The sequence below is a fragment of the Mirounga angustirostris genome, unplaced genomic scaffold (genome assembly GCF_029215605.1).
Source record: "Mirounga angustirostris isolate CCGP_5_RB_7025 unplaced genomic scaffold, mMirAng1.0.hap1 SCAF_17, whole genome shotgun sequence".
In the NCBI taxonomy this organism is placed as follows: Eukaryota; Metazoa; Chordata; class Mammalia; order Carnivora; family Phocidae; genus Mirounga; species Mirounga angustirostris.
This window is the reverse complement of record NW_026991725.1, coordinates 41,641,062-41,709,049: the sequence shown is the minus strand read 5'-3', so window position 1 is coordinate 41,709,049 and position 67,988 is coordinate 41,641,062. Positions and strand designations below refer to the sequence as shown.

The 67,988-nt window shown below is 56.3% G+C and overlaps 2 protein-coding genes across 2 annotated transcripts; both read left to right on the top strand.

Moving 5' to 3' along the window:
• The first annotated feature begins 15,228 nt into the window (after window positions 1-15,228).
• Window positions 15,229-60,722, top strand: TIMP2 (TIMP metallopeptidase inhibitor 2). Its single transcript, XM_045888344.3, has 5 exons — window positions 15,229-15,674; window positions 47,981-48,081; window positions 50,038-50,146; window positions 55,856-55,980; window positions 57,794-60,722. The coding sequence occupies exons 1-5, from the start codon at window positions 15,545-15,547 to the stop codon at window positions 57,989-57,991; spliced, it is 663 nt and encodes a 220-aa protein (XP_045744300.1). The 5' UTR covers window positions 15,229-15,544; the 3' UTR covers window positions 57,992-60,722.
• On the top strand, window positions 27,872-37,576 carry CEP295NL (CEP295 N-terminal like). The gene is given in 3 exon segments (XM_045888342.3): window positions 27,872-35,895; window positions 35,898-36,439; window positions 36,441-37,576. Coding segments are annotated over 3 exon segments (1,656 nt in total). The 5' UTR covers window positions 27,872-35,759; the 3' UTR covers window positions 37,419-37,576.
• Window positions 60,723-67,988: the final 7,266 nt, after the last annotated feature.

Here is a 67,988-nt window from a genome sequence, read left to right as displayed (position 1 = left end):
AGGAGGGGAGGACCTTGATCAAACATGGCAATGCTTGCCGTCCCTGGGGACTCTCCAGGTAAGCGAGCCAGTAAACCTACTTTACCATTTAAGACTCTATATGTTTGGTGCATAGTTATTTATAATTGATAGTATCTTAACCAATACAGGAGGCTATTGTAATATTTTTCCTGTTTCATTGTGGGATTGTCTCTACAAGTGGCTTAGGAACAGGGACCAGGCCTCAAGCATTTCTCCATCCCCAGTGCCCAGCACAGCACATGACTGTCTATTTTTTGAACCATACTTGAAGACAATTGAGAGCAGGTGGAGCTATTTTTCCAGAATTTTGGGGTGTTTCTATGATAACTGCCCTCTCCTCTCTGCTTCTGTACCTGGCGAGGTTCATTCACTGCCTCTCATTTTCAAAGCCCAAACACAGAACCTATGTTGTGACTGAGTCCCTCAAGATGTGACTTTGGTCCAAGAAGGGCAGGGGAGCCATGGAGCGAGTGTGCGGGGAGCAGGGGTGCGGCAGGAGGAGGCCAGCCTTGGTGCTTCTCTGTTCTCAACACAGTGCACGGTGGCAGACGTGGCCTCGCTCCCGGAACAGCCTTCACCCCAGGATGCGAAGCCATGCTTCAAGGCTAACTCCACAAGGCAATTTCCTCCCGCTCGCCGGGCCTATCAGGGAGCTTTGGCACACAAAGCTTCGCCGAGCATGATAAAAGAAAAACAGACTGTGTGTTGTGAGAATATTTCTGAGAAAAGCATGCTGGCCAGCTCCTTCTGCAGCCTGCCCTTCTCCAGGGTGCGGGCACCCAGCCGGTCAGGGTCCATCTGCAGGCCAGTCTCGGAGTGGTGGCCACCTGTCTTCCCCACCTGCGAGAAACTGGCGTCTGTTGTGACACTGGGTCTCTATGTGGTCTGCCCGTAAAAGAAAACTCCCAACTCAGCAGGTGTAGACAAGAATAGTTTGAAAATCTCACCTGACAGGGAGCCCAGAGCCAGAGTCCCCGGGCGTGTTCAGTCCTGCCCGTCACTGACGGACCTCGGTGTCCTTACCCAGTGACATCACGATGTTGGACCTTTTCTTGCTGTCCTGAAGGCAGTGGGACCTTCCTTTAGAGGTCCCCTGCGCTTCTGTTGTGGGCGCTTCCCCAGGAAGGCGCGGGGACTGTCGGGCCAACTCTGGATCCTCCTCCAGAGGCTGAGCAGTTTAGGCAGAGGGGATCCCTCTGAGATGGTCACCCGATAGAGATAAGTACAAACAGTGGGTGAGGAATTAAAAGGTAATCTGAACTAGGCAGTGACCGCGTATTTTCTAAGTAAATAAAATCATCTTTGCAAAAATGACTGGACAGGTTTTTGGCAAGTTGTGTGTTTGAGCCGGCCTGACCTAAAATAGAAGCCTGGCGGAATGAATCCCAGGGCTAGCGTCGGGACTGAGGTCTGAGGGGGGAGTGTCCGGAGGGGCCACGCAGGAGATGGTGCTCCTGGGCTGGTGCTGTTCCGTTTGTTGTTCTGGATGGCGGTCACGTGGCAAGCTCACTTTGCAGGGATGTACCAAGCTCCACCCTTAAGATCTGTGCACTTCTCTGTGCATATGTTGTATTTCAATAAAAAGTGGCTTTGGAGCTCTCTATCCAGGGGACACATGACATTCCCTTTAAAGGGTGGGTCAGAGGCAGCTGAAGCTTGTGGGGTGACCCGTCCGAGGGCAGGATCACAGAGCATCGCACCTGTCACGTCACCCCCGCAAGAGGAAATCAGCAGGGGCTTTAGATCTGAGCCCCAAGTGCAAACGGACACGCCGCTCCCCTTGCATGTGGCGACAAGGGCCACAGCGGGCCTGGATGTGGCCGGCGATGCTCCTGAGCGGTGCTGGGGAGGCCCGTCGTGTGGTCACAGGTCTGAGATGGCTGTGCTGGGTGCCCTCCTCGGGAGCTTGGGCTGGCCCTGGGACTCTGCCTTTCCGAGATTGTCACACCCTGCTTGGGACTGGCTGCCCGCACGCCAGCCTTCGGTAGATGCCTGCCTGTGGCTTGTCACCCAGGATGTCAGGGCTGCCCGGCCCTCGAGCCACAGGTCTCCCCATCAAACCCACACAGTCCCAAAGAACACAGCAACCACATTATTTCATAACATGCATGCAGATCAGACCCTGTGGGAGACTTCCAGGCCACAGGGCTCGCAAGCCCACCGATGCCAGGGCTTCCTACAGATGGACGCCCTCCGTGGTTCCTGGCTGGTTCTGTCTCCTGCCAAGGGTTGGATGGATGGAGGATCTCAGCAGCACCGGTAGAATGGCCCAGACCTAGCCTCGTTCCTCATAGGCTGCCTGTTTTCCTCCATAATCCCCCAAACAAAGATGCTCTTATTCGTCTCATGTATGGGAGGGCAGCAGCTAGCCTGTCCAGACCCCAGAAGAGAAGCGTGGTTCCATCCCACTAGGGGGGGCACCTGGGGCCCGAAGGCACCAGGCCGGGCCAAGACCCGGGTGCCCCACGGGGACAAGATGACATCCGGTGGGTGATCCTCAAGCCGGGCTACGTGTCCTCTCTCAGCGAATGTCACTTTCAGGGAAACACTAAACTTGTCAGGGTGGGATGAACAGGTGGCACACGGGGGATTTGAGGGTATTGAAACTATCCTGTATGGGGCGCCTGGGTGGCTCAGTCGGTTAAGCGACTGCCTTCGGCTCAGGTCATGATCCCGGAGTCCCGGGATCGAGTCCCACATCGGGCTCCCTGCTCGGCAGGGAGTCTGCTTCTCCCTCTGACCCTCCTCCCTCTCATGCTCTCTGTCTCTCATTCTCTCTCTCAAATAAATAATTAAAATCTTAAAAAAAAAAAAAAAGAAACTATCCTGTATGATAACGTCCTGGTGAATGTACATTGTCATACACTGTCCAAACCTGTACAGTGTACAACACCAAGATGACCTCTAATATCAACTATGGACTCTAGTTAATACGTTACCAGTATTGGTCTAATCGAGCAATGGACCACCTGTGTGTGCGTCCCAGAACTCATGTTGAAATCCTGCCCCCCCACGTGATGGTGTTAGGAGGGGGATCCTTTGGGAGGTGATCAGGCCATGAGGGGGGGAGCACCGCGATGGGGTTAGTGCCCTCGCCCAGGAGACCCCTTGGCCCCTCCCGCCACATGAGGACACAGCGGGAAGGCACTTATGAAGCAGGAGGCGGGCTCTCACCCTGATCTCAGGCCTCCAGCCTCCAGACCTGTGAGAAACAGGTGCTTGCTGCCCTTCCGCATCTATGGCAGCGCCCTAACAGACCAAGAAATCGTGACCGACGCGTCACACTGCGTAAGGCGACAGCAACAGGGAACACCGTGGGGTTGGGGCACGGGAAATCTGTACTATGTGCTCCATTTTCTGTAAAATTAACCCACCCTAAAAATTAAGCTCTATTCGATAAAAACAATGAATAATAAAGATTTATTGAAAGCATCGCTCTTGAGTCCTCGGCAGGACCCCCCAACCCGTGTCCCAGCCCGCCTTGCTCGGCGCCCGTGGCAGCCGCCCCCTCCCCATGGCGTGCCCATGTTGTCACTCCAACCCAGCCCGTGTGTTTGACTCTCCCACCTTTTCCCGCCCCCCTCGTCTTCCCGATGGCTTTAATTTTGTGCGCTCTTCTGCCAGCAAGACTCTGCCTTTTGCCAGCCCGAGAACAAGAAGCCAACCTCACCTCCTGTTCTCTCCCCCTGCCCCCCCATGACTCCCCACCTGGGGCCACACCAGCAGATCCTCCGGTTCCGGGGGCGGAGTGGGGCTGGGGCAGCATCAGTACTCGACCGCTGGGGGTTGTCCTGCCCAAAGGGAGATGATGGGCACAAAGGAGCTGGTGGGGACGCCGTGGGGAGCCACTGGCTTCTACTCTGAGCCTTGCTGCTCAGATCACCGTGCGTGAGTGTGGTTCTCCGAGTGAGCGGGAGTAGCCAGGTGCCACCAAAGCTCTTTTCCTGGGAGTGAGTGTCCCGAACCTTCGCCTCCTCTTCCCATCTTGTCCCCGATGTCCCCCTGACAAGCCTGAGCAGCTGTCCCTGTCAGTCCAGGGAAAACCTGTGCCCTTAGCTGTCACCCCCATCTCCCCTCTCCCTGCCGCTCAGAGCCTGGCAACCCTACTGTACCTTCGGTCTCTACAGACCTACCTGTTCCGGACATTTCAGACGAAAGGACTCATTTGACAGGTGGCCTTTTGTGACCAGCTTCTTCCACCCGGCGCACTTCTGAGGCTCATCCCTGTCGCAGCAGATGGCAGTGATCCGTTCTTCTTACGGCCACATAATATTCCATCTTATAGATGCACCATATTTTTACCCAGTCATCATTTGATGGGCATTTGGGTGGTTTCCAGTTCTTGTTGGAACGAATCTACCATGCACACTTAAGCCTCTTCCGAGCGCTGTCTGGCGCTTCCTGTGTCTCCTGCTCCCCCCTGGCCCCACTGGGATATCACCACCATTACTGCTGCTGCTGACTCCCACCCACCAAGCACTCGCCACGTCCGGGTTCCCAACCGCGCTCTTGCTCATGCCAACAAATGGGAGTCCCGCCATACCCTGAGAAGCGGGGCCCGTACTGAAGTTTCTATGTTGTGGATGAGGAAGCTCGAGTCCAGAGAAGTAAGGAGATGGGCCAAGGTCATGGTGGACAGAGGGTGCTAATACAGGTCTGTTCTGCAACCAAGTCCTCCTGGTACTTGGCATTGGGGCATTTAACCCGTCTTCCATCGGGTTTTGTGTATTTATGGGCCTCCCCAAACTATTAGCCTCTTCAGGATAAAGACCATGTCTCGTGGCCCTTTGGTCGTAGACCCGCTACAGGGCTGGACATTCCTTGCACGTGTGTTCCTAGGGCTCTTGTTGGTTTGCAGTCTGGGGGGGGGCTCTACGCTTCTCGTCTGCTCAGCATCCCTTCGCTCACTCTCCTCCTGGCTACAGGATGGGCACGTGCTTCAAGCCTGGCCAATCAAAGCCCTCAGTTCCACTGGCCGTCGTGATTGGCTCAAGGACGGGCACAGGATCCGAGCCTGGCCAATCAGAGCCTTCCTTGGGTATTTGCCATAGCAACGGCTGAGGCCACCTGCTCACTCTTTGGGACTGGGAGCTGTAAGGACCATCCAGCCTAGAGCTGCCATTGGCAACTTCCTCCTGCCTCCTGGGGAGAGCCCACATCAGGATGCCATGCAGATGTTAGGAACGGTACTGCAGGAAACTATTTTAATGACACGGAAAGATGTTCATGATAACTTCCTGGGTTTAAAATAAGCAAGCTACAAGATAGAACATACAATATTACTTGCTATACAAGTGTTCATGTATGTATGGAAATATTCATGTATGTATATACACAGACGCGATTTTTAGAAATGGATGTCAGATGTCAAAACCTTAGCAGTGGTTCTTTCTGATTACATGAGTATTATGTATATATATTTTTCTTTCTATTCATCTGAACTTTGAAAACTCAGCCTGAATTCTGTACTTTTTAGAAATTGTCATTGTTGTTCTGTTTATTTTATAGACAGAGCTCCTGCAGACCCCCCTCAAGAAGTCTTTTCTAGCGCATCCCTCCCAAGAGGCAGTCGGTTCAGCCTGAGCCATGTCATTGGCCTTTTTAGAGCATACAACATTGCCAACAATCCCATTTCCTGCCCCGTCTCTGGGCCCTCCCCACCCTCGGCCACCCCACTCACCTGGCGCCCGCCTGGCCCTCTAGGACTGGCAGTCCAGCTGTGTCTGAGTAACGCCATACCCCAGTGTCCGCCGGACCCTTGGAGAAAGCCAGGGCTTTCACCCCCCCGCTCGTCCTGCTGGGTGTTGTGTTTTCATTCTCGGCTCACAAGGAACCTGCAAAAAATATTTTCTTTGGCAGCCGATGAGGGAGTAGCAGCCCCAGACATGCCTTTCAGGCGACGTCCGAGCCTGGGGAAGCTGCTGCCCTCCACATCTGCCAGGAGCTGTGGCCGTGGGCAAGGCCGGGGTTTGGGCCTCATCCATCTTGAGTAACGTTCTTTCCCCCATCCGGTTTTGAGAGATCCCAAGGCCTGGGAGACAGGCCCCACAGTACCCTTCTTGTGGACAAAAGCTTCCCCGGGCCAATGGCCAGTATGCCAGGGGGGTGGGATCTGGCCTTCCAGAGGCCCAGACCCTGACTGCCTTCTCCCACTGCCAAAGGGAGAGGGTATAGGGGTCTCACAGGCAGGCAGTCAAGGGCCCAGAATCTCCCCCATCCACCCTCGTGTCTTCTTCTGGGGGCACGGCCCTCCCTCCAAGAGGGGAGGGAGGGCACCTGCTCAGAAGGGGTTGTTCTCACTCTCCTTCTGAACAGGCCTGTCCTTCAGATCCAGGCCCTGTCCAGCCAGTTGGTGCTGGTGGCCACAGCCACTGATCTTTGTGTGGGCAGTCACCTGACCCTGGCTGGCCCATCAGATCCACACTCACAAGAACAGGACCCTAGAGGAGATGAATTAGATGACGGTGTTTGAACCAAAGGGCCAGCAGGTTGTGGTGGACCAGCCAGGCTCGGATGCAGACACACAGAGAAGCCAGAGAGAGAAAGGAGCCAGGGAGAGGCAGGTGGCTGAGCCCAGCCATCCAGGGGAACGAGAGGAGGAAGAACAGGGAGGGGACAGGGTCCCTGATGTACAGCTGTCCCCTTCAGTCTCCCAACGTTTTCCACATCCTTCTAATAAAGCCCACTTTAGTTCAACTATCTCACTTGGGGGTTTATTCCTTAGAGCCCAAAAATCCAGACAGGTTACACTCAGGGCACCTGTCCCCACGTGGAAAGAGCTTTCCTCACCAACCTCCAAGTGGAGGGAGCCCTCTTCTTGTCCCTCCCATTGGCTGGGAGGCCCTTTTTGCTACTCATTCCCAGGGGCCTTGATTTCTTGAAGAAAGTGCTTGCCTGGGTTCAGGACATCTCCCCCATCCCTGGAGTCCAGGGGATGGGTTCAGGGCAGAGGGGCCTTCCAGATTCTGAGTAAAAGTCACTGGGCAGCCTAGTTCAGTGGACCCTAAAAAGTATGCTGATTGGGCATGTGGCTGGTGGAAAAAGGTAACAGGTTTCGGAGTGTGGCAGATTTGGGTTTGAATCCTGGCTCCAGCAGCTTCCAGTTTACGCAACCTGCTCTTTGCTTCTTGGCCCCTTCGTACCAATAGGATCCAGGACTTGCCACGTGCTGGACACCGTCCTACAAGCCCCTCTAGAAAGTACTGCTGGTGGGATCCCGTTTTGCAAACAGGAAGCAGAGACGGGTGAGGATGAGAAATCACGCACAAGTCTTGCAGTTGGTGATGGGAGACAAACCCTGGTTTATCTGATTCTGGGGAGCTGGTTTTGCCCCAAGGGAAGAAAAAAAGAGTCTTGTGGTATGACAAGCCCTGGTAAAATAAAGAAGTTAACATGCTTCTCTACACAGCAGAAGGACAGGTAACCCTTCAAAAAAACAAAAACAACTGCTCTTCCCCAATTGACACAGGAACGACAACATCCGGGATTTGCTTCAGGATAACCCGCTGGGGCCAGCGCTGATGGGTTGATGGTTTTCAAAGCTGGGCATCGGTGGCTGGGTGAGCCCGATCCTGTTCTCTCTCTGTGTCAATATGCTTGCAAGTTTTCGTAACAAAATGTTTTTTAAAAAGTAGCAAGAAGGAATAGGGCCAGGGTGGAGGAGCAATCCTGTGAGGGGCTGTCATGGTGCAGACAGTGAGCCCCACAGGGAAGGGAGCCCGGGAGCCCCTCCCCACGGCCGCCGCCCGCCGCGCCCCCTCCCCACGCCTCTCCCTGTTGACTCCCTTGTGGTCCAAGAACCCTCACTCTGAGTAATAAATGCGCGCTCTATTGGCGGGACATGTGTTTCCAATCATTCTGCTCGGCGGTGAGTCACCCCGACAGCTGCTGCCTGTCTGTCTCCCACCTCTTACCTTCAGATCTGCCATGACGACAGCCCAGGCCCTGCTTCCCCCACCCCCCAGGTCTGCGCTCAGCCCGCTGGCCAGCCGGCGCACAGCCCCTGCCTCCTCCCACCTGCGCGCCTTCGCGCAGGTCTGTCCTTCCATATGGAACAGTGTCCTCCCCACCACCCCCCACCCCTGATGGGGTAACTCATTGTCCAGGTCTCATTTATCCCAGGCAGAGCCCCCCCCACCGCCCCCCAGACACTCTGACCCCACAGATGCCCATCCAGCACCCGTGCCTGCTTGTAGTTCTTTCTGCTAATGGGTGGTTCCTGCTGCAGGAGGAAAGGAGCCATGTCTGCCCCTTCCAGGCCCCCGGCACCTGCAGAGGCCTGGCAGATGGCAGGTGCCCAACACATACTCGTTGAATAGGTGCATGAATGAACAAATGAGCTATAACCTTAAGAAGCAGGGAGTCGTGGGAAAGCCAGACACAAAGACAAGTAACCCTTTAGAGAAAACGCAAGGAGCCTAAGGAGTCCAGGCAATGGGCTCTGAAGGAGACGTGTTCATCATTGTCCCTGCTTAGGGCATCCTGCTGTCCACACGACTCCAGTTGGGCACCTCCCTAGGACAGAAATCACTCACAGGCCACCTTCGGCTGGCTGGACCGGCTGCCTGGGGCACCGTGAGGAGGGATCTCAGGCCACTTCCAGGCTCGGTGGGGAAGGAGTGCTCGGGGTCTGATGGGGGCTGGGGGCGGGGAACACAGGCATCCCCCCACTTCCCCAAGGAGTCAGACCACAGTCCGACGTGATGGGGAGCACTGACGGGGACCCACGGCACCCTCGCTGCTGGAGCATCACCCACCCAGACCCCAGTGCCTCCCCCATGGGCATCCAGGTCACACCTGTGAGGGGGTGGCTGAGTCGTAGCGGGGGGAAGCAGGGGACACCGAGAGGTGGCTGGCTATTGGCCTTGTTCCCGGGGCCAGGAGCACCGGGACAGAGCTGGGGCTCCCCAGGAAGAGCAGAGAAGCAGCAGGATGTGGGGCAATACTGCATACGTGGTCCCACCTGCACCCAGGGCCTGGACAGGCCAGGGAGACGCAGGAGCCAGAGTGACCAACTGCCTTCAGGCCCTCTTGTGTGTGGAGCTGAGCAGGCTCTCCTAAACAAGGAGGGGGCGAAGTTGCCAATGCGCCAGACCAAACTCCAGAAACCGGCTGGAAATGGTGGTAGGACCCAACGACTCACTTTCCAAGGAGCCCCGTCCCTCCTTGCCCTTCTCATGAATCTGCTGTCTTCTGATCTTCTGGCTGGTGACCTGAGCCACCCCCAAACCTGCTCTTTCTGTTGCCTCACATTCCAGCTCAAGGTTGAAGGAGCGCCTTTAGGAATTCTGCCCCCTCACCCTCACCCCGTCCTCCCCTGGATGCCGTCCAGCGGCTGGGCCCTTTTCCATATATGCCAAGGCTGGTCACGGAGGGAGGGAGGGAGGCGGGCTGGAATCTGAAGGTGACAAGAGCCTGGGCCAGAAGCGCGGCGTCGCTGGCCACACTGAGAACCTGGAGCATCCCCGAGAAGAGAGAGCCAGGGGAGAGGAGCGGGAAGAAGGCAAGGCAAGAACATAGGAAGAAAAATAGGATGGGGAGAGGGAAGAAGAGAGAGAGAGAGGAAATTCCTGGGCACAGTCCTAATCATAGCCTTGAAATGAAATTTACTGCTGCACTCAGCATGGGACGCCAGCCAGCGCTGCCAAACCAGCCCCCCTGCTGTTTGGATTAGGCGATGACATCATGGCCATGGGCCCGGCACGGCCGGCACCAAAGAAGAGGAGGATGGCGGCGGGAAACCTGAGCCCCCAGCCCCTGGGCTTCCAGGGAGGGGAACCTGAAACCAGCCGAAGTCAGCCTCAACACACCCCTGCTGAGCTGGCCCGCCAGTCCCCGTCTGCCCTGCTCCTGGCCGGCACCTGGCCTCTAGGTCGCCAGCAGAGGCGGCCTCCCGGAGCAGGCCCGGGACGGACGGAGGAGCGCTGGGTTCCCGGCTCTGCTCGCTGGCCCTGCTCCCTGGCCCGCCCGTGAAAGGAAGCATATGACACATGCCCGCGGCCAAAGGCGATGGCTTGGGCACGGGAGAACACAGGGCAGCGGGTGTGGGAGCCAGCGCGGGCTGGGCTCGCAGGAACGGAGTCAAGGGTGGGCCAGAGGAGAGCCTGCGCTGGGGGCCTGCAGGACGGGACACCCTCTGCGTCGCGGGGGGCGGAACGAACGAGGCCTCGGTGGGGAGAGGCAGTGCCCACCCAGAGTCCAGGTGGAACGGGGTCCACAAAGGCTTGGGCCCAGGGGATGCGGTGGTGGCGCCAGCCCGCCTCCCCGGAGGAAGCGTGTCCGCTCCCAGACAGCTCAGATGTGGCGGCCACTTCAAGCCAGTGACTTCACGGGCCTGCCGCTCACCCAGGGACAGCCTCCCTCCTGCCCTCCCTCCCTCTCTGTGGAGTTACTCTAGACTGGATCAGAGCAACACGGGCACGCAGGCGGTGTTGGGACGCTGCCCGGCCTGTGTAGGCTGCGCGCAGGGCAGCGGGCGGGCGGGGCCCACAGGCGGGCGGCGCACAAGGTGGGTGCCCAGGGTGGGTGCCCAGGCTCCGCTGCCTTTCCCCGTCGGGCGCTGCCTGGGAGGAGAGGACGGGGGTGCCTGGAGGGGAGGCAGACAGTGAAGGAGAGAGAGGCCGTGGCCCCAAGGAGAGATGGCATAAAACAGAGCCACGGAAGCAGAAGCTAAGGGCAGTGTGGGTGACGGGTGGGGTCACCGAAGTAAATGCCGTGAGGGGCTGTGGCCAGGCTAGGCCATGCAGGGAGCCCCGGAAACACCCATACTTCCACCCCAGGAGCTATCCATTGCAGGGCTGAAGCTTCACCTGAAAATTGCTTTCCCTGCCGCAGGGGCAGCATAGGACGCTCATCCCGGGTCCCCCAGGTCCCCGCCACCTGGAGACACTCCACCACGAACTTTGTGGTGAACAGCCTCTTCCTTAGCTGTCCCTACCCATGAATCTGTGTAATTTCATGTCAGTGAAATATTACGTGTACTGTTTGCTCAGGGACACTTGCACAAAACAACCCTTTAACTATCCCTTGCCCTCCCTGTCTCCCCAGAGAGCCGGCATGGACAGACCAGCCCGCCAGCCCGCGTGTCCTTGTCCAGGCCACACGCGGGCACAGCGACCTCCCACGTGTGCTGGTGCTTTGCTCTCAAAAACGGAACCTTGTTTATCTGTCTCTGCATTTTGCTTTCTCAAGTCCAAAGATTTTATCAAATTCCCTTCGCTGGTGGTAATCAACCAGGTGGTTTTGCTCCCCCGCGGGGACATTAGGCAATGTCTGAAGATGTGTTTGGTTGTCACAACTTGGAGGGGGTGGCATTTAGAGGGTGGAAGCCAACGATGTTGCTCAACACCCACAGTGCACAGGGTGCCCCTGCCCCCCCTCAAGAGAACAGTCTGACCCAGAGGTCAGCGCTGCCGAGGCAGAGAGGTCAGGCCTCGCCGAAGAGGGTTAATGAGGGCATTAATGAAATGAATGAATGTGGAAATTCCTTCGAGTGTCCACCTCTGGTCATGAACGTGCGAACTGTGCAGAGACCTGCAGTCCACCTACAGGCCACAGGCAGCCCTGCCTCTCTTGACTCACCTTCTTGTCATCGGGAATGTTCCTCGCCAAGGAACACGGGAACAGATATCTGGGCCGGGGGTGGGGCACCACCTGCCTATGGGGCCATGAGTCAGATGCCCAGGCTAGATAGGGGCCCACTGTGATCCCGATCGCTCTCCTAGAGCCACGCATCCCACAACCCCAGAAACCTCCCAGATGGCCGGGCGCACTGATGTCCCCCAGCCCCCCCTCACGGCCACCGGCTCCCCACCACCCCAAGAGCTGCCCGAGGTACTCCCGCTCTTTCAAATCTAGCTTCCTGGGCCGGTGGGGCCAATTTTAATGCCCGTACGCCGCGGAGCGTCTGGCAGTCTGGAACCTGCTGGAAGGAGTGTGGAGGCTTCAGCTCCACGCCGGCTGTCTCTAGAGAAAAAACACACTCCACACATGCAGGAGGCAGTTGATTTTCTCCAAATGGAGAGAGTGAGTCTATGGAGAAGACACACTTCCAGTGCTCGCCCTGTGCTGGGGGGACAGGGCCTGGTGCCCGAGGCCTGAGAGGTCACTCTGACTCTGTTTACCCGACTGGAGCAGGAGGGAGGAGGTACTGGCATTTCCTCCAGGGCCTGGTCAGTGTTTACTCGGCCAAGCCAAGCCCGGGACCTGTTTACGGGGCGTGCCCTGACCTGAGTGGGACGGCTGACAGTTCTGCGGGGCTCTGCGTTGGAAACCTCTCTTGGTGGGGGAGGCAGGGGCAAGGTGAATGTTTCTGGTGGGCAGTGGTGGGCCCGGGGGGTGAAGTCCCCCTCCCCGGCTGGCCTGGCAGGGGCTGCCCCCTCCTGTCTGTCCTAAGAGTCAGCCCGGAGTCAGGCTCTGGGGCAGATAGAAGCCAAGGTCCAGCGGGCTGTAATCAGAAAGGACCCTGGGGAGTGGGCTGGGATCTCCTGCATGGCTCCCCTACTGGCCCACTCCCCAGCATCGAGATAGCGGAGGCCGAGGCCGGTTAGCATGGAAGGCAACAGAGGGAGCTACCAGCCCAGGGGCCTCTCCACCCACCCCACCATGGGTGTGGGCAGGGTGTGGGCCATCCTGACCCCGTCCTCCTTCTTGGGGGTGGGGATTCAGAGTGCAGCCGCTGCCCTGAGGTCGTCCTGCATCAGGCAAGCCCTCTCGGCATGGAGTGGAGAGCGCGTGAAAGAGCATCTTGTTGGGGCGCCTGGGTGGCTCAGTCGGTTAAGCGACTGCCTTCGGCTCAGGTCATGATCCTGGAGTCCCGGGATCGAGTCCCGCATCGGGCTCCCTGCTCGGCAGGGAGTCTGCTTCTCCCTCTGACCCTCCTCCCTCTCATGCTCTCTGTATCTCATTCTCTCTGTCTCAAATAAATAAATAAAATCTTAAAAAAAAAAAAAAGAGCATCTTGTTGATGTCAGTAGCCAGATTCTGATCTCCTCCCATCTTCAGTATATCAGAGGCCTCGGTTTCCTTGGTTTTGAGATGGAAGATACTACCTGGAAGAGCAGGTCAAGGATGGGAAGACGAACAGAGAGGTCCATGGGAGCGGAGGCTGCTACAAGCCTCACGTGGCAGTCAGATGGCCGGGGTGGGGGACACGGAGCTGGAGGAGGGGGCCTGGGTTCCAGGACTCGTGAGAGTCGTTAGACATGTGGTGCCTCGTGGTAACAGCCGACATGCACCAGATTCCAGAGACCGTGTCAGCCGTTCGGAGCAATCCATTGGGAAGGGGTTTAATCACCATTTTGTGGATGGGGCCCCAGAAGCAGGGCTAGCGAGGTGGCTGGGCTGCCGTGTCTGAGTCGTGCTGCCCTCTGCCCCCACTCTGTCCTTACAGAGGGACCTGCGCTGCCCCTCTGCTCAAAACCCTCCATGAGCTCCCAAATCACTCAAAATAAAAGGTGGGTCCCCTCCCCTCCCAGCCCTTCTGACAACAAGTGGGTGCTAGCTGGCCCCTTTCCCTCACTTTCCTCCTCCTTCGCTGGCTCAGGGGTCTCTCCGCGCGCTGCCCCTGGGACTTCTGTCTGTTTGGTGGATTTCTAAATGCCCTGCTCTTAAGATGGTGACTACTGTAGATTCTCCGATAAGCCCTGTTGATGGGAGGGAGGCAGGCCAGGTCCCTTGTCTCCACCCCCATGCAATGACCTGCCTCTCCCCCACCCCCCGCCCCGCGACACCATCAAACTTACTGCTAGGATAGTTATCACCCTCACCTGTACTCGATGGCTAACGTGTGTATCTTGCCTAAAAGGACAGGGTGTCCCTAGGTTATCTGTTTCTCTCATAAACGGACAATCGACTTTGGATTCTGCAAAGTTCAACAGCATTTTGCTCCACTTGCAATAACGAAAGAGGGGCCAGGCAGGAGGGGTAAAGGCAAGGGACAGCCATCATGGTATAATTTTTAATTAACCGCTAAAAAGTTAGCACCCTACATCATTTCAAGATGACACAATTCTATCTTACGGGAACAAAAGCTGGAAGAGTGACTTTGGATTTGTCAGGGTGCTAAAAATAACCACGCTGCCTCTTTAACTTTGCTCCCGGTCGTGTGCTACAAAGACATAAACAGAAAGAAGCCGTTTTTTCCAGCCTTCCAGTATTTTCCAGTCTTCTATGGCAAGTCAGCACCACGCAGTTTAGTAGGCAATTACTCCTCCATTTAGAGCCCTCCAGCTAGATTACAGACGTCCTGCGGGCAAGAGTGGGGGCCTGTGGATAACAGCACCGACCGACCGACCGCAGGGGGCTCCGGGCAGACTCGGTGACAGGCACACAGGGACCCTGGTGGCCACGCGTCCCACGCTTCTCTGCACCTCCAAGATCCCGGCCTTTCCTGGAACATGGCACTGTTTTGGGGAAAGTCCTTCAGTCCCACATTTGTGGGCGAAGGGAGGGAACTGTGAGCAGAGCCCAGCAAATGCTTTCCTCCAATCCTACTGCCTCTCGGACTCTTAGGCCCACCCCTCTGGCTCTTGTTGGCTGGTCAAAAATATGGCCAGTTTATATAAAATCCTGTTTTGTTCATAGTAACCACTCCCCCTCCCCCTCCATCTGAACTGGCCAAGCGCACTTAAAATTCTAAGACCTCCATTTGTAAAAGGACTCTTCGGTCAGCTTCCCCAGGCCACCTACCACGGGGGGCATGAGCTGGGGGCCGGAATGACCCCTGCTCTGAAGCGCACATCCCCTTTGCTCAACCCCTAGCTAAGGGACCCCCGGGGTGGAAGGGAATCAGGCGGTGTACACCTCCCGTGCCAAGCCGGAGGGGAAGGGGGGGGTGGGCGGGCGCCTGGTGCCCTTGAGGGGTGGGCTGCGAGTCCCAAGTGCTGAGTCAGGGCCTCCCTGGGCGCCGCCCCCGCCCCGCAGTTGCCACCCCGACCTCCGGCGACCTGGGGGGTGGGGGAGCGGTGCTGGGGAGCTGCGGGGGCTGCGGGGCGCGGCCCGGGGCCAGGTGCGCAGCTGCGGGCCCCCAGACGTGTCTCCGGGTCCGCGCACAACAAAGCCCGGTTTGGGGGAGGGCGGGGAGGCGCGGGAGGCGCGCGGGGAGGGGGCGGCCGGGAGCTCCCGGAGCCGCATTGGCCGCCCGCCACCGGGGGGCGGAGCCGGCACGCCTCCGAGCGCAATAAAAGGCCGGCTCGGCCCGCGCCCGCAGCGCACGCATCCATAGAAGGCAGCGGAGGCCGCCGGCGCCCGGTCGCGCGCGCTGCCTCGCTCGCCCGCCTCGCCTCGCCGCCCCCACCCGCCTCCTCGCCGCCGCGCCCCGCGCCCCCTCTCCGGCCCGCGACAAGGACCCGGCAAAGTTTGCGCGGGCGAGCGCGGGCCAGGTGCGGAGGGCGCGCCCGCCGAGCGGAGCGCAGCGAGCCCCGCGCGGCCCCGGCGCGCCCAGAGGCCAGCGCCCGCAGAGCCGCGGCGGCGGCCGAGCCCCGCGCCCCGCGCCCCGCGCCCCCGCCCCGCGCCCCCGCCCGCCATGGGCGCCGCGGCCCGCAGCCTGCGGCTGGCGCTCGGCCTCCTGCTGCTGGGGACGCTGCTGCGCCCGGCCGACGCCTGCAGCTGCTCCCCGGTGCACCCGCAACAGGCGTTTTGCAACGCAGACGTAGGTAAGGACGGCGACCCCGCCCCGGCCCGGTGCCCGCCTCCCCGAGGGTCCGCGGGCGCCCCGCCGGCCCGCATCTTGCCGAGGGGCCCGCGCCCGGACGCCGGCCCCGCGGGCCTTCTAGAATCCTGCAAGTTGACGCCAGAATCGCACTTTCTTTTCCTCCTTACGTCTCCCTTTCTTCGCCTCTCTGCCGAGATGCTTCTCAACCTCAAAATTCCACCGAAATTCCTCCGCAGCTCCAGCCCCAGAAAAGGGAGCCAGGGAGCGGATTGGTTTTGGCAGGCGGAGGGCCCTGGGATGCCAGCGTGGGGGGCGGGGAGAGTGGGGGACACAGCGTGGGATGGGGAGAGTTGCGGCCCCGGGGGCCTGGAGGCCTGGGGACCCCGGGAGAAACTTTCACAGACGAGGCGGAGCTGGGCTTCTGTGGCCCGAGGCTGGGTGGGGAAGGGCTTCCGTGCCTGGCCCTCTCCCACCAGCCCTGTTTGGGGGCTCACCGGATGAAGCTGAGGCAGAATGGAAGCTTCCCTCCCCTGGCCAGGCTCCCTGGGCACAGAGGGGCACCCGGGAAGGGCAGGTAGAGCCCCAAAGGCAGCTCCTTGCTCTGTGTCCAGGAGGCACCGCACACAGGGCCGGACGGGGAGGAGGGTCCCTGAGTGGTTTGCTGCGGGTGACTGCTTTTTCAGGACATCCACAAAGACTGGAGACTTTGGGGCAAGTGGGGCTGTGTGGCTGCTTAGAATCCTCAGAAAATATCTTTTCCCCTCGGCACTTCTCCCTCCTCAAAGGTGGGAGCGAGCGAGGGAGGGAGGAGCAGCCCAGTATTTGTTCTGATCCATGCAGGGGCCGCAGGGGCGGGAGACAAGTAGGGAGAACGCAGCAAAAATGGGAGGAACCAGCTGGACCCCAGAGGTTTCCTTCCGGGCCTCCAACCACCCTGGTGAGGGTCAGCCAGGATTTCCTGGGCCGAGTTCAGTTTAGCCAGAAGGACAGATGTGCAGCCGGTGGGCCCCTGTGCCCACCCCCCAATGGCTTCTCAACAGGTTTAGGCTCTGCTTCTAAGTCTCAGCCGGCTGAACATCTGGTTGCCAGGCCAGATGGGGTGAGGCTGGCTGCCCTCACCTGTGCAGACCCAGAGCCAGGGGCTCTGGGTTTCTCTTGTTGTCAGCCTTGCTCTCCTCATCTCCCCACACCTGCACGGCTCCTGGCCACACCCGTGTCGGCCCTGTGACCTGCCACCTAGCCCAGTGAGTCTGCAGGTGTTCTCACTTGCAGGGATCACGTGGCTTGGCCACCTTGGTGTGGAACGTGGTTCGTGCGTGCTTGCAGAGTAGTTTTATGTAAAGTCTGGGTGGGGAGCATAAGACTGACTCCCCGATTTGGCTTTGGTGCTCAGCAGGATTTGAGGGCAATGCACACTGCCCTTCCTCTGCGGTGTCCGCTGGGCATCCAGGCCCCTTTGCTAAGAGCGAGGCCATGCCTCTGACCATCAAGCTGTAGGGCAGGATGGTCCCAAGGCTCAGAAGGAACCGAGTCTTGTAAGGCGCTTGGGCTTGGTTCGCAAGAGCCGAGCAGGAAAGGGCTGGGCCTTGGGACCACCTCACACCCTTCAGCTGCGTGGGAAGAATTTCCAGCCACTTCCTGGCCTGCCCAGTAAGCTGAGGCAGCAAAGGGTCAGGGATGAGGAGCTTCAGCAAGCCTTGAGGTTCTTTCTTGCTTTGTGCATTCCTCTCTCCTCCACCTGGATCTCCTGGCGTGTGTGTCCCGTTTCTTCGCATCAGAATCATGCAAGAGCCTAAATTTTACCCTTTCCCCGCTTGGCGGCCCCGTCGGGCAGCTGACGCCAGACTTGGACTGCAAAGCCCAGTCCATGAGATTCCTGGGGCCGCCAGAGCGAACCCACAAACTGGGGGGCTCAAAACAGCAGGAGTTGCTTTTGTCACAGTTTAGGAGGCCCAGAGTCCAAAATCAAGGTGTCAGCAGGGTCGGCTCCTCCTGGAGGCTCCGAGGGAGCATCTGCTCCAGGTGGCTCTCTCCCAGCCTCTGCTGGCTACCAGCGATCCTTGGCATCCCTTGGCTTGTGGACACGTCACTCCAGTGGCTGCTCTGTTTTTGAGGGGGTTTCTCTGTGCCTGTCTGTCCAAATCCCTCTATTAGAAGGATCCCGGTCCCTGGGTTTAGGGCCCACCCTCATGTAGCATGACCTCATCTTAACTTGATCACATCTACAAAGACCCTGTTTCCAAATACGGTCCCAGACACAGGTTCTGGGTGGACACGAATTTTCAGGGGAAGTTCTTCGAGCCAAGCTGCCCCAGTCGACCCTTCCGTGCTCAGTCAACGTGGGGTACGGAGCCAAGACACGCTCTGGGAGGCCCTGGGCGGCTGTGGCATCCACCTCTCAGGGAAGGCTGTGGCCTTTCTGTGTCTGCTTTCTCCTGTAAGTGCGCTTGTCCATGGCATTCTTGCAACGATCTGGACTCCGGCTGAGAACAGAATTGCCTGGGCCCCTTGCAAAGATCACTCAAGTCTGGGTCCCTTTGTAAATACAGTCTGGCTGGGACCTCCGTCCGCTCGTGTAGCTTTAAAAGCCCCACGGTGACTTTGGGCCCCCAGGGGCTGTGGCCCAGGGACCCATGGAGGGTGATGGCTTGCGTGCATGTGGGGGACACTAAAAGCTGCCCTTCAGTGTGCTGTGTTGCTGCCTTTAATTGTTGGCTGTCTACGAGGGGCCTTTGGCTTAAGAAACCGTTGGATTTCTGTCTGCCTGCGTCAGGGTTTCTGGAAGCTGGTAGGACCGGAACTGTGGCCGGCAAAAGGAGTTCATGATGAGGTCACGAAATTTGGGATGAAGGGAGCGGTAGGTAAGAGGTGATTGGGGTCCCTCCGGGAAGGCCCTGTGTTCCCTGTCCTTTCCAGGAAAGCAGGGACAAGCGGGATGCGTTCCCTGTCTCTGAGCACTGCTCCCATGTGCTGCTGGCCCGACTCCGACCACCTAATGGAGCTGTGGCCGTGGATGGCAAGCCGGCCCAGCCCCCTGAACCTGGCCAGAGACCAGCTTTGGGCTTGCTCTTCAGGCGGTACCACCACGGAGGGTGCCTGGAGTCACTCAGCCTGCTGAGCGGCTTGGCAGATCTGGGCCGTCTGGGCCAGTTTCTGGAGTCCTGGGTAAATCCAGGAGCTCTGTGGATGGGGGCAGCGGGAGTAAAATCTCACTTCTGGCCTGGGTGGTGGTGCCCAAGGCTAGTCTGGAGGAGTGCCCACCATGGCATCTTTCTCTAGGGGTTGCTCCAGACACGGCTCTCTGCAAACCCTCTGGTGATCTCTGGCACCAGGTGGAGAAGGGCCCACAGCCAAGGCCATGTGCTGGTTGCCGGGGTGGCGGGCCAGCCCCAGGCATGCACTGATGGGGGTCCGACGGCAGCCACCTGCAGAAAGCACGCACCAAGCATTCAGAAACGGCCGTGTCTTCCGCGGACACGCGTGCTCGGGAGGAGCAAGGCGGATGAGGTTCCTGTGAGTTGAATCAGGCCTTGGGTGCATGGGGGCCCGGCGGGGATGGCAGTATTTCTGCAGAGTGCCTGAGTGATCTGTGTTCCGAACATCCTCGCTTTGATAGCGGGCTGGGTTTCAGCAAACGGTTTCGGAGTGGCCGGCTCCGCCCCATGGATGTGAGGAAGAAGCAAGGCCTGATCCTGTCCTCACGAGACGCCCGTGCCAGGCAGTTTGCAAGTGGGTTTGGAACTGTGTCTGCGGCAGGTGCGCAGAGCCCTGCGGACCCCTTCCCCGATGGCTGGGGTGTGGTGTAAAGTCAGACAGACTCACGGGGTTTTGGGCAAATGATAAACGAAGTCACCGTGTGAAAGAGGGGAATGCATTTTCGGGGTCAGGAGATCGAGGGTTTTGAAGGGAGGGCGCCGTGGGGGGCGCCCCTGGGCCCGGTTTTGGACGGCGTCCCTGGAAGGATGCGTTCTCCCGGGGGGAGGGGGGTGACTAGAACCGGAGCTCCCGGCAGTTCCTGGGGTTGGGCTTGGGCGTGGAAACCATGCTGGGGCGGGCTGGTGGCTGCAGGGAGTGCTCCCCACATCGTGGTACCTGCCTGCGATCTGAGGGTGCGCTGCCAGCCTCCAGCCAGGACCCGCTCCGTCCTCGGGAATTGACGGTCGTGGCTTGGAGTCCGTGAGCTACAGACGAGCATGGATACCTGCCTGTCCTCCCTGCGGCCTCAGCTGGGTTGCCAGGCAGACACTCATGCAGGCTGCGTAGTCCACATCCATTGGCAGCATTTGATCGCGTTGAGAACAAGGATGTAGAAGGCCCCAAGGCTTACGGGGTCGGCAGGGGCATGTGGCCGCCCTAGTCCAGGTGCAGAGCCCTTGCTCTGTCGCCCGAGGGGCTGCAGGTGTGCGTGAACCCCTTAGATTCCATAATGGCTAAGAGATGTGCTTGGAGGAGCCTGGCAGCCGAGAGGATGGAAAACACAGCAGGAGAAAGAAAAAGCCTGGAGGAGAAGGGGGAACAGCGTGGCGGGCAGGGTCAGCGCTTCTCCCCTGCCTGGGATGCTCCCTCTCTTCCCAACACACACGCGCGCAAGGGACCCAGGGCAGGTGGACCTGTAGCTAGGATGGTCTTCCTGGGAGGAGAAAAGCAGAGCGGGGAAGTCAAGGTTGGAGAGAGAGAACCCTCACTCTGAGGCGAGAGCTTGGGGAACACCCACGCAGGCAGAGTTAAGCGCATCATGGGTGGTGGCAGCGTGGGGATGTGCTGAGCAAAGGGGCCACCTGCCGGGGCAAAGGTGAGAGAGCGTTCTGGGTGCAGATCAGGCCAGAGAGGAGGGCGAGGGGCCAAAGAACACCACTCTGGCTTATCACATGCAGTCTGTGTCCCCTCCCAAGGGCCCCAGGTGAGGCAGCCATGCGTGCACCTGTGGATGACAGCAGGCGTGGCCCTGGGAGTTGGCTAAAAGGCCGATGTCTGAACTGGTGTCCCGAGTTAGAGCCTCAGGGTCCAGGTTGTGGGCACTGGTATTTCTAAGACTGCCCAGGTGATTCTGATGCCCGCCTCCAAGTTTGCACAGGGCAGTCGTCTCCAATGCAGGCTACCCCAGACTCTTTAGGTTCGAGAAAAGAATGTTCCAGATTTTTAGATAGACATCGATTGCTGCACTTGTACATAATTTTAAATGGACAAATAGGTGTTGAGACTGCTGGGCCAGGCTTCTGTCTTGGTGCTGGAGGGTCTGAGCAAGTATGGAGAGTGAGGACCAGTGGTAAGAGGGTCAGTGAGATGCCCCAGAATTTGGGAGGCGAGGTGGCTGAGGGAAGCGGCTGAGGAAGTCTTCCAGACCGAGGGATGGTCATGGGCAGTGTCTTAGGGGGCAGGTGGGATGAAGCTGGCTCCCCCATCCGGAGCTGGGAGCTCCCAGGACCCACTCCCCTGGACCCCTGGGGCCTGAACTGGCTGGACTACTGGGATCCTTCCTGTGTCTCCATCGTTGTGTGGATGTGCAGCTCCAGGAGGAAAATGTGCAGAAACCCAGAGGAATCCCATTTTGTAGCAGACAAAACTGTACGGCTCCCTGGGTCAGCTGAGTCTGAATAGTATCCCGGGTTAGGCTTCTGGAGACCCCAGCAAGGCAGAGTAGACGAATATTTAGTCTAAAAAGCAAATTGAGGTATAGTCTTTGTAAGGAAAGATCCTGTCCTGGGGTATATGGACATCCGTCCAAAGATAGACTGGGGGGTGGTGGCAGGGGGTGACTCGGGTCTTGAGTTCTGAAACCGGGAGCAAAGCTGTGTGTATATGTGCGTGCAGCGCTGAGCCTGGGTGCAGCGGCGGAGCCTGCAGTCCCAGCAGCGGGACCCACCAGAGGGCTGTTAGGTGTGGGTGGGGGGAGTGGTCATGAAGCTACAGGCAGGAGAGTGATTTTAAGGGACTGTGGTCCCTTGTGGTGCGTGCACTGGGGGGAGGACTTGAGACAGAAGGCGGATCTTGCAGCTGGGGGGTGGGGTGTGAAGGGCTCGTGGTGGGGTCACCTCTGGGGTTTGACCTCTGTGCCCGAGGCTCCATTCCCTGTTTGTTTCTGCTGGGGTACAGCGACACTGGGGTCTGCATGAGAAAGGCCCGGGCTGTGGCTCAGCAGACAGTGGGAAATGTGTGAGGGGACCTGGAGGGAAGGGAAGAAGAGTCAGCAGGAAGCGAGGAGACTTACTTTTTCTAACAAGCCTGTGAGGGAGGCCCCTGTGCAGCCCCCAACGGTGTCCAGGGGAGATGTCTGGGCAAGTGCTCTCTGCCTCCGTTTCTCCAGCTCTAAATAGAGATGGTAATTTGCCTGCCTCCTAGGGTTGCAATGAAGATCACAAGAAAGAGTGGTCACATGCTTAGGACCTCCCGGTATCCCCGGGAGGTTCTGGGGTGTGTGGGTATGGAGGGTGGGGGTGTGAGCCGTCTCGGTGCGAGACCCTGCTCCATGCACACCATCCCCACCCGACCTGGAGGGCGGGCCATGCTGATCAGCTGCGCAGGTAGGGGAGCTCGGGGAGACCCAGGCCAGGTTCTGGTGCTGCCAAGAGGCAACCAGGGAGCTGGGAGGAAAAGTATCATTTGGTGAAGGGAGGATGGTGGGGACCTGTTAATACTGTCCTTATTAAGTGCTGAGTGCTTGCAAGTGGATTCTGCATGTTCCTGGTGTCCGCTCATTTGGTTCCGTCATTATGCCCATTTTATAGAAGATCAAACTGAGGTACGGCCGATGAAGTCCCTTGCTCGGGGTCATGCAGCTAGCAAGCAGCCAAGGCAAGGACGGGGTGGGGGGGATGTTAACAGAGGAGGCTGACCTTGGTGATCCTGAGCCACGTGGGCTTGGCGGGGTGGCCATGGCCGCTCCAGGTGGTGGGAGAGGAACCCCTTGCTCAAAGGTTAGCCCATCGACTTCGGATGAGCCAAATAAATGGAGCTCTATCCTGATGGCGGGATATTCAGCATTTTGAGCAGCGTTACGGATTCGTGTTTCTGACCTTGAAGGACGTTCAGAGGGTATTACTTTTAAAAGCCCAGTTGAGGCCTGAATGCTTTCACGTTTTGAATATTATCTCTCTCTCTGACTGAGACGGAGTCTGGGGCCAACACACATTTTGTTAAAATGTACAACCAAGCGCTCTATGTTTCTTGAGTTTCCGAGTGAGCATCCAGGTCAAGAAACAGAACATTGCTGCCTCCCCCAACCCTCTGTTGATCCCTCCTGGCCCTAACTTCCCCTTTTCCCTAGGGTCACCACTGGCCTGCTTTTTTGGTGGTAATTCACTGGCTTTCCTTTATGTGGTTTTCTGTGTATCTTTATCTCATAAAGAAGTGTGTACACATTTAAATGTGCATAGAGAGAGAAGTCTGGAAGGGTGTCCCGTCAAAATTCTAGGCAGCAGGTGAGATCAAGGGCAATTTCTATTTCCTTTTGTTTATCTGCATTTTCTAAATTTTGTTAGATTAGCGTGTCTTAGGCGGATAATTGTTTCCAAGTTGAAAGGCGCTGGGGATAGATGTGGAGGGACAGGGAGGTGAGGGTTTCCTCAGGAGTGGGGGGCGGCGGAGGGGCCCCCATGAGAATAGGGTGAGGGTGCTGAGCCTGGGGGGGCCGCCTGACGCTGCCTTGGGTCCCCTGAGAAAGCGTCGCCCGGAGGGTTGGTTGCTCCTTGAGAAGCCTGTCGTCCTTCATGTGCCTCGGAGACAGGCTGCTTTCTGTCGGCTTCGCTGAGCTGCCGTGCGCGTCCCGCTCACCTGTTCAAGGTGTCCAAGCTGGTCTTGCACACTGTCACGGGGTTGTGCGGCTTTGAGCTGGGCCGCGGAGCTGAGCGGTTGCAGGAGGCAGGACGGTGCGCAGAGCCCGGCAGGGACCCTTCGTCCCTTTCCCGACGCAGGCCGAGCCCGGGGCCGAGAGGTGAGGGCCGGCTGCCCGTGAGCGCTGCCTGCTGCTGGCCGCTCTCTCCCCTTTGCCTGCTTGAGAAGCAGCCATGCCCCTGGGGTGTCATTCCCCGACCTGACCCCAAAGATGCAGAGAATCCACCCCCCCACACCCCCCCCGCTTCTGGGGTCTTGAGCCGGAGAGCAAAGTGGCCTGGATGAGGCAGAAGTGAGCTTCGAGACAAAACCTGGCTTTCTGCGGGGGGATGTGCCGCGGGTGGGAGCCCCTGAGATCTCCTCAGCGTGTCCTGGGGGCAGGACCTGGCCTGGGTTGAGGCTTTATGGGTCCCTTTCTGATCTATAGTCTGAAGGCCTTGGCTGGGCCTTCCTGGCTGTCCCATCAGGGCTGGGGGCACTGTCACAGACCCGGCAAAGCACGGGGTCCTGCCGCAGGTTCTGCCTACACCCCCTGCATGTACTCCAAGGCCCTGGTTACAAATCAACAGCCGATTCTTTACCAAGGGCCGAATGAGGAAATGGACTGACATTTTAGAGAAAAAAGACAAAGTGGAAGGAATTGGGAGCAAAAAGCCAGCCGGAACTGGTTCTGAAGCCCGACTCTGTGCCCGAGGCTCCTTTCCCTCTTCCGTACAAGCAGGATGAAATTCCTCGAGATGCTGGCCTGGCAGAGGCTAGTAAATCTCTGCCGGGTGAGCCTAGTGCAGACGCCAGGGAGCCCCCCACCTCCGCCGTCAGCCCCCCCAGCGCACCTGGGATGCGGAGCCCCAGCTTGGTGCTCCAGCTGGAGCTCGGTAAGAAGAAGGCCACAGGTGGGACAGGAAAATTAACCTCTCCTCTCCATTCCCGGCCGACTCTCAGCACTGAAGCCCAGCCTGCCTGTTGTGTCTAGCTCGCTCTGGCTACCTACCTCCTCGCTCCCGTCTGGATGGGGGATTCAGGGCACACGGATGGAGGAGGGCTGTGCACTTCCTCATGATCACACAAGCTCACAGCACCAAAGAGAAATCGTACCCTCGGGGGTCTGCGGCCCCGCCTTTGCCAAGCCATTCTGCCTGGTCACTCCAGGGGTTGAGAATCCACTATGCTGAGTCGGCTGACCCTCCGCAGGCCACCGTGTCCTCCCCTGGGTCCCGTGACATGCAGGAGAGTGGAAGGCAAGGACAGGAGGCCGAAGAGAGCCAGGACCGTGTTGCAGGCAGAGACGTAGGGCAACAATCCTGTTGTGTTGCATGTCTTGCATGCTTGCACGTACCCAGCGGAGTCTGCACTCACGGTGACCTCACCACCAGGGGCTCCGACACCGAGGAAGATTACCCGAGCCTTTGCCCGTGGTCACAAGGCTACTGAGTGTCCCTGCTGCAAACCTAGCTGGTCACTAGAGTCCAGGTGCTTTCAAGAGATGGCATTCCTTCGGTCACCAGCCGGGGAGAGGACTTTGGCCGCCTGTGGGCTTCAGGTCCGAGGTGGATTGTTCTGTTCAGAGGACAGAATCCATTTCACGATGATGATGTTGACTCTGCGACAGGGTGGCTTGGGGGCCCCACACAAGGCGCCCTGCTTTTTGGGCAAAGGGTCGTTAGTTGGACATGTGCGCACAGTTCTCCCCTGGGAGCATTTGTCTAGCATTTAACCTTCCATCCTTCAATGTCTGTGGAAGAAAAGGACCAGCCTGGCATTTCAGGAGGGAGAGGCTCTAGCGCAGAGCCGGGATGCATACTGCCCGTCCCGGGTTCTCTGTCGCGACATCTGGTTTCCTTGGCCCAGATGGCTCCAGGACAGAGAATGAAGGAACAAATCTATGGTGGTCTTTTGCTCTGTGTGCACTGTTCTGGAAGGCAGGGATCAAAAACACGAGACACATCCTCCCCAGTCCTACGTCTCTTAGATAAAAACATCCCCTGTCTCCGCCGTTCCAGTGCAGAAGGACTTCCCATCTCTCTCCTGACTTGCAGGGACTCAGTGAGGCAGGTGAGGCCCGTGTCCCCTCCTGTGTGGGTGGGGAGGGGTTGGATGACTCACCAAGGTCATGCCACCGAGGGCTCCTGCCAGGAATGGAAGGAGCCCGGTCCTGGCACGAGTCTCTGGAAGCGGGATTGGATGTCACAGCGCTGGACTTCCCATTGCTCGGCTCATCTGGCTACGAGGCTTGTTGTCCTTGGAAGGGCTTGACTATAGGTATATGCTGTCTTAACCTGAGCACTTTGGAGGCTTGGAAGCGTGTTTTGGCAGTGCAGCTCGAGGGCTTTAAACATAAGTCTCCCCTCTGATCAGGCAACTCGTGTATCTAGGCAATAATTGAGGACACATGCTAACATTTAGGCAGGAGGATATTCATCTCCGTCTTGTCTTAGGGAAACGTTAGAAACACCTACACGCACAGCAGCAGGGGGAGTGGTTAAATAAATCACAGCTTCGGACGCTCCCCAGGACCAAATGGCATACAATTTTTTTTTACTAGAACACGTTCAGATAGAGGGGGTGAAATTAGACTTTCTTTCACAAGCGTGTGTTTTCTAATTTTCCTATGATGAGCGTGAGTGATATGTGTAATTTTGAAAGTTACAGCTCGCTAAAGTGAGGGTCTAATTGTGGAGCGCAGTAGCAGGGGGCCCAGATGTTCAGAGCTGGTGGGGTCCGGCGCCCAGCGTTAGAGCCAGTGAGGAGGGATGGGAGCTGCCTTCCAGGATTTGCTGAGGGAGTGTTAGGAGGACTGGGTGTGGGAGAAATGTCCTCAATCCAGAAGCAGCAGGGAGAGGATGTTGGTGGTGGCCATGCTGGAACATTCCGGAAGGCCATCAGAGGCCCTCTGAGCTGTAACATTTGGATGCCATGTTTATCTACCCCCCCATTCTTGTCCCTTGCTTGAGGGGGGTACACAAGACCACACTGCAGAGGCCAAGGGGTTGGAGGGTATTTGCTGCAGAAGGAGAAGACTAGATCTAAAGGACCAAGAAGAGAGACCCCAACAAAAGTGGGTGGAGGGGGTGGGCTGTGGTTGAGAACTTCCCGTGGGAAGAATTCCTCCGAGGGCCCTTCCAGCCCCAGACAAAGGCTTTTGTCCCCGAGATTCCCACGCTTCAGCCAAGTTCCTGTTATTAACTTTCTCCTCTCAAGAAGCCAAACCCCGAGATCTGTTGCTTTGACTTCTTAGGGCCAAAGTCCTGTTCCCCAAACTAAATTTCTTAGTTGTGAGATTCGTGGAGAGTGCCCCTAGCCCTAGAAACGAGGTCAGGCACGTCCAACTTCTTTTTTTTTTTTTTTTTAAGATTTTATTTATTTATTTGAGAGAGAGAGATTGAGAGAGAGCACATGAGAGGGGTTAGGGTCAGAGGGAGAAGCAGACTCCCCGCCGAGCAGGGAGCCCGATGTGGGACTCGATCCAGGGACTCCAGGATCATGACCTGAGCCGAAGACAGTCGCCCAACCAACTGAGCCACCCAGGCGCCCAGGCATGTCCGACTTCTTACTTTGGGTGGGTGGGTGGCCCACAGGGTCCTGGGCCAGGAGCCCTTCTTCCCCACCCCCAGGGAGTCCTGCTCAACAGTGACACCCTCTAGCAGCAGATGTCCCCACCTGAGTGGGAACAGATGCTCTCCCCGCGGGGTGAGGGGCGGCAGGCATCGCGGGGACCCTGACTTTGATGTGGGACAGCTCGGAAGAGCAAGCCCCTGGCAGGGAGCGCCAGCATGTGCTGCCAGGCTGGGGAGTAAAGGATTTTCTCACCCAGAGCCCCTTTTTAAACAACAAAAGGGCACACGTGCCAGGACCTTCCTGATGCCCCACGCAGGCCGTCACCCTGCTTGTCACCCCAGCTGTTTTGAGCCAAATCTTTGTGATTGCTGGACCCACAACAGGGGTCCTGCCAGGCGCTTGCCCTCTGGCTGGCTCGTCGCTGTCCCTGACTTCACCCCTGCTCTGATGTCACGGGCCAGCAGCTCTGTCGTTCCCACGGCAGCAGCCTGCCATAGTTCACCAGCTGGGGCAGACGCCGGGCTGCTGGTGGAGGTGGGGAGCTGCGATTCCAGCCTGCTTTGGTCAGTGGGCCCCAGGGACCCCAATGCAGGCCCTCCGAAGTTCCCGCGGTGCCCGCCCTGTGTCTGTGGTGGGGTGGGCTCTTTGTGTGCCCAGCCGTTTGGTGAGGCTCCTCCAGGGGCCTTGGGAAGTGGGCCGGTCAGGGTGGCCAGGCCACATGCCCCGAAGGCTAATTTGAAAGTCCTGTACTGTGAGGCTCTCCATATACAGTTGGGTGGAAGGATGGGGGGTGGGACGGGGTTGGGGAGGAACGTGGTTGTTTGGAAGAGTGGGGAGAGGTCATCGTGTAGTAGGAACAGCTGTTAGTCATGGGGACCCCAGACCTACACTGTGTCCCTGGAGTCTGAGGTTGCAGGGAAACCCGATGATTGACATTGTCAAGGGACATTTAGTAAGCCACCAGTTGGGTTAGCCGTAAGTGGCCCACTTGGCTAGCCTGGTATCTCCCAAGAGTTTGGAAGAGTCTGGGCCTCGTTCTGAGTCTGAAGCTGGTCGAGGGGATAACAGAGACACGGGCCTGGCTGCCTGTCCATCTTGGCCTTCCAGAACTGTCCCAAACAGGCTGTATGTCAGGGTGATTGATGGTGAAACATACAGATTTATAAGCCCCCACCCCAGGATTTTGGTGCAAAGATCTGCCGTGGGGCCTGGCCAGGACTCCTGTCTACCACTGCCCCAGTGATTCTGATGCAGCTGGTCCAAAACCCAGCTGGCTTTAGGAACTACCACTCTGGAACTTGGCTGGGAGTCAGGAAGTGGGCAAACCTCGAGGCTCTGGGTGTCACAGAGTGTATTTTTAGAGGCTAGAGCTCAGAGAAATGGAGTTAAAAATGTTTCTGATGTTTGTTTTATCCGGGCTTGGCTTGGATGCCTCCAGTGATGGGTGTCTCACTACCTACCAAGTCAGCCCAGTGATTTCAAGACAATCCTGTAGGAAGTGCTTCTTTCCACCTGGCCAGTTTCTGCCTCCCTGTAATGTGTTCTTGGTCTAGCTCAGTCATCTGGAGACGTGCACAGTAAGTACCATCCTCTTCCCCAGACAGTGTACTGAGCCTTTGGGTGTTTCTAAGGGTGATGAGTGCTGTTATTTCCATTATTTCACAGAGGAGCAAACTGAGGCGTCCGGAGTTAGGAAACTGGTACCAGGTCACACATCTAATACTCTTAACCACCACACTGTGCTGTTCTAGACTTTTCTATCACCTGCGAGCTCCACTCCAAACATTCTCAGTTCCTCAGGACTTCTCTTCCTCGGACAGGTTTTTCATTCTCCTCCTGAACTCAGGCGACATCCTCTTCCCCCTTCGTTGAACACTCACTAGAGAGGTTTTCTGAATTCTTTCTGGGAAGTCCAGTCTCTCCATTATTTAAGTTTTCTCCTTATTTAGTGAAGTTGCACGGTTGTCATTTATCGTCTATTTCTTAATTAGGTGAATTCATAAGCGTTTCAGTAGTTACACTATGATTATGAGACTCCCACCGACATTGTTGAAGTAGACGTTGTGAGCTATCGGCGCCTCTTTGAGGTTATTTAGACTCAAGTCTGTCAGCTGCGTGCACATGGGCTCCATCCTCTGTCTTTACAGCTCTGTGGTGCTCAGACATTCACCGGGCCTTCCTGTGAGCCACGGGCTGTTTGCAGAGCCTCACAGACCACCTCGCTTGATCCGGACAGCCCGTGGGGTGGGAGCTCCTCGGGCGTGGGCCTGCCTCTTCCACGTGCCCTCCAGCTCAGCACGCCAAGGGCCTGGAACGCCCAGCTGGGGTCTGACCCAGGTATCGCCGGGCTGGACTATTGCCCTGCTTATTCTAGGCCCCTCTGTCCCCACGGGTAAAGATCACACCGCCTCTGTGGGAGGCCACACATCTCTGCCGACCTGCTCCCACTCTGCATTTGTGCAGTTGGTTTTAGGGGGCCCACATGCGAGTTGTAAATGTCTTCCCAGTACGTGGTGCCTTGTTAGATTTGGCCAGGTATCCAGGCCCGTTAAAAATCTTCTGAGCTGGAAGGGCACCTGGGTGGCTCAGTCCGTGAAGCATCTGACTCTTGATTTCGGCTCAGGCCATGATCTCAGGGTCATGAGATCGAGCCCTGCGTCGGGCTCCACGCTCAGCAGGGAGTCTGCTTGGGATTCTCTCTCCCTCCTCCTCTGCCCTCCCCCTGCTGTCTCGCTTGCTCTAAATAAGTAAATAAAATCTTAAAAAAATCTTCTGAGCTGGAGGTGTACCTTCCAGCAACACAGCTGGTTCTGTGTGTCCCCGTGGGTACTTGGGTGCTGGTTGTCCGCAGCTAGGTTGGTATGTTCAGAGTCACACACTCCTGTCCTCGACTCACAGAAGAGCTGTCCGTGCCCTGTGCCGCAAACTCTGTTGATCTCCAGACACAGTTTTAGCAGCTCCCCATGTGGGTGCCAGGCCACTGGAAAAAAGGAGGCTAGGGTGCTGTCCCCGTGTCTGTGTCTCAGCCGGGGAGGAGAACAGAGGAGGCTATAAAGAGTCAACCTATAGAACCCAGATTATATTCTGGGGTCACTTCCTGTAGAGGCACTCTGTCCTACATATATTTTTTTGGTCCTATGCATTTTAAAAGCCCTAAAAGGATTCCTTACGTTTTAGTCCAAAAGATTATCTGGAGTGTTCGAGAAAAGGTCAAACTTGATCTGTTCTGTGGACTCTCAGAAGACAGAAATGATTAACTTCACACATGAAAGAGTAAGCTTTAGCTATAGGGAAACGTTCTCCGGCCATGCCAGCTAATGGGGGCTTTTTTGTGTCTATTTTTATACGTTTCAAAGAAGAAGTGCTAAACCGTGTCACCCAGGTGCCCAGTCTGTAGGCCTTTAGAGAAAGGCAGGAGCATTTCTCTCGTCGCTACAGAGGTTGGGGGACGTCCTTGGAGGAAGGAGGGACCGGACCTGGCTTGGGGAAATGCGGGTAGGGTTGAGGAAGAAGAACCCACGTGAGCACAACTCTGGCCCCGGACCTGGGTGGGGCGGGGGGGGGGGGGTCAAGGAGCCCAGCTGGGTAGGGGAGCTGGATCAGGAGCTGCCGCATGTTCTCGGGCCCACAGACCAGGGATTGTTGACCTTGTTGGGAATTCCCTAGGAGCTGGTGAACTGACCAGGGTCTGGGCCCCTCCCTGCAGACGCAGGGCCCAGGAATCTGCTGGTTTTTTTTTTTTTTTAAAGATTTTATTTATTTATTTGACAGAGAGACAGAGACAGCGAGAGAGGGAACACAGCAGGGGAGTGGGAGAGGGAGAAGCAGGCTTCCCGTGGAGCAAGGAGCCCCATGTGGAACTCTATCCCAGGACCCTGGGATCATGACCTGAGCCGAAGGCAGACAGGTCTGCCTGTCTGAGGTCTGCCTGACTGAGCCACCCAGGCGTCCCAGGAATCTGCATTTTAACTGGCAGCTCAGCGGACCGTGCTGCAGGTGGCCTGTGGATGGTGCTGGGACACCTGCTGGCATGGGCAGCAGGGCACCAGTGAAGATACCACTGGCTGAGTGAATGGTGGCTGTAGCCGGGTGTGGAGGTGTTGGGGTCAGGCTCAGGGCCGGGGGAGGCAGAGAGCCTGATTAGGAGTCTTGTAGGAGGGGCTCAGGTGGGGTAAGAGGCTGGGAGGAGGCAGATCTCGAGACACGGATACTGGGTAGAGCCGTTTGCTAGGACCGCCTTACTCAAAGTGTGATCCCCGGGCCCGAGTATCGCATCCCCTGGGAGCTCCTTACAAGTCAGAAGGTCGGCCTCACCCCAGACCTGCTGGATCAAAATACGACTCTTAACAAGATTCAGGAGGCACTATGCTGGCTCTTGCCTTTCAGTGTTTAAGGAAAATACTTGAGTGGGAAAGGGGAGGGTGGTTCATTTGATGAACTCCAGTAAAAACGCAAGGAAAACACTGAGGCCCATCCCGTCGCACAGAGGCTAAGCGCCTCTCGCGATAGTGGGAGGTCAGGTGATAAGTTCACCCCAGGACAGAGTCCTAGCTCCCAGCTCTGACGTCCCTCAGCTGCAGGGTGGGTGACTCAGGTCAGGGGTCTGCCTGCTCGGATTTGAACCCTTCCTGTACTGCTTATGAGCCATGTGGTCTTAGGCAAGTTACTTCACCTCTCTGAGTCTCCGTTTCCGCATCAGAATGCGGGGATAGGGCTAGAGCTCACCTGCCGCGGTGAGACCAGGCGAGAGGGATGGCCTGCGCCACGCGGGTCTACCGTCAGTGAGGTCTACGTGGTGATCAGTGTCCTGTCCACACAGCAAGCTCCGTTTTACCGTTTTCTTCATGCACGTTACCTCGTTTGGTTAAATGTCTGTGAAATCGCATGTAGTCCCATGGGCACAGATGAGCCCTCAGATCACGTTGTGGGTTCCAGCCGAGAGTAGGGTACGTGCAAGGTGGACGGACTCCCCAGGCTCCCTGGGGGTGTGTGATGTCCACCACGTGTCATCCTGACTCTGCCACCACAGACATCGTTCTGGGGGATCTGGGGCCCCCCTAGCACCTGCAGCATCCTCACAACACATGCCAACACTTGGAGGGCGGGGGGTCTGTCCCGACCAACTGCCACAGATCAGCCACGTGACCGCCCACCGAGCGCGGGCCGGCCCACCCGCCGGCTCTGAGCCTGCCCGTGAGGATGGGCCACAGGCGGGTCCTCGATGGCACGTGTGCGGCTTCCCCTGTGTCACCCCTCCGTGGCCCTGCACGGGCAGCCTCATGCCGCTTGTATGCGGGAGGGAGCCACGGGACTGCGACCCTACGGTGGAGCCATGGGACCTGCCTGACGTCAGAGCCTGGGTACCTCCCAGCCTCTGATCGTGGCACAGTTGCCGTTCTCCGTCACGGGTGTGAGGGACCCTGCAGTCTGCTGTGGGCCTGGCGCCGGCCGGCGCCCACGAGCAGGTCTCCCCAGCGGCCTGGCAGGGGCCCATCTCTCCTGGAAGGCGATCGGAGCGACTGCCTGGGGGTGGCCACCGCACCGGGGCCACAGAGGGTGGGAGAGAATGGGCCCAGTGTCCGCCTGGCGCAGGAGGCCAGACGGCGTCCACCTCGCCTTCCGTCTACTGCTCTGAGTGGGGCTTGTGTCGGGACGGGGGCTGTGGTTTCCCTGAGGGGTTGAAGGCAGCCGGCGTGGCGCAGGCAGCCGTCCAGCTCTGGGGGAGCAGGATTACAAGACCAGAGGGAGAACCCCAGGATGCTCAGAACACTCTGGGCTCAAGTTAGCAAGTGGGGCCAGGCTTGGAGGTGGCAGCTTGGAGGAGCTGGGGATGTGGGCGGAGGGCAAGGAGGCGTCTGCTGGGCGTCATGGGGTTTTCAGTTCCTGAACTGGGAGCTGACTCCAGTTTGCACTCCAGTTCTGCACTTTGTCCCCAAGAAGTCTGTCAGGAGGTTTTATGTTTTCATCCATTTGTGTGTCTCCTAGAAAAGCCAACTCGGTGGCATTGGGGTGCTGGCCTCCGTGGGCCTGGCTCAGGGTGACCGAGTGGGTTAGGGCGCTCGGGAGCAGGAGAGGCGCATCCAGGTGTTACTAACCGTCACCAGTTAACAGAAGATGAGCCGGTGGACCGCTGCATCGAAGGGCGCAGTCTCCCTTCCCTCCAGGTGTCTTCCAGAGCAGACGAGGGGACATTCACAGCTCTCCCCACCTGCTTGGACACCACCGTGGCCGTTCCCAAGGTGGAAAAAGCTCAATCGCTGGCATTTGAGACTCGGACCCAAACTCCCATCTGGCCCGTGAGCCGGGGAGGCCGTCCAGTCCCTCTGTGTTTCCACGGCTTTGGTTTGGACACGCGCTCTTCCTTTCTCTTGGGCGTGCGCTGAGACATGCGGTTGCTGGGACATATGGTAAATCTGCGTCTACCTTTTCAGAATCGGCCAAACTGTTTTCCAAAACGGCTGCACCGTGTCGCATTCCGCCAGCAGCGTGGGAGGATTCTGGCTGCTCCGCGTGCTCACCAACACGTGTTACGGTCCGTCTGTTTCGTTACTGCCATCCCGGTGGGCGCGAACGGTCCCTCGTAGCTTCCACGTGCACCCCCCCCATGACGGCCGATGCTAAAATCTCACGCTTTATGAGCCACGTGCCTCCTCTTTAGTCAAGTGTCTATTTTGCTTTTTTTTTTTTTCCCATTTAAAACTTGGATTATTTGTCTTATTACATCTTGAGTGGCTTATATAATCTGGATTCAAGCCTTCTGTTGCATATGTGATTCGCAGGTACTTCTTGCCACTCTGTGCTTTTTGTTCTCACCTATGAATGAGGTCTCTTGGCATGCCAAGGTGTTTAGGATCGATAACACCTTCTTAACCAGTTTCTTTGGTTGATTGTGCTTTGGGGATCGTATCCAAGAAATCTTTGCCTAACTCAAGGTCACGAAGATACGCTTATGTCTCCCGCTGAAGCTGTAGCTTTAGACCTAATGTTAAGGTCTGTGCTCCATTTTGAGTTCGTTTTTATGTGTGGTGTATGATTTTGCATGTGGCTATCCAACTGTCCCAGCACAATCTGTTGAGAAAACACCCAGACTGTTCCTTCCCCCGTCGAATTCCCGGGGCACCTCTGCGAATCCCCGCCACTCACGTTCAGCACCCCAGCTCTCTCTCTCCCCGCCTCTTGCTCATCGTGGTGGTCGGCAGAGTGGCTGGATGGCATGCTAACCGCTATTCTAAGTGTCTCACTGGGTGATCACGTTTACCAAAAGCAGGCGGCAGTGTGAGCAGCCTTGGCCGGTCGAATGTGGACCATATGCCAGCTGTGTGATCTCGGTTAAGTTTCTTCATCGGTCCCTGCCTCAGTTTCCCCAGCTGTGAACCAGGGGTGCTGGTAGCCCCTTACCTCACAGGGTTATTGTAAGAAAGATGGGCAGGTACACGTAACTGATGTTCCGTGGATGCGGTGTTGTTTTCCAACTCCCGCCGTGCCTCTGGGCTGGCCTTGCTCAGCCCGGCTGCGCACAGACTAAAAGGAAAGCAGGGGGCGCCTGGGCGGCTCAGTCGGTTGAGCGACTGCCTTCGGCTCAGGTCATGATCCTGGAGTCCCGGGATCGAGTCCCGCATCGGGCTCCCTGCTCGGCAGGGAGTCTGCTTCTCCCTCTGACCCTCCTCCCTCTCATGCTCTCGGTCTCCCATTCTCTCTCTCAGATAAATAAATAAAAAAACGTTAAAAAAAAAAAAAAACGAAAGCAGGGAGGGGTGGCGGAGGGGCACTCGGCACAGCCTGCAGCTGTCTAGGAAGGGGCTCCTTTAGCCCACCGGTCTGGCTGATTTTGACATCAGCTGCCGGTGGACACAGTGTGAGTCCACACTTTTTTGGTGTAAATGCCCCTCCTTTTCTAGGAGGGCCTGCAGGGCACGGGTCCCTTCCGGATGCCAACGCGTCCCCCTCTGATAACCCCACAAGAGAAGAACTGCGAATCCCGAAAGCAGAAGCTTAAGCCCCCTCTGAGTGGTTTGCAGTGGATTCTAGTACCATGCATTCTCTCCCCCCCACACACACACACCTGCACACGTGCACACACACCTGGCCTCACAGGCTCCTTCGCCACCTTTTCTTCCTCCCATTTGTAAGCAGCTCCCCCTGCAGAGCCCGGACCCTTGCACCCTTCCATCCCTGCCTAGGGTGGGGGTCTCAGCCTCGGCACTGTTGACATGGGGGGCTGAGCCCCTGTTCATTGTGGGGACCTCTTGGCCAACGCGGGATGTCGAGCAGTGTCCCTGGCCTGCATGCACTAGATGCTCCCCCTCCCTGCAGTTATGACAACAAAAAATGTCCCCAGACGTTGCCACGTGTCCCCTGGAGAGCAAAAACCACACCCCGGGGAAAACAGCCGCCCCACAGGGTCTCGTTAAAGGTGTGCAAGACAGACTGGGAACCGAGCCTGGGCCCTCACGGGCGGGTCTTGGCAAAAGTGACCCGGAGGGACGCGCTTTAGAGCTTGTCCTGCATCCAGAGCTGCGTGTGCCTTGTCTCCAGGGCTCGCTCTTCTCAGAACGCTCCGGGCAGCAGAGTGTGTCCTGGTCTTGTGGGCTCGGCACGGGACAGCTGTGGCAGGTATGGCCCCTCCGCCCCCGGCGCCGTGACTCCCGCTCTTGGTTCCCACCACTTTTGCTCTGAAGCCGTGCCTGCCCAGGTCGCCGACATGAAAAGAAACGCAGACCGAGCCGCTCGGCGGAGTCCCAGCCCCGACCACGAGGTCGCGTGCTTGAGGCAGACGCACAGGTTGCTGCAAGTCCGCGAGAAAGGAGCCCTCGCCCTGCAGAGGCGACAAGACCCCCGCAGCAGAAGAGCCCGCAGCGCCTGGCCGAGGAGCTGGAGGCTGGGTGGCAGGAGGCCCCCAGCCTGCAAGGCCGGGGCCTGGAGTGGCCATATTTAGCACATCTGTCAGGCACAGGGGGAGGACAGGCCAGGGAGCCCCTGCCTGGCTCGCAGGGGCCGGCCCAGCGAGGAGCAGCCCGGCCGCAGAGGGCCACGGAGAAGCACAGAGCAGCCGTCAGGGAAGAGGAGAGACGCAGAGAAGAGCTAGTCGGACGGCAGCCTTGGCGCACCAAGTCCCAGAGGAAAGCGGTGGGCGCGGAGAAGCAGGGGCCTCCCAGAGCCGCGGGCCGGACCCGTCACCCCCTCTGCCCCCCTGAGAAGAGTAAGGGCAAGCGAGCACCTTCGATGAAGACCCGTGGTGGCAGCCGTCCCGCTGAGCCCCGGGGGGGCAGAGGGGTGCACATAGAAGAGTTCTTGGCTGCTGCCGGGGAGCTCGAGCGTCGGGAGAAAGGGGAGAGAAGGAGCCCGGGACGGGCGGAGGCAGCCGGGAAAGGGGGCGGCTCCTCCTGGTCAAGGCCCGGACAACAACCGTCAGCATCAGAGTCCCGAGGGAAAAGCAGAAGACCTAGAAGAGCTGTGGCCCGTTGGCTGGACCCACAGAGGGGGCGCCGCACCCCAGGCGTCTCCGTGCCGGTGCGGGGACAAGAGCAGGTGGCAGAGGGAGCTTGAGTTTGCCTTCCAGGAGCTGTTTAACACAAACAGAGAGCTGAAGAAGCACCTGAACTTGCACCTTGCAGCGGGGCCCGGGGTGGATCAGAGCTCCAGGGAAGAGCTTGGCCTCTCCGAGGTGCAGGAGTGTAGAGGTGAGCCCCAGAGAGACAAGACAGCGGTGGGTGCAGAGGCGGACGTGCAGCCTGGCGGGGAGCCCACATGCCCAGTGCAGGCGGATACCCACCAGACCAAGTCCCAAACCAGCTTGAAGGAGTTCCTGAACAAGCTCAAGAACCAGAAATATCTCCGGTTGGCCAAGTTCCCACGTAAGACTGAGAGTGAACCGCTGTCTCCCAAGGCAAGAGTATTTATTGGTGAAGAGAACCGGCTCCTTGGTGGCATGGGCTCTGGACAAGCAGCGGCCAGACCGGACCCGCTGGTGGAGGACGCCTAGCGCCGGTCCCCGCGGGATCAGGCAGACGGAGTTGGCCTGGCAGCGTTGTGGCAGGGACCGGGTGGGCAGTTGGAGCTGTGGCACCGCATGGGCCCCCCGGGGCTGAGCTGGGAAGCCCACTCCCAGGCCGGGCTGGAAGAGCAGAGAGAACAGAGAAGGGCGTGCCTGGCCCGCCTGAAGTCTTTCTCCTCCCTAGACCAGGGGAAGGAAGGGGCATGTGAGCACACTTCCCTCTGGGCCCCCAGCTTCATGGACGATGACAGGCACAGTCAGATGATCCATGACCTTCAGCAGCAAATTGAAGAGCAAAACAAGTTGCACAAGCAATTTCTTGAAGAAGCCAGGAAATGCTTGCAAGAGTTTCAGAGGATAGGATAAGAGCGAGCGTCCCACCCATGATAAATACATCACTGATAGCGAGCGTGATGCCGGAAATGGTACCCAAGCCTCTGAGAGTCTGTGTGCGCGTCCCCCGCTCAGACCCCGGCGGGCCACCTGTCCCCCCCGATGGCCTCCGGGGGCGCATCCTCCTTCCCTGGGCCTGCCTTCTGACGAAGTCCCGTCCGGGAAGGCTCCCTGGCACGACCACGGGAAGCTGGCCGGCAGGGCGCCCAGGTGGGTCCTGGGGCTGAGGCTGTGCCCGCATGGGCCGTGAGCACAGCCGGAGATTCAGGTGAAGGAGGGAGTTCGGATGTTTTGGCCACATAAACACTGGACTTTCAGGGGGCGTCCAAGGTCAAGCCGGCACAGTTTCAAAAGATACATCATTTGTTGCTTAGCGATTGGCTGGGATATGAATGGGGACATTGCACTCAAACCTCTTTCGTCTTCCAAGCCAACAAAACCAACCTCATTTCATGGCACCTGGCTTAGGGTATTCTTGTCACTTTAACGTTGGGAAGTGAGACAGAGGGAGAGACAGGCAGAGGAGAAGCAGGGGGGAGAGGGGAAAGGGAAGACAGAGCCCCAGAGAAGAAAGGGGAGTGGTCCCCAGCAACACGGCCTGCCGGGTGCCTCCGCCTGGGGCTGGAGTGGCGGGGTGCCTGGCCGGCTGGTCAGTGTCCCACCCCCGGCTGCACCCCTGACCCGGCAGCTGGGCGGGAGGAGGTTCATCTGCCAGTTGCAGATACTTAGAGTCTGAACAGGGGTGGAGGGATGCACTTTTTCTGCAGAGGGCCAGATAGTGAACATTCTAGGCTTTGGCAGCCCACCAGTCCCTGCGGCCACGACCCGCCCCTGCCGCTGCACCTCGAACACAGCCATAGACAATAGGAGTGAATGGGCAGGGCCAGGTTCCGGTAAGACTTTATTTACAAAAATAGGGGGGTGTGTGCGTGCAGACCTCAAGCCACAGTTGGGCAACCTCTGGACTGGTGTGTGAAGGATGTGGCTGCCTCCCTCCCTCCCTCCCTCCCTCTCTCCCTCTCTCCCTCTCTCCCTCCCCAGGACCTCAGACGCACTCAGTTGGATCATCCGTCTTTGGTCATGATGCATTTGTATCATTGGTCCGTGAATGGCCTTCTGTCCCTTAGTGTCTATTTCCTGGATAACATAATGAACAATCGTGAGCCCACTATCCAAACCCAAGATCTAGAATATTTGCTCAAAACCAGCTTCTACCTGTGTGCTCCTTCCCTGTTCTGTTCCTCCTTAGCTACGTGCCTGCTGAACTTGGGGTTTGTCCCTCCATTTCTCCCTGCGGGGTGCACAGGGAGATGTGGGGTGACCCAGTCCTGTGAGAAACCTGAGCTGGGCTTCCCTGGGGCGCATCAGGCTCACGGAACCCCCACACGTGCCACTCAGACAGGGCAATAACAGCACCCTCTAAGTTTTTTGGGTGCTTTTCCAATCCCCGGTAGCTGGGGTGAGGAAGCTTTTGCGGTCTCACGTAGTTATCTCATTGAAAGCATCTCCCTGAGCCCCGTTGTCTGTCCGGCTTTTCCACGTTAGGTAGAGAAAATGTTTGCTCCCAGCCCGTTTCCATTCTGTCCTCTGCTGCTGGAATGTCACGGGACAGGGCTGCAAAGCCAGCTCAACAGTCTGATCTAAGCCCAGCGTGAGTGAGAACGAGGCCCTGGGGCCGGGAGGGCTCTGCGACTCCCAAACCGAATGAGGATTACCTGAGGGGAGGCTGGCCTGGGGTCGCTCAGCGTTGCAGGGTGCAGGATCACCCGGGGCTCCTGCATGCTGCTGAAGCATCACCTTGGTCCCAGAAGGTGCCATGGGATTACCGGGTTAAAGCCGTGACCATGATGGGACCCGAGCACTGACCGCCTAGAAGCCGCGGTCTGATGAATGGATGAGCCTGCCTTTGAGGGGGTTATTTTTGTTTCTCCTTTCCAAGGTAGTATTTGTGGCCTGAGTGTCCTAGGTGAGGAAGCGCCCCTTCTCGGCCACACTTGAGCTAAAAGTAGTTGTAGGAGATGGACAGCGAGATGAGGTGGAGGGTGAGTCATCGGTGCCTGACGGTCACACCTACACGGTCCCCCGGCAGCAGGATGAGACACCGCGCCCTTTCCCACCTGGGCTGCAGAAGGCTGGGGGCCGCGGTGCTGAAAATGAAGCTGCCCTCCAGCCTGCTCCCCGTTCCCTCTGGAGAGGCCATGGGTATCTTCCATCTCCCTGGTACCCAGAGAGCAGGCTGGGGTCCTGGTGGACCCTGTCTTTGCTCCCTGCAGATCGCTCTGACATACCTAGACAGTGGTGCCAGGGGCCCTGGGACAGTGCCACCTGGAAGACTGGGGGGCTCCTGGCAGGTTCCCACGGAGCACGGCCAGGTGGCAATGAGGATTCCTGACATGATGGCTGTGTGCACCTTCGTCCTCCTGGAGCACTTCTCGGGTCCTCCCCTATGGGTCCTCCCTCTCCACTGTATCTTCTAGAACTTTCCATGGGTTTCATGCTTCTGCTCACACATTTGGGGACAGCTTCCCTGTTTCTGTCTCATTCTGAATTTACTAGAACCTTTACGGTCTGGTCCGAGGGTCCTCACACCTGTCCCCTCCGCCACCCAGCCAGGTGCGTGGTCATAGGGGGCGTGATAATATCCAGACCCTCAGAAATGTAAAATAACGGGAAAACGAAGATTTTTAAAGTTGGGGCACAGGGCCTCTTCCTCGGGCCTGCAGTGGTTCTTCCAGTCTCCTGCCCCCACCCCCTCCCTCTGTAACACGATGGAGGGTTGATGTGGACACGTGGGCTGCCCTTGACAGTTTCGGGAACAGTCCAGGCCAGGTCGCAGGCTGGAGAGGGGTGCCAGGTTGACAGCACATCTCTCTACACCTCTGACTCCAGGAGGCAGCCTTGTTTGCTCTGCTGAGCTCTAGGGCGTAGGAGGAGAGGGCACATGTGCCTCCTGGGTTCTCCCCATGTCAGAAGCTGGAGTGTAGGCCCTGGGATCCCAGCCTTTACGTCCCTGGGTCTGCCTGAGAGAGGTCAGCCCACAGGCTGCATGCCTCAGTCCTACACGAGGGCCAGGGCTGCTGCCCTGTCCGTGCTCACGGGCCCGAGCCATGGGCCCGGCCCTCCTGCTTTCACCCCTGCAAGTGGGGCAGCCCAGAGAGGACAGGGCCACCCGGTCCCTCCGTGCCCCCTCCCCAGCCAGTGGACGGGCAGGGATTGCAGGGGGGCAGGGGCGGGGTGGCTGACGTTCCCTCCGCGCCTCTCCGGGCTCCCTCTGCCTCCTGCCCTGCCCCATCCAGCTGCTGCCCCCGCTGTGGGCTCCAGGCTTGGGGTTTGCAGGGCCGAGCTTGGCTGCTCCTCGGGGTCTTGGCGGAGAAAGTGCAGAGCAGCAGTTCCTTCCACAAAGCCGCACTGTTCTCAGCAAATCCTCCCAGGATCGGGATGCATTTTTTTCAAGTGATTCAGCAGCACGTGAATGGGAAGGGCCTGAGCCCAAGGCTTCGGGAACCGTGACCAAGGCCTCTGGCATGAGCTCCCGCTGGGCTCACAGTGGGAAGGAAGGGTGGTGGGGCGTGAGTCGGGGGCCTGCCAGGGTCCTGGGGGGCTGGGGCAGGCGGCCGAGCAGCGAGTGCCCCAGCTTTTCTCTGCACAGCTGATGAGCTCTTAGAGATGTTTCCCTCGTGCTCCCAAGGGGGCCTGAGCCAAAGGACAGGAAGTGGAGGTGGGAACGCTGGTCTCCATGGAGACCGGGCATCCAGTGGACAGCAGCTCATGGGAAGGTGCTAGAATCTCCAAAGGCCCAGGGCTGGGGCCACACTGCTGTGTGTTGTCCTCTCTCGTGCACCCGATCACCCTCCCTGCCCCACCCTCAGCCCCCACAGACACATCTGCTCCGAGTGGTGGTGAGTGCAGGCCTTTCCAGCCCTGGCCTGAGTCACGCCGGCCAACCTCGCCCTCACCCTGGACAGGCGCAGCCCTGCCCCAGAGCTGGCGACGTCGGTCGGCTCCCCAGAATGAGGAGGCTTGCAGGGACCCGAAAGTGGCTTCTGGTCTGTCGGGGCAGCTGCTCAGACGGAGGGAGCCCCTGGTTGCCTTCTACCACCACAGAAAAGTTTTAATTATAAAATGAGCCCCCCCCCCACCCTTTTTCTCAGTTCCCTAAAAGAAGTGAATTGGAAGAAGTCGGCTCCCTTGCTGACTGAAAGCAGCCAGGCCCTGACACCAGGGAAGGTTGGCAGGGCCAGGTGTCCGGGGAAAGCCCCCCCACCCCCGGTGTCCACCGTGGGGCACCTGCAAATGCGCAGAGTGGCCAGACAGTGAGGCCGGAGGGGCAGGTGGGGCTGGATGCTCCCAGGGACGTCTGGGCGCTGAGCCAGCGCTGACGCCACCCATTCCTTGTGACCTCTCCCAGGCTGTTGGACCGCACCCCGTTTCTACGTGCGGTTCTGTGGGGAGGGGCGGCCTGGAGACCCAGGGGGTCCGAGCGGGCTTGCAGTCCACGTGAGGCCGCTTCTCTTTCTCAATCCCTGTCTGCCCCGTTCCCTGCCCTCCAGCTGGGGGGGTCGCCTACCCTGCTCGTGGAGCAAATGCAGGCCCATTGGAGAGGTTCAAAACCATCCTTACTATGCCCCCCAAAGCCCACTGAGGTGCCGTTAGGGATCCCACGGTAATGGGGGGCAGGGCTCTGAAAACGTGCTCCTTTGGTTACAGCTTTCATAGGCCAAAGCTGCAGCTGTTACTGTGGGGTGTGTCTGGGTGTAGATGGGGGCTGTGGGGCACCCCCTGGCTTTCCCAAGTCTGGCCCCGAGGGCTAGTGTGTGGGTGGGATGGGGGCGCCACCGGGCTGCCCTCAGCCAGACTTTGGACCAACTCATCAAAACTCAGAGGGGCCTCAGCCAGGTCGACCAGCCATACAGTGTCACCTGTCCACCCAAAAGGGATAAGAAACGGCAGACGGCAGCTGCAGGATGTTGTTACAGGTATTAGGGGGGACGTTGGTCGCTCTGTGATCGGAGGGTGTAAATGTCCAGACTCAGGGTGCCCCCTTCTCTGGAGAGCGTAGACGAAAGCGGGGAACCCTGCAGCTGTCCCCAAGCCCCCCAGCGGAGTGGAGCCCATCTGGAGTAAGAGGCAGCTGGGTTTCCTCTGAAGATGTTGGCATGTAATTCTGCGTGGAGATGAGGAAGTGGACCGAGTGACCCATGGAGGGCGTTTGCAGCCCGGGCAATGCAGTGGCCCCGTTTCCACCTAAGAAATGCCCTTCCCCACGCTCACCCCCATGATGGCACACTGCTGCGCGTGGTGGCCTTGGCTCAGCTGCATTCCGGTTACCGTGCAGGGTGACCCCCTCTCGACTGGGGACAGGACAGGAGGGTCTTTGGCAAGCTGAGGGCCCCATCTCTCCATCCTCCTACATGAGTGGCACTGGGAACATGCCCCTAGCGGAGGGACCCCAGGGCTGAGAGCAGGACGGACGAGCAGAGCAGTGCCATCCCTGTGGGCAGCAGTCTCCCTGGCGACCCTCCCGGGTTCTCGCTGGCGGCTGCAGCCCGTGGGCTGGGCTGAGACGGGACGTGGCCTCTGCTGACATTGAGCCAGCCCTGCCACTCTGAGTCCGTGCACTGGTAAGGCTCAGATGATCCAGGGCTGGATTTTGACCTTGTACTTAGACGAGTATTTTTTCCGAACCCCAGAGATTCCCACGACTCTTCTGGGCAAACGCGTGATTTTTCCCTAAGCCAGAAGCTCAGCCTCTGGGGACTGACCACAAAGCTTGTACGGGGGCCTAGGGACTTAGCATGAGTTGAGTGCATTGAAACAAGGGTCTCAAAGTCATGTTTTAATATCCACCTGGCTCTGGAATTGGGAGCCAGTGCCCATTTGGGAAGCGGTGCCCCATTGGGAAGTGTCCTATTAAGATATATTCGTATATGTAGCAGATGGGATTCCTCCGGAGAGCGGCCAGGCTCGCGGCAAGATAGTAAAGACAACTCAGTGGGTGTGAAATAAATGAACTCCTTAGAGGCCGTTCTCTTTCTGGGTCTGGCTCCCCACAGATTGTGGGGATGGCTTGCTATTCTCCGTTGCTTCCCCAGGAATGTCCATGGACGCAGGAGGACTCACAAGATGTCGGTGGGGTGCAGGCAGGATGATCTGAATCTCTGCCTGGGCTGGTCAAGCGTGCCCCCCCCCACCCCGGTCCCAGGCCAGCCCAGGCCATGTTGCGTGCTGAAGACACCCTAGGTTTCCTGAAAGCCCCCTGCTCTTCTCACCCCACCCCACCCCCGCCGCCCGCCCCGGGCAGCAGTGGGACAATCTGGCCTCCCTGGGTCTTCCCTGGGCGGGCGTCCTCTCTCATAGTCTGAACAAAGCTTGTGTTCCTTGGATCATCGTCCCTGACCTTGACTCTCCACCCACCCAGCTCTTTTCCATCCCAAATCTGGCTGGGTGTACCGGGGATTGTTTTTGCAGGCTGCTCGCAGGGGGAAGTGACATCATGTGGTGTCCGCGGCCCAAGGGGTGGGGGCAGGGGCTCTGCGGTTGCGTGTGCTTTGAATTAAGTTGACGGTTGTGTGTCCCAGTAGCCAACATCTGGCGGCGAATCCATCAGCCAGTGTATCAGCCTTGATCTCAAACCCAGATGTTGTGTTAACGGCAGAAGGGAAAGAAGAAAAAACAAAATCTGCGCAGCTCAGGGAGAGGCCATCATTTTTGAGCACAAAGCAGTTAAAACAAGGATCTTTATAAAGCCTCTTGCTCCCACCGCTGCCTCTGGTTCCTACAGCCAAGGGTAGGCCTGTGGAGCAGAGGCGCTCACTGCTGGGGGATGGACAGGATGTGGGCTGGTCCCCCACCCCAGGGCCAGACAGCTGGCCCAGCACATAGTAGGTGTTCAGCAAACCTATGTCCATGCCTGGATTTTAATTTCTTCTCAGACTCTTTGGGTCTCTTTGCTTTTCCCCAGTCCTGGCCTTTAAAAGGCCTGGGATTGAGCAGGGCCCATCCTTTACTTAGAGTGGCCTCCATCCCAGAGCTTTGGTGATGCCTGTCTCCTGGGGTGTTGGAAATGCCTTTCTGGAGAGCTCTCGGCCTCCTCCCTGTCCGCCGCTTGGGTTGGAAACGGTGTTGCTTTTCTGTTCCCCTGTCCATTATCTGATTTCTTGCCTGGGTTGGATGCTCCTTAAAGGCCATCTCTGTTTTTCGAAGACCCTCCCTCTCCTTACCCCTTTCTCTCGTGGGCAGCAGAAGGAGGCGCACGCTTTTAGGATCACTTGAAAGGCTCTGAGCCTCAACCCCTAGCTCCGAGTCTGGCTGCTAAGAGATCCCCACCCCGGCCTCATGCTGGGGGCAGAAGGCTGAGGGTCAGAATGTCTGCAGCCAGAGCTGGCTGGGGTCCACCGTGAGGCCGCCCCAGCCCTCCTCCCTGTGGGGCCCCTCCGCCTGTGTCCCCCAGGTCTCCTGCCCTCAGCTTGCCTATGGGATCCTCCGGCTTTGATGAATTTATTTGCTAAAGCTTTGCTTGTGCCCTTCCCCGCCTAGAGTGCTGAGCCCACACGGCCCCTGCTGCCCTGAGCGGGTCCACAGCATCTCCACGGACGGATGAATGCCCAGCATCTCTCCTTCGTGTCCGGACGGTGTTGATGCTTTCGGAAGATTTCCATAAAGCTGCTCTTTCTTTGCTTCTCTTGATTCTCTTTCTTTCCTTCACATTATCTCTCATTTTTCAAAGTGGGGAGGAGGTTCCCACCCCAAATTCAGAGACCCCGGAGAATCATGAGTTCTTGTTTTGCATGGACAAGCCCAGCTGGGGTCCCTCCTGGCCCCTGCCCCCCACTTCCCTGCAAGCCGCGGGCAGCCTAGGAGCCAGTTCACATTCTAGTCTCAACCCGCAAGTCTACCCTGGACCCTGGATGCAACCAGTCCCTTTCCGATAATTTAAAAAAGGAAAGTATGCCGTTCTGTCGTCTTGAGCTAGACGTGCATTGTGTGCCAGGCCCCGTGTCCCCGACTCCTCACGGCAGCCCAGAGGAGTGCAGGGGCTGGGGGGTAGCTCAGCAAGGTCAGGGAATGTCCTTGGCACTGCACGGCGGGAGGGGGCCAGGGCAGGGGCTAGCCCGGTGCTGCCCCTCCTGAATACAGATTCGGACTGCCTAGGAGGCTTAGGGGCTTTTCTAGGACAAAAATGCATGGAACAGAATGGAACCTGTTCACTGAGAGGAGTGTTGACTGGTTTTCTCCTTGCTACTGGCTGTTTATTGAGGACCTGTTTGGGGTTAAGCATTGTGTGAGGTAGTGGACCTCTGAAAAGCCGTTCGGAAAAGCATGCAGGAGTGGGTGTATCCTAGGGAAATCCAGCAGCAGCGCTCCTCCCACAACTGTTGTCTCCCTTGGGCGTTCCTGGTTCCTCTGATACCACCAGCCAGCGACCGTGCTGATGCCCAGTGACGCCTGGGGTGTTAATCTGGGACGTTCCGGGATTTGCATCCACACTTCCCCGTGTGGGGGCGCAATAGGGTATAGATGTGGCAGGTAGTGAGAGAGACCACAGACGGACTCAGCTGGGCTGCCCGGATGTCTCAAGGACAGCCCAGTTCCATCTGGCAAGGACCTAGCGGGCACTGACTGTGGTCAGAACGTAGCCTCTGCCGGGTAGAAGCCCCCTGAGCACACAGGCGTACAGGTGTTTACAACGGGATGGACGACAAATGTGGAATGTGCCAAGTGCCACAGGAAGACAGGATCTCCCAGAGCAAGGAAAGGGTGATTTTACCTGGGTCTTGAAGGATGCGTAGAGGTTTTCCTGGCAGGGAGGGGTAGATGGCATTCGGGGCAGAAGAGGCTTGTCTGTCCAGAGGTGGGGACACCCCTGGGCAGGTTTGGGTTCAAGGGACTATTGTGGACTGGCGGAACAGCAGGACGGGAGCAGCTGGGGTAACGAGACAGCCGCTGGCTGGCACCAGGTCGCAGAGGGGTGTCCTATTATAGACGAGGGCAGTGGGCGGCTGAGGAAGACTTTTGAGCCCGGAGGGATGCGGCTATAAAAAGTCTGCTGGTGCTGGGGGTGGAGAAGGGTGGGATCAGGAGGAGCCACTGGAAACAGACCCGCTCCCAAGGGCAGAGCCCTCTGTTGTACGTGGCCCACTGGGTGGCATTTCCTAGATGTGGCTTTGCAGGTTGGGGCCTGGCTTAGCCTGGGAAATAGGAACCTGCGGCCTCTGCCCATCGTGACTCAGCTCCAACAGAAGAAGGCATAAGAATGGGGTTTGGGCCTGGGCAGAGCAGGGCGGGGGGTGGGGGTAGGGGGTGGGGGTAGGGGCCAGGGGGTGGGCAGGTTGCCTCTGGTGCCGCCTGGGGTCCGGGGGATGGGCACAGATGGGATGCACGTGTCCAGGCCTCCCTGATCTGTTGGGAAGACAGCCCCGGCCAGGGGCTTCCAAGATGCGAGTCGCCCGCCTGGGGGTGGAGGACAGAGGCGCCTCTGTGCCTGGCTCCGTCTGTTCCCTATTGCCCTGTTTTGCTCACATCCACATTAGCATAATACTCGTCCGAGTGACCCTGCGCAGCTGGGCCGTGGAGGGCAAAGCTTTTAAAGCCATTAAAACAGGTCGTGCCACCAGCTGATAAGCCTCCGAATGAAACAAGGGAGGGCTCTGCCCCAGTGACCTGTGATCGGCTGACCCTCACCGCGTCAGGGTGCGGGCCGAGGCTGGGTCCTGGCTTAATTGCTGGTAGGATGCCCTGTGGTGCATGGCCCACGAGCAGCCTCAGGCTCTGGCAAACATTCCAGAACCTTCCCAGCCCACCCTCTTCTCCTCTCCTTTATCTTGTGTCATGGTCTGGAATCATTTTCTTTCCATTTGGCCTCCTTCCTAGGCACCTGTCCCGTGGGTCTGCCGGTGAGGCCCTTGAATGTTTCCTTTGGGGGGCAAAGCACTCTGACCCTTCCCCTGTCGTGCTCTTGATAGAATATGTATTGTTATTATAAAGAATCACCCACAGGACATTTTTCAGGGTCACTTTTAGGACAGATTAGGCGTAGCAGGATAGACCCTTCAGTTGTAAGACCCCCTAAACCTAAACATGATGGGACCTCTTGGGGAGGCAGTTACCCCTCAGCCTGAAAAAACCCGTTTGCCAATCGGCCATGGATGGAGGCTGGGTGGTAGGAATCTCACTATCCTTCATTATATGATGATGATCACGGCCCAGTTAATTTACTTGTCTGCTTCCCCAGCCACCAACGAATACACACTGGAGAGAATTTTCAAAAGCCCCCAAGCACTTAAGCATGGCATCAACAAAGAGCTTTCTCGGTGACTACCTCAGGAACCCCGCTGGTCCTGAGAGACCAGGCTTCTGCTTTTGGCCCCCGTCAGCATCCGTGAAAAATCCTGGGACAAGAAGGGGTCTCCGAGCTTCACCTCTTGCCCCTCCTGCTCGGCGTGTGTGGGGTGTGACTTGCTAGCTCATCTTGTCCCTCCTCGGAGCCAGGACGGCACTGTTGGGGCTCTGCTCACCTCTGTGTCTTTGTTTCGCAGTGATAAGGGCGAAAGCCGTCAGTGTGAAGGAGGTAGACTCCGGGAATGACATCTACGGCAACCCCATCAAGCGGATTCAGTATGAGATCAAGCAGATAAAGGTAATGGGGACCATCGCCAGGTTGCTCCACCGGGCAGAGCTGTGGGAGGGTCAGGAGCAAGGTTGGGTCCTCCAGAGGCTGGAGACCCTGGGGAGGTGTCCTGCCTTCTCGAGGAACGCCATGCCCCATCCCCGGAGCAGACACGAGTCGATCCCGTTTTCTTTAATCTGTAAATGCCTGGAAGGTTGTTCCCATTGACTAAGTTATTTCAGAAATGTGTTCTCCTCATTCTGGTGGATAGTAAATGTGTGGCAGAGCCTCAGCATCGTTACGAAGCTGGCCAGAGCTTCTGTGGAACGTTCGTGGGTGCCCGTCCTTAGCTGAGCTAGTGTGAGGCTCGAAGGCAAGAGAGCTCGGTCGTTGCGTCTGGGAGCCCTCGCTCCCCCAGACTGTGCTGTGGGCTCTAGTCTTGCCTGGTCAGCTTTAAATTCTACAAGGAAGGAGGCCTGTGGGCAGGTGTGGTGGGGGCCAGCTTCCCAAGAGAGGACATGGGGGAAGACGTGGAGACCACCGCCTGTGGGAGAGGGACAGGCAGGCGTGGAGGCTGTGGACCGAGGGGCAGGTGGTGGGGTCAGTTTTCTCAGAATGTTGCTCTTGTTCAAGGGCATATGGCGAGGAGCCCTTGTTTGAGAGCAGACGGCGCGGGGGAGGTAGGAAGAACACAGGACCAGCCCTGGAGGAAAGTGATCATTGTCAGTAGTCACTACCTTGGTGTTCAGGAGGGAGTCGAGTCTTAGTCTCCAGCTGGAGAGACAGCTTTGTAAAGGCAGGAGCTGTCGCTGGCCGTGTTTAATTTTGTTACAAATATAAGAAGCAGCAGGAAATAAAGGTTCTCAGAAGGTCAATGAAATGCTTGTTCGTTGCATCCGTGTCATTTGAGGGGGTGACCTGCTCTCTCAGGACCTAGGTCTCTGTGGGAGAGAGAGCGTCTCTGTTCTTGTGGCCTCATTGTGGCGGCGTGGGAAGGCAGGACTTAACACCAAAGCAGCATTTTTGCCCTCAGCGGGAGAGGTCATTTAGGAGAGCACGTTGTCACCATCGGCCTCACCTTTCCTGGGGCGGGTTGGACCGAGCTCTTGCAAAGCTACTTTATGATGACATTGAGATGACCCTGTTGCGTTGGGGTTTGCTTGTTGAAACAACCCCCCCGCTCCCCACCGCAAACCACCCACTAGCAACCCTGGTTTAGGCATGGCAAAAATCCTCATGAGGTTCCAGCGGACTCGCAAGCCCTAGGGCGCCTGCGCTCTGCATTCTCTGTTGTGTGGTCCTGGAGCGTGTGTGTGCTTTCCCCTCTCCACCGCCTCCCTCCCCCGGCGCCCCCAGCCTCCGCTGGGCTGCACCCCCTGGCCCGGGTGGAGGGCCATCCTCCGCGCACACTCACGTCCCCGCCTGTCACTGTCCCCACCCAGTGAGGCAGCCGGAACCCTTGGCTGCGGCGGTCTCACTTCCTGCCAAGGTGTTGGAATGATGCACCCCCCACCTGGGCAGCAGGTGTGTAGATCAGTTGAGACGTGAAACCCCACTGGCCCGTGGAGTCCTATCCATGGCCACAGAGTTAAGGGTGCCTCTCGCATCAAGGAGCCAATGCTTGACCAAAGTTCCTGGCAATCCTCAAAGGCGGTGGTCCTCCACGATGGGTCAGAGTCACCTGGAGATACACAGGCCTCTCCCTGGAGATTCTGATACGACCTTGTCAGTGGTAGGGAGAGCCCACGTGTTATGGGAAATGGGTGCCGGGGACCCCGTTGTGCCCAACCTGCTGACAGCTGATCGGATGTGTCCAGAGAATCTCTCTGCAGGTGACCTTCTAATCTAGCTCCTCCGCTATTCCATGCTGGGGGTCCCACAGGAGCAGGTTGGGTTGCCCCCCCAGGATGTTTTTGGGCGGGGGGGTCCCAGACTTCCTTAGCTGTGCAGGCCAGCTCTGCTCACATCTCACCTTCGTCTTTCCAGATGTTCAAAGGCCCTGACAAGGATATAGAGTTTATCTACACGGCTCCTTCCTCCGCCGTATGTGGGGTCTCACTGGACGTCGGAGGAAAGAAGGAATATCTCATTGCAGGTGCGTATGTGGAGAGGCATGGGCATGCTCTTAGGGACTGTCCAGGGCGGAGTCTCCTGGCCTCCAGGGCTACAGCTCACGCGGAGCCTGAGACACTGCGAGGCCAAGCAGAGCCCTGACCCCGTGAGGCTGTCGGAAGTCTCCAGGCTTCCCTGCCTCTTCCCGTCCAAGAATTCCTGGTGTGTTCTCGCCTGCCCCCCACAACAGTGGAACTGGTGTGACTTGATGGGGAAACACAGTAAGCCAGTATTCACGGGAGACATGAGATCGGATGGACGCCAAGAGGTGAGAATTTTTGCCTTTTGTTCCTGAAAGGGAGGCTCGTGCCGGACGCTAGAAATGCTCCCTAGGGAACCAGGAGTCAGCTCACAACTTGGGAGGAGACGGGGGGAGTGGAGGGGACAGCTCCCCTAGTCTGACGTTATATTTTGTTATACAGTCCGAATTTAATCATAAAAATACATTCTGAATCCAAATCTCTGTGACTTGGGGGATTTTCTTCTGTTTGGATTATTTGTACTTTTTCCCGCATTCACTGAGAATATTTAAAAAATCACATACTTAGCAGGTGCCCACTAGGTGGCTTGCGCTGTGCCCGGCGTGACAGGAGTTCAGGAGGAGATACCCTGGAGGGAAGTGCATACACACTCCCCCTGGGGGGGGCGGGCAGGAGAAGAAACTAGAGAAAATAAGACAGGGTTTTTTTTGTCGGGGGGGAGCTACTGTGAGCAGCGAGCGAAAGCTCAGGAGGAAGAGACCGTCTCGGGTGGCAGGTGCACGGATCCAAGGATCCAGAGGATTTGGCACTGACCCCGGCTGGGCCGCACACATGGGGTCCCTGCCGGGGGGAGATGCAATGTGAAGTGAGTGGGACAGAGGACACGGCTGTCACCTCTCCTTGGGTAACATCCCCCTCCCTCCCCTAAAACACTCTTGCCTGGCATCTGCGTCCCTGGCTCGTCACTCCATCAAGACTTCTGTCCCTCTCCTTGGGGATGATGAGAGATTTTTTTTTCTTCTTTGATGGGCACTTCTGACCTTTCTAAATGTTTTCTTATGAGCATGCACGATTTTTTAAGTTTTATTGACTATAACTCACACAGCCTACCATTCAGCCATTTAAGGGGCGCCATTCAGTGGCTTGGGTAATCCATCGGGTTGCAACCACGGCCACAGTCGGAGAACCCTGGACCCTTCCGCTCTTCTGCCTCCCCAGCCCCCACTCCCCTGCCCCCAGCTCCAGCAACCGCCAGTCTATTTCTTTTTTGATCCCGTGGGTTTCCCTACTTCAGAGTCCTGTGAATGGAATCGTAGACTCTGTGGTCCTGTGTGTCTTGGCATCCCTCGCTCAGCACCATGTTCAGCACAGCATTTTTTGAGTTCAGCCACATAGCGTGAATCAGAACGCCTCTCCTTTTTATGGCGAAATACTGTTTCTTTGACAGGATAGACCACAGTGTGTTCCCCCATTTGTCATCTGATGGACACTGGGGTTGTTTCCACCTTTGGGCTCGTATGCAGGATGCTGCTGTTAGTGCCTGCCACCAAGTGTTTGCGTGGCTGTGTTTTCATCCCTCTCGGGCTGATGCGTAGGAGTAGAATTTCAGGGCATATGGTGACTATGTTTAATCATTTGAGGAGCTGCCAGACTACTTTCCAAAGCAGCTGCACCATTTTACATTTGCAGTATCTACTATTTTTACAGTAAGAAAAACAAAGTCAACCAGAGAGACAGGTATGGGGACAGAATCATGAAGCAGGGACTTTCCTGACGGTGTTTGTCACCGTGACCTGGGGGAGGGCAAGGCAGGGCAGGTGCACAGAACCCGGGGCGCGGGGTACAGGCGCCTGGGGAGGGCTGGAGACGACCTGGTCCGCATGTGCCCAGGATGGACAGCATCAGTGTTATCTCCTTTTACTGCTTCCCTGTATTCATAAAATTTTCCAAATGACATTTATTGTTTTATGGTCAGAAAAATAAGCTGTGGAGAGAAGGGAAGGGAGACGAGACCTCCCATGGTTCAGGGAACTTATTGCCCTAAGGAACCAACGGCTTCCGGTTTTCAGCACCAGGTTGTGTGCTGGTCTCTGGGGAATAAACCCTTAAAAAGGAGCACCTCGCCCTTGGTCTCTGGCTCCTCACACCGCCCTCTAGAGGCAGCCGGCCAGACTGCAGAGCTGCCGGAGCAGGCATGGATGGGAGGCGAGCCAGGGTCCTCTCCCGGTGGGCTCCTGGGAGGGAAGGTGACCTAGGTCTGGGTTCATGCAAACAGGCTTCGCCGTCTCCCTGTTGATAGAAATAGGATCGCCCTCTTCCTGGCCCTGACGGCCTCGGAAAGCTTCTCATGTGGATTCCGTTCAATCCTTAGAACCCCTTACAATGAAGGCACTGTTATATGGTCCCCATTTTACAGATGAGGAAAATGGAGGAGTGGAGAGATGAACAGTGTGCCCCAGGTCCGGTGGTGTGTGCCTGAACTTTCACACGTGCACTTTCCCAGGCCGATTGTTAAATTCTGGTTGATATCTCATTGGTACCTTGAAATCAGGGCACGAGCATCTGCAGCAGATTTTGGCAGGTGCCGAGCACTGCAGCTCTTTCTCCCGGGGGAGCCGGTTGTTAGGCATTTCTCAGCACACCCGTGCCTGGGCTGCACTGCTGGGCGTGTCTTCCTGACTCCCAGGCCCGTGGCACTCTGCTTCTTCGTTTGTGTGGTCCCGGTTTTAGTCTTGCTGCCCCAGCTGCTTCGAAAGTGTGGGTCCAGAGTAAGAGCTGAGGATGGAGGCTGCACACGGCAGCTTGGTGGTGATTATCTTGCGAGTGGTTGCTTTGTGTTATTTCGGGGGACATGGTAGGAGAATCTCTTTATCTATTTTGCTCAGCCTCTTTTCTGGAAGGAAAAGGCTTCTGTGTCCAAATGAAGCATCGTGAGTCAAAGGCAGAGAGCCTGATCATCTCCGTTACTCTGCTAATGTTGATATTCTCATGCAGAAGCTCACTCGTTCATATTTGCCATCAGAGGTCATTTATCACGTCACATGTATGTGTCCTGCTCTGTTCCTACACACGGGTCCATTAAACTGTCCCCAGTCTGAACTAGAAGACAATTCTCCAAGTAACTGTAGCACACATCTGCTAGGCTTGCTACAACCTAAACCGTCCAAATTGTAGCTCCACTTGTAATAAAAATGAAGAAGATACATTTTGTTTGAAGATACATCTGCTTGTAACTGTGTGCCTATCATCTTCCACTGTTTCACGTTTAATCCTGGAAGCAAGCAAGTGACATGGGGCACATCTGAGTTTCCTAACTGGCCCTGGGGTCTAAGATCCACAGAAGGCACGTCCGGCAGGGGCAAGCGCACCCGTTATAGGGGGACCTTGCTGAGCTGACTCCTTTCCCCAGCTCCGTGAGATGGCTCTGGGTCAAATCTGGTGTTTACTTTCTGAGCACAGACTCTCCATCTTGTCCTGGAGTCAGGATGGGCCACCCAGAAATCACGGGGCACAGTAAACCACTCAGCCAGGGCTGGCAGCAGCCCCAGGAGTGACCGCATGGCCCGAGGCAGCCCACCGCCTCTTGGGCTGATGACTCAAGTTCACATGTTGAGCTGGGCACCAGGAGACGCTCATGTTCAGGAACTGTAATAGAATTGGCCCTATAGTTTTCTTCTGCAGTGTTCTCCTCCAAGAGGAAGAAGAAATCTACAGCCCTCAGTTACAAATTTTAATTAATTCCTGTTTTTCTCTCCAAGAAAGACTGTGCATTTTTCCAAGGCAGACGTAGGAAGATGTTGTAACAGATGTTCACATGGTGCGTGCCCAACCAAGTCTTAGTAACTGGACCTGTACAGAAAGGGTGTCCTTTGGAACATTCTGAGATGCTATGTCATTTATACGTGACATCCGAGGTAAACGGCAGCCCCGTAGCCAGGGCCATGGAAGACAGACAGTTTGCATTGCATCTCCGTGTCCGGCATGACGAGGCGGGGCCGGAGGAGAGCACTGTCCATATATACCTACTCTGGCCATACATTCCGGAAGGAAGGAGACCAGAATGAGTTACTTGTCATCTGTCCATTTCCGCCCCCCCCCTCCCCCCAGCTACTCTGAACTCATAGAAAAGGGCTGTACAGTTCTTAAAAAGAAAAAAAGAAAAAGCCAAATACTTATTTTGCAAGTATTCAGAGCCACCCGAACACTTCTCTTTCATTAGTTAGGATTCAGAATAAATGCCGCAGTAACAGTCCTGCTCCTTGATCCTTTCATTCACCTGGAATGTCATTTAAGTCCGAACAGACACAAGGGAAAATAGAGCTCCCAAAGGTAAGGGGAGTCGTTAAAACAGAAGAGAGAGCATCAGAATTCACATCCAGGGGGTGCCTCCTGCGACCTGCCCGACACACAGGATGTCCCCGTGCCCACTCGTAGCCTCAGGCCAGCTGACCCACGTTTCCCCTGGCCAGAGATTGCGGTGCGATGGATTCGCCGCAGGGGCGCATTATTAGCCCACAGGCAGCATCATTCACCGAACTCTGTTTCTATTAGTGGATTCTCCACGGCCGCGCTGTGCCTGAGATCATTAAGTTGGATGTCCTGGAGCTTTGTCAAGTGGAGAGCCTGGGGTGCAGCCCGAGGCTCCCATCTGCCCCTCGGGGAGCCTCCCTCTGCAGCTCATCACCCTGCCCTTGTGGCTCTTCACAAGGTGCCATCGCAGCTGGAGGGCTGAGATTTGACATGACCTCTCCAGCCCTCGTTACGTTCTGCCATTCACCAGAATGCACTTGCCTGTCTTTGTGTCCTGCCTGGCTAATGCCAAGGCTGTCACCAGCACGAACTCTGCGGTGCAGGAGAGGGAAGGAGCAGAATCAGGAGCCTGAGGTCAAAAAGACAAATGGTGCCGCCTCCTCCCCCTGCCCTGAAGGGAATTCGGAGCCGATTTCCAATTTTATAAAATTCCGTGTTTTTGCTATTCATGGTGGAAAAACCCAGATAAGTTCAACATCAAATGGCAGAAAATGTGTGTGAAAAATAAAAGGGGAAACAACCTGATCTACATACAACGTGATCTCTTTCGTGCGAATACATGTGTGTGAAGGAGTATTGGAAGGAAATGCGTCTTAAGTGTTCGCTGTAATGAAAATGGGAGGTTTTTTCCAACTGTGTTCTTTCCTGTGTCTGCCAAGTGCTCTGGAGTGTTCGTTCTACTCCGCACAAACGATCTGTGATGTATCCGTCAGCTCACGGTGCTGTAACAAAGCACCACAGACCAGGGATTGATTCCCTGGCAGTCCTGGGGGCTGGGGATCCAGCATCCAGGCATGGGCAAGGCTGGCTCTCCTGAAGCCTCTCTCCTGGGACTCGCAGGCGGCCGTCTCCTCCCCGTGGCCTTGATGCTTGTCCCTCTGTGCCTGTCTGGGTCCTGATCTCATCTCATAAGGACCCCATTCTTATTGGATGTGGGCCTCCCCCATGTGATCTCACTTAATCACCTCACGAAAGACCCATCTCCAAACACAGGCACATTCTGAGATGCTGGGGGTCAGGGCTCCCACACGGGGATTTTGGAGAGGCTGCAGCTCTGCCCACAACCCACGGCATTGTGAGCAGTGAGCCCCCACACACCCGGGCCGCACTCGGGCGCGGGGGTCGGCAGGAGGAGGGGGACCAGCAGCCTGCCCTGAGCTTGGTGATCTCTGTCTCCTCAGGAAAGGCCGAGGGGAATGGCAAGATGCACATCACCCTGTGTGACTTCATTGTGCCCTGGGACACCCTGAGCACCACCCAGAAGAAGAGCCTGAACCACAGGTACCAGATGGGCTGTGAGTGCAAGGTAAGCTGGTGCCGCCTCCTTCTGGGCTTTCCCTCATCACGTCTGTCTCCAGGGAGACTGCCGGGCTTTGATCCCTGGCTTTCCAGGACCTCTCCATCCACGGGGTCCTTAGGATAGGGCTCTGGGGAGGTACGGCCTCTCCACCAGTGAGGCCATCAGGCCAGGGACAGAGCCCCCAGGCATGCCCCTGCAGAGGGATATTTGGGAGGTCCGGGCAATCTAGCCGTGTGGCCTGTAGCTTCTAGGAAGGAGAGCCTCCCAGGGGGAGGAATTTTGTGGGGAGAACAAGATGCTGTGAGTACTTTCTATGGATGCACAAGTGCAAAGACTTGAGTGCCTTGGGAAAGAACGTCCCAGCCATTTCCATGCCCTGGGGCCACAGAGAATCCTGACACCCGCCCCCTTCTTAAAAGCAGCCCAGAGGGGCCCCTGGGTATCTCAGTCTGTTAAGTATCTACCTTCAGCTCAGGTCACGATGGAGCCCTGCATGGGCTCCTCAGCGGGGAGTCTGTTTTGTCCCTCTCCCTCTGCCCCTCCCCCTGCCCACCCAGCTGGAGCCGTGCTAACATTAGGCGCCGCTGTAGACAGGCCTCTGCGGCCCCAGGCTTGGGTCCTCTCTCTTCTGCCGCCCTTCGTCCCCACCGCCTGTGCCTCCCGTCCCGGCACAGGAAGCACCGCCAGGTGCCAGGGCCACTCTGCCCCCAGAAGTGGGTCTGGGGCCGGAAGTCTGCAGGGACCGGCTTTTGCTGATTAGCGCTCTTGCTTGTGCGGATACATCATCGCCAGCCGGTCCCTCAGCTCATTCGAAATGTGAATTCTGACCCACGGCAACGTGTTTGTGGAGCAAACGGCTCTGTGCCCAACGTGAAATTAAAACCGAGTTCTTCAGCATCAAAACAAATGAAATCTTGCCACTTGCAGCGATCTGGATGGAACTAGAGGGTATTACGCTAAGCAAAATAAGTCAGTCAGAGAAAGAATTATTATATGATTTCACGCATATGTGGAATTTAAGAAACAAAACAGGAGCATAAGGGAAGGGAGGGAAGAACAGAACAAGACGAAACCAGAGAGGGAGACAAACCATAAGAGACTCAAGCACAGGAAAGAAACTGAGGGCTGCTGGAGGGGAAGGGGTTGGGGGGAGGGGGTAACTGGGTGACAGGCACTACGGAGGGCACTTGATGGAATGAGCACTGGGTGTTACATACAACTGATGAATCCCTGACCTCTACCTCTGAAACGAATACTACACTCTGTGTTAATTAGTTGAATCTAAATTTAAAAATTGAAAACAAAATAAAACTGAGCTCTTCCCTTTCCCTCTGTGGCCTGAGTTTCCTCCACCACAGTGCTGCTTGCCGATCCCCCCAAAGCCCATGCGTGCTTCAGAGCAAGAGAGCATCCTTTTTATTTGACTAGAACCCAGCTCCAGGAAATTTAAGACCCTCTGTGGTTGTCGTTCTCCTCCCAGGAGGGTGCGGCTACGCTGAGGCCTTTGTGTCATGCTCAGAGGGGCCGCTGTGCTGGGGGCGCAGGGGCAGTGCACAGGGGTCCCGCCAGACCCCATCCCCGCCCCCCCAGGCAGCCTGCCTTCCTGCTGCTTAGAGAGTAGGGGGAGCTCAGGAAAGGCTGCTGATGGAATAGGTTCGACTCGAGCCCCCGTTTCCCGCCCCGCCGCTGTGCTCACGTGGTCCTTCATTTGACAAACCGCCCTTGAACGTCTTTGCTGGGTGCGTGGCTAGGCTCTGGAGATGCCTCCTTGAGTGGCCTCGGTCCCTGACCGGATCCGTCTCCGTGTCCCTCTTCCCAGATCACGCGCTGCCCCATGATCCCGTGCTACATCTCGTCTCCGGACGAGTGCCTCTGGATGGACTGGGTCACAGAGAAGAACATCAACGGGCATCAGGCCAAGTTTTTCGCCTGCATCAAGAGAAGCGACGGCTCCTGTGCGTGGTACCGCGGAGCGGCACCCCCCAAGCAGGAGTTTCTCGATATTGAGGACCCGTAAGCAGGCCAACAGCACCCCTTTGGCCAACGGAAAAGCCTCCAAGAGTTTAGACTGGTCCAGCTCTGACATCCCTTCCCGGAAACAGCATGAATAAAACAGTCATCCAAGTGGGTCTAAATTAGTGTGAGTCTCCTCCCACCCCCATTTCCCTTTTAAACGTGGTTGTGGTCCCACACCCCATCCGCCAGCCTGGGCATCCTTGGGTGCGGGCAGGGGTGGGATGCATGGGCCCGGCCCCAGCCCTGGCACCGTCACAAACACTGAGCAGGCGGCCCGTACGTAGGAGTCCCCCAGGCCTGGTCAGGGCAGAGCCTGGAAATGTGCATTTTGCAGAAACTTTTGAGGGTCGTTGCAAGACTGTGTAGCAGGCCTACCAGGTCCCTTTCACCTCGAGAGGGGCATGTCCCTCATTTCCTGCAGCTTCCACGCCTCTGGCCCTACGGTGGCAGTCCCCGCCCCTTGCAGGTGCCCCTGTCTCCTCGGTGCCCATCATGGACTCCCAGTACCTGTGACTCCCATAAATTCAGAAGCAGCCCTGGACCAGTGGCTCGCTCTCGAAGGAGCCCCAGTTAATCCTGCTAATCCGCAGACTCGCAGTGGGAGCCACGCTCCAGGGCCTTGTACGATGCGGGTGACAAGCTTCAGCTTCGGCCAAGTCCTTTTCAGTCCCCCTACCACACACCCCGACTCTGGGGGAGTCCGTGGCATTCAGCCCCAAGGGCAGACGTTTGGGGGGACACTTGGCTCCCCTTGCCGTTTATTCCCAGGCTTCTGAAATCAGTCTGGCTTCCTCCTCCTCCTCCTCCTCCTGGCATCAGGCATCCAGCTGAGTTGCACACGTTGGCTTTGCACGGGGTCGCGTGTGGCCGGTGGCACAGGCTGGTTGTGCTCTGTTTGCACATCCTGAGGACATCGAAAACCGGGTCCTGCTGTGCCCCCCAGCACACCTCAGAGCCCCTCCTGAGCAGGTGCCGTAGCTTTACCGTGACACCCCCCTCCCCCCCGCAAAGACGGACAGTCGCTGCGCTGGGCATGGATTTCTGGCAATGAAGTTAGCTGGGCGTGTTGTGAAGTCTTACCCGGGAAGAGAGAAACTGGGGAGGTAGGTGGGTTCGGTGAATTTCTTCCTGGGCCTCTGGGATGCTGTGGCCAACATCTCATTTTTCTAAAGATCAGTTCTCAGATAATCTGTGAACCCAAATCCCAGCTGTACCAGCCTCCACTTAGATTTGTCATATTCGATCTCTTGGTCAAAAAACATCCTAGGGGACTAGAGAACCTGTTCCCTGAGCACGGCTTTCTGCGGCCAGTAAAAAGGGGATTAACGCAAGCAGAAATCTCTCAGTAACAAAAAGTCATCTTTTTCTTCCTACTTGTATATGGTATAAACCGTTCTGAATTTTTCACGCCAATTAGGCAAACGTACATGGACACGAGCACATGCACGAACACACGCACACATGGAGACCCAAGTGTGTCAGCCTGTGAGTGGTCCTCCTGCAGAATGCTTCCAGAGTCACCACGTTCTAAGCATTGCTGTACTCTGCGGTGACCCCAAACCACCCGTAAGACTCCTGACCCCCACGTGGCGGGTAGCCCCCCATGCCTGCCAGGACCTGGTCAGCATAGATTTTGATGACTTCCCTTTCTAGGGCAGACTAGGGGACTAGCCAGGAATCAGCCCCCGCGTTAAGGGTGCTTTCATGCTGTACAGTGATAGAAAGTTTGTAAGATGTCATAATGGACCAGTCCATGTGATTTCAGTATATACAAGAACACCAGACCCCTCCAATCAATATAACACCCCACCCCTGTTTGCCTCCTGTATGGTGTTATCATATGTAACATTTACTCCTGTTTCTGCTGATTTTTTAAGTGTTTTGGTTTGTTTCTGACATCAGCTGTAATCATTCCTGTGCTGTGTTTTTTATTACCCTTGGTAGGTGTTAGACTTGCACTATTTTTTTTAAGGTTTCTGCATCGTGGAAGCTTTTGACCCTGAATGGAAAGCATGGCATGGTAGCTAGCCTATGATGGTGGATTCCTTCAGATCGTTTCTTTCCTTCTTAGAGTATGGTTGCTTTTTCCATCTGCTACCTTTTGTTCTCTGGCTCAAATCATTACAAAGTAAAGGATCTTTGAGTTGGTTGGTTCTAAAAGATGGCCTTTATACTCAATCCACACACATTGGTCTTCTAGCCATGCTGAGCAGAAAACAAAAACAGAAACAAAAAATTCAAGATGAAGTGCCCGGTGGCAGGCAAGAGACAGAGCCACCCAGATACCGTCAGAGTCAACAATTGCAACGTGCACGTAGTTGAAGAAGGCTCTCCATTCAGCATTGTTTAATTTATATGTTATGTTCTATGCACTGCTCATTCCTCCTTCCATTCTTGTCTTCATGCAAGCAACTCAAAATATTTAAAATGAAGTTTACATTGTAGTTATTTTCAGACCTTTGCTTGATAAGTATTAAGAAATATTGGACTTGCTGCCATAATTTAAAGCTTTGTTTGATTGTGTTTGTTTTTGCTTGTTTTTGGGGGTTTTTTTTTTTTTTTAAACTTTTGGGCAATGTGTTTTTGCTGGAATATGAAGTCTGAGACCTTCCTGTGCTGGGAACACGTGAGAGCTGTTGAACGTTGACAAGCAGACTGCGCATGTTTCCGATGCTTTGTATCATTCTTGAGTGATCGCTCGGTCAATGGACAATAAACAGTATTATCAAGAACCCTGGCTCTGTGTGGCTGTATCCGATGCTCAGAGGAGCCTGTCCCGTGGAGGTGGACATGTGTCCCCAAGAGAAAGAGAGGCCCGGGTGCCTTGAGGGATCCACTGGCATCTAATCAGTGTTCAGATGTCTCCCGTGGTCTCTTCAGTGCTTTCTTATGGTCCTCTGGCTTGCATCGGGAGCCTAATGAGGGCCATACCTGGCAATTGCTCTTGAGGCTCTTTTTCCTGCAGGTTCTCCTCCCCTTCCCATCCCCGCTTTCCTTCTCTTAAGGTGGGAAAGATGCCCTCATCATAATTTAAACTTGACTATGTCGTGCAAATGAACTTCCTCAACATTTGTGCCCCTCTGGACCTGCAGGCCCCATGGGGTCTTAGCAAACAACCCACCAGAAGATAACTGCTACCCATTTCCTTTCTTTTTTTTTTTTTTTTGAGATTTTACTTATTTATTTGACAGAGAGACACAGTGAGAGAGGGAACACAAGCAGGGGGAGTGGGAGAGGGAGAAGCAGGCTTCCCGCTGAGCAGGGGGCCCGATGGGGGGCTCGATTCCAGAACCCCGGGATCATGACCTTAGCCGAAGGCAGACACTTAAGTGCCCCCATTTCCTTTCTTTAATGTAATTTAGGTCAAATGTGACTTCTGAAAAACACTTCTCGTTAGGGAAATTTTCAAACATATTTAAAAAATGCAGAGAATGATGTGACAAACTCCATGCACCCATGACCCGGTTATTATCCAAGCTATCTCCATCTTCGCAATTTTGAATCGGTTTGAAGACCCACATACGAGGAAAGCAGACTGTTAGGGAGTCTCCAGACACCATTCATCCCCCCTCAGCCTCGCTCATTCTGTGAAAGGAACGTGCATGAGGGTTTGGGTCTGAACCCCCAACAGACACATGCAACTTCAAAATGGAAACACGGCAACGGATACAGCAGGATCCAATGTGAAGGGTTCCGGGGCCAGCCACCAGGCCTGGTTAAAACCTCTAGAAGTTTGGGTAGCCCTGGTTTTTCCCTGATCTAACTTAACGACAAAACAGTGGAGCTACAGATCTTTTACTGGGGTCAGTTTTATTATGGACAACTTGCCATTACTGCAGATTCTACATGAAGACTTTGAAACTCCTGTATGAACAGGTTCTATCTTTAGCCTTGGGTTCGAGCTCAGAGCTGACCCACACAGCTCTCCTTGCCCTGCTCGGTTGCTGTGAGTCCTTTGCAGTGAAAGCACTTTGATTTGGGGAAACCATCAGCTCCGATAGCAAATTTTCTCCTTTGGGAAACAATCTGGGAAAGAAGCCGTTCAGAAACACAGTTCTGTTTTCATTCCATAACGACTGAGAGGAATATTCCTTTCCAATTAAGTGAAACAAAAATGTGAGGCAAATCCAAATCTGAGTCTGCAAAATGGTGGGGTATCAGGTGGGGGCCAATAACAGAGGTCGAGTGCTAAAGAGGGTTTGGGGATGGGATCCAAGATGGGGCACAGAGGCAATGCTGCATACAGGACCTGGAAATAAAGCTGAAAGTTTCATGTTTATTTTTAGCCTCCTCAAGATGTTTTGCTTTACCCCTTCAAGCAAAGTTGGTAGGCAAGTGGGGGGCTCCAGGTGCAAGATTCCAACCAGGGTGGCTCAACAGAGACCTGGCACCGGGGGTTTTGACTGGGTGCTCGTCATGCAGGCACCCTCTGCCCAGCATGTAGCAGGATTCCAGCCTCCCGGAAGGAAAGCAGATGTTCAGCATAAACAAACATTTGAGGCACAGGATCCATTCTTTTTTTGTTTGTTTTTGTTTTTTTAAGAAGGCTCCACACCCAACATGGGGTTCGAACTCAAAACCCCGAGATCAAGAGTTGCACGCTCCACCGATTGAGCCAGGCAGGTGCCCCAGGATCCATTCTTAGAGAATGGGGGAACCCTCCCGAAATCCAAGTTCCCAGACACCAAGACCGGACGCGGGCCTTCTGGAGGAGAGCAGTCCCAGGCCTGCTGTGGGACTCTTGCATATACACCCTGCCCCTTTCCTGTTCACGACCTCTCCCCAGGCTCAGGAGACTCCGATGCTAAACCCCCATGGGCAACTGCTTAGCAAATCATTCTAATAATAATAACCCCAGTCAAAGCTCACGTTGAGTCCATGCCAGGACTGACACCAAGGGTTTCACATCTGTTACCCTAGGTGACACTTGCCAACTCCAAGAAGTCTGTGCTCTCATCTCTCTTGGTTGGTTGATAAGGAGTCTGAGGCCTAGAGAGGTCAGTTTCCCGGGCACCTGGCCAGTAAGCACTGGGGCTGGGATCGAACCCAGGCAGAGGCAGGGTCTGGCCTCCTTCTGCAACATCCCACGAGGATGGACCACGAGGACCACGAGCCTCCTCGAACAAAGATATGCCTTGGGTGCAAGCAGGTTACCCTCCGCAGGTCGCCTCCCACCTGGTGATGTTTGCCTTCCATCTGCACAAAGAGCTGTATAGTGCTTTCCTTTTGTTTTATATTGTTTTCAGAACAAATGCAAATTTATCCCCTTTTTATGAGATTTGAAGCAAGGATAACTATAAAATCCCAGTCTCAGTTAAGACACACCAAAACACCTGTTATAAGTGGTAATGTGTGAACTTAAAGAGGGTAAAATTCAGTTGTCTGGAAGATTCATTTCTTTTTTTAAAGATTTTATTTATTTGGCAGACAGCACAAGCAGAGGGAGAGAGAGGGAGAAGTAGGCTCCCTGCTGAGCAAGGAGCCCAATGCGGGGCTCGATCCCAGGACCCTGGGATCATGACCCGGGCCAAAGACAACCACTTAACCGACTGAGCCACCCAGGCGTCCCTGGAAGATTCATTTCTATATAATTTATCTTCCAAACTGGGACACTTTTGAGAGAGAAGGAGGGTGCTTTCAACGAGTGGGGTCAATAGGTATAAACCAGGACTGCCCCGAGCAAACCGGGGTATGGCGGCCCCCGTCATTGTAGGACAGCTTCCCCAGCACACTGGGTGTGTTGAACCCCCCTCCGCTGTGGTCCTCGATGCTAGGGCTTGGCGCTGGACGCAGCACCCCACAACACCCAGGCCCAAAAGACTTATCCTGACTTCCTGTGATCTGGGAGCAAAAGTACGCCAGCCACGGAGGTGCTGGGCGCTGCAGCTCTAGCAAATAAACCCAGGATCTCAGGGGCAAACAAAAGGTGGGCATTCCTTGCCAAGACCAGTGAGGACGTTTGCTGGGTGACCCTCTACGGGCAATTGGGCTCTTTCCCTCTGTGTCCCCACCATCTCCTGAAGCCTCAGAGTCCTTTGTTTTCAGCCAGAAAGAGGAGGGAGGGAGGCCTGGCAGATTCTCAGCCTCTGGCTTGGGAGTGACACCTGTTACTGCCTCTCCCAGGCTCTGGAAAGAATTAGTCACTACTGAACTCACTACAGGCGGCTTCTGGCCTGGGCCCCCTGGGCCTGTACCACCTCCTTCCCAGGCAAGGCCCAGACACGGTGAGGAACAGTCTAACAGAGCCTGCTCTCTCTACCACCCTGGGCAGCGGTGGAGCTCGGAGCGTCCAATGCAAGGTGGTGCTCACGGGATTTAAGAGAAGGTCTTGAACACTCTTGAAGAATGTATATTAACCAGCCCTGAGGCCAAACACGGTTACATGTCTTGCTTCAAAAAGAACAGTAACAGCTCTGTGCAAAGTAACATTATGTTTCAGAGAACAACCAGGGGGTCTTGAGGAAGGGAATGAAACCGGAAAGAATGAAGTGAGAGGCGGCGGGGGGGGGGGGGGGTGAATTTGGGGGGAGGGAGGTGGGTTTGTGGCAAGGAGGGGTAGGTCTTGCGAGGACAGTGGGATAGGAATGGCCTCAGTAAAGGTTCAAGCAGGATTTCGGTGTCAGCAGCTGGGGACAGCTACTCACGTGCACACAGAGAAAATACACACCTCTGCATTTATGCTGGCTTCGTTTGTTTTTCAGAGAGAAAACTGCCCTGGGAGGGAAGGAGGAGGCAGCCCAGTGGCCAGCACAGGAATTTAAGGCCTGTTGGCTACTTTTTGGCCAAACCACCAAACACATTCATGAAAAAATAAGATCTGTATGGGCCAAATTCCATTGCAGGCCATCTGTAGTCCAAGGAGAGATGGTCTAGAACGGCTCTGGGAATCTGTCACGTGGCTTTTCCTTGGTGAGCACAGCCAGAGGAGGGTAAGGACCTTCATTTGGCAGTATCTAGAAAAGGGGAAATTGTTAGGGTTGTGTAAGCCCAGCTGGAACAACTCACAGGAACCAAACTCAGAACAACTGATATAAAAGTCAGAATTATTAATTTACACTTAGAGATGTGAGTTAGGTCTCTCCAGAAATTAGCACGTATCTTTGGCCAGCCACAGGTGACTTCTGGGCAACAATACTGTTAATCTGTTAATGTACATTATTTCTTAAGGTAAATTCTCATTTAATTCATTTTGGTTACAGATTTTTTTTTTTTTTTGAGACTATTCTTTTATCTTCAGTGTTTCTCTACTTTTCTCCTTCAGGATTCAAAGATTATTCAGTTGTCTCATCTTGAGCATTTCATTTTCTGTTTGGTTGTGTTTCATAGACATTTATGCACAGTGTACCTGCCAAAGCCCTCAGATGAGTGAGACATTGTGAGAGCTTTACCAGTCGTCACAGGGGAGGGAGAAGTCCAGAGAACATTCCAATTGAATGTGTAAGTGGAATGTGCAGCTGGCCCAAGGCAACACCAACCTAATGGCAGGGGTGGAGGAAATCCAGGAAGACTTCCTGGAGGAGGTAGTGCCTGAGGAGGTTGTAGAAGAGCAAGTGGGAAAGGGAATTTAGGTCAAAGACCAGCATGAGCCTGGAACAGGGAAAACCTGATTAGGGCCTAGGGGGCATTTGGATTTAGCTAAGGGACCCAGGGCAGGGAATGGCTGGGGAATGAAGAAGAAAAAGCCGTCAAGGAGCCAGCCTCCAGGGGCCATTAGAGACCATTCTAAGGAGAGCTTGACTTTCCCATCAGCTTCGGGGGACTGGGAAGGGTTCAGACAGGTGCACAGTATTTTCAGGTAGACCTTCTAAACATATTATTCTATTTGGCAGTTCAAGTGTTAGATTTGGCCATTCCAGTAATGCAGGTTAAGATGGAGAGGCGCTCTATTTGGGCAATTAGATGGAGGGAAGAGAGTGGTTTGAAGAATATTTGAGAAGTAAAATTAGCAAAATTTGTTGATGGATGATTTACATGGGGTGAGGGAAATAGAGGAGACCAGGATGCTGACCAGTAAGGTGGATGTTGGGGTTGTATCAACCTGGGTCCAATCAGGAACACCAAAGCCACTCTGTACAGTCTTTGAAACAGAGGGGATTAACGCAGGCACTGGTTACATGGTGATGGAAGCCAACTAGAGAACAACGGGCAGCTGTTAGCACTTCTAGGACGGAGGGGCAGAGACAGGAGGCTGCCCTACAAGAGCCCAGGGAGGGAATGGTTTGGGGAGGTGGGAGGCTGGAACCACAGTGCACCTCTCTGGATGGAGCCAGAAACTCCGTTCCAAGCAGAGAGGGAGGGAGAGAAAGTTCCTGGCTTCCCCTTTCCTTCGCCCTCCAGTCTCGCCAGTGACCCCCAGTGGCTAGATACTCCTGGACACCAGGGTGCCTGGAAAGCAGGAAAGGGCCAGGATTTGGTCTGAGCTCCAGCACAGCAGCCCAAGTGGGCAACAAGGTAGAAAAAGAGAGGCAGCTGAGGGGAGGTGGGGGGTGGGGGGTGCACCCGTTTCTGGGCATGGTGAGTTTGAAGTGCTTATGGATCCTGCAGGGAGATGACCAGCAGGCACTTCCTGGACCTACCAATCCAAAGATCAGGGGGAGAGAGGTCGGCATCTGCACACATGCAATTTATTGGACTACAGGCATAGTTAGAGTGGTGATAGCCACAGCCATGGATGCGGTCATGGGGTAGGTGTCTGTTACTTCAAAGAAACATTGAAATTTTCTTTCCAAAATGCTTGCATCATTTATACTCCCAGCCTCAGAGTCTACTTGATTCACGTTCTCTCCAACATGTAGTCTTTTTAATTTTAGCTGTTCTAGTGGGTGTGAAATGTCCCTCGGTGTGGCTTTAATTTGCATTTCTCTGGTAACCGCTGAGATTGAGCACTTTAGGAAAGGCCCATGTGAACATACCTCAAGGAGATTCCACTGAGGCTTCTTTGAGAGACTCGGAAGGGGGAGTTAGGGTGGGAGTATGGGGGGCCAAAGGCTCCTCCCAAATTTTAGGTCTCAGATTACATTCTCAAGCAGGATGGAGGCCTTTCAGGCAATTCATCTGTCATCTCATCAGAATTTTGGGGTTCCTCTGAGGGCCTGAGCTATGGGTGTGAACTTGGAGCCTGACAAACCTGGTTGAAACCCTCACATCACTGCTTGCTTGCAGGGATGGTGCACACTCAGTTTTTTCATCTGTAAAATGGGAAGAGCATCTTTTTGTAGGCTTGTCATGAGGATTAAAGCATATAATGTTGACAAAGCAGCCACCTAGGTATGTGACACATAATATCAGCTCAGCAAATGTCTTCAGTTTTGTTAAGACCAGCTGGGGATCACCTTTGTTCCACAGATGAGTAAAGGGAGGTCTAGGTTAGTTAACTGTCCAAAGCAACCTGTTAATGAGGGCAGCTTTGGGATAAAACCCAAGTCTCCTCATTCCCCAGCCAGCTGCCCCCACACTTTTAATCATTCTCTGATACACAGTATCAGGCATGAGGCCTTCCTTTTGTTTGAATCATTGTTTTAGGGCATAGAAGGCTCACACCAGGAAAAAATCTCCATCTGAAGCTCTTGAGGATTCTCACAGGCTCGGTCTCAGCCTCCTACAGTATTGTTCCTGTTTGCTTTTTCAAGACATCAGCACCCACCCACCTAGTAACTCCAGGGTGAATGTTGTCCCAGTTACACCTCTTGTCACTCTCCATCTCCATTCCCTGCTGCAAGGACCGTGTGGGGTGGGCACCAGAGACTTGCTCTAGGTGGTTCACCCAGGAGCTCACCCAGCCCACTCCAGACCTCCCTGCCAGGAAAGGCCTGGCTGATAGTGTTGTGTGCACAGGTTGTGGGTTGGGGGAAAAGTCATTTATTCCCACCCTCTGCCTCCGTGAGAGGGCCGCGGGCGTCAGGCTAGGAGCCGCTCCCTCTCCCCCTGCCCAGGAGAATGCGAAGGAATGATTTCAGGTGAAAAGGATTAAAAAAAAAAAAATACTGCAGAAGCAGTGC

Excerpts from the sequence above, each read along its gene's own strand:
- TIMP2 (XM_045888344.3), top strand. The coding sequence starts at position 15,545 with ATGGGCGCCGCGGCCCGCAGCCTGCGGCTGGCGCTCGGCCTCCTGCTG. Across the intron at positions 15,675-47,980 it reads GTTTTGCAACGCAGACGTAG|TGATAAGGGCGAAAGCCGTC; the intron begins GTAAGGACGGCG and ends TTTGTTTCGCAG. Across the intron at positions 55,981-57,793 it reads AGATGGGCTGTGAGTGCAAG|ATCACGCGCTGCCCCATGAT; the intron begins GTAAGCTGGTGC and ends CCCTCTTCCCAG.